Below are 64,502 nucleotides of genomic sequence, written 5' to 3' on the forward strand. Positions count from 1 at the left end.
TCCAACAGTTCATGTTGTAAAAGAGAAGGTTTTTTTAGAAAGCTAATTTTAAAAAGTCTATAATATTTTCTTTGAGGGGCTTGGAAGTATTTCGGTGCTAATATATTCCACTGGTCTCTGGTGAGAACTCACTTGGAGTACTGTGTCCAGATGTAGAATCCTCAGGACCGGAAAGGCATTGACCAATTGGACAGCATACAGAGGAGGGCCACAAAAATGATCCAAGGGATGGAACATCTCTCTTACGAGGACAGGCTGAGAGAGCTGTGGCTGTTCAGCCTGGAAAATAGAAGGCTCCAGAGAGACCTGAGAGTGGTCCTTCAGTATCTAAAGAGAAGTATAGGAAAGAAAAGGATTGACTCTTCAGCAGGGTCTGTTGTGACAGAACAAGAGAAAATAGTTTCAGTCTTAAAGAGGGCAGATTTTGGTTAGATATAAGGAAAAAGTCTTTTACAGTGAGGATGGTGAGGTACAGGAACAGTTGCCCAGAAATATGATGGATGCCCCGTCCCAGGAGACTGTCAAGGCAAGACTGGATCAGGCCCTGGGCAACCTGGTCTGGCTGTGCCTGTTCCTGTTCATTGCAGAGGAGTTGGACTAGACGGCCCTTAAATGTTTCTTCCAACTTTAAGAATTCTATGATTCTATGAATAACAAAGGTGTGCTGGAAGAGGGAACTGGTTATTTTAAAGAAGAGCTTTGTTCTGGGAATTCCTCACAAACTCCTTTTCTGCAAATGTTAAAGCCCTGCAGCCTGGTTTTCTTGGGCATCTGGTAACCGCTTTGCATGGCACCACAGCTCAGTTGTAATTTGGGATATTGTAGATGTTCCTTTCCATCATTATTACATGGAAAATATTTGTTGTGTATTCTTGCACAATTAGGTTGACATGATACTTTGTATTTTTTCTTAATATTTTATTTTCTAATAAGATTTCAGATCTGCCACAGGCTCATTTTTCCACAAACATCTTCTTCCTGTTGCTGTCCTGTTATACTTTATCACTCTTCACTTAAAATGTGTTTAGCATATGGTTTTACATGTGTGCAGCAAACTAATGATTACTTGAACAAATGCCCTAATGGAAGAATTGATACAGAATGCAAGAACTGGTTCATCTCTAATCCAATACTACCATGTTCCTGGGGACTGGCTGTAAATTCACCTGTGTGAGAGATTCAACAGAATTTATTTCAAAGAGCAGATGGGGCCAGATCACCACAGGGCAGAAATGGCTGCAGAGCATGAATCTGTGCATGGTCGTGGTGCTGATGTGTGCTAATTGGGAAACCTGCAGTTCTTTTGCTCTATTGAATTTGCAGCCAAATTCACACCTGTCTGGGCATGGGGCACTGAGCTTCATGGCATGGTCTTAGGCTGCTGAAACCTGCCCTGGGGGCCACGTGGGGAGACCCCAGTCCCCTGGGAGCCAATCTTCTGCCTCATTCCTGGTAGTGGCAGATTTCAGGCCAGGAGATCAGCCTTTGGGTTTGTTTTGCACCTGCCTCTTAGGTTTACAGCCCTGCTCCTGCTTGTCACCTCTGCCCAATTGCTTTTATGCGTTACTGCTCCTGCCAAGATTTCCCTGCTTGTATAGGAGAGAAGATATTACATGTTTTCTTAAAATAACTGCAGGTGAAGGTTTTAATGCACGTTGCAGGCACAGAGGGGACAAGTGGCTGCAAGTACATGTGAGAAGGACCTGTTTTCTTTGCAACTTAGTGTGCTGAAATAAAAATTGTTGACTACTTTCCCATGTCACAGTTCAGGCAGAAGGTTGGAAGTCTGAGATTAGTTTAAGTGAGTTTAACTTCCTGAAATTGGATTTTTCCTGTTAACCAACTTTGGTTGTACCTGTTTGGTGGGTATAAAGCAGGAGGATAGGTTAAAAGGAAAAAGCATATAATAAGAAATGATGTGTTAACAGCTAGAAAATGGAGCTTAGAAGAAATTTTTATAAGTGCTGTGTGGAGTAATGCAAGTATATTACAGCATTTTCAATTGCTGTGAAACTGCACAGCTTTGCTCCAGCTTTCTGGTCGTCTGTGTCAATCCCAGCAGCCAGCTGATCTATCAGCTCTATCCCTCCTTGCCACTTGCCCTCAGTAATTGCACTGGGCTGGACTCTTCATGCAGTGCACTTGGTGGGATGCATTGCCTTGGCCTGTGATTAGCCAGCAGTTGTTATCTCTCACCAAGCCTGTGCTGTGAAATTCTGTTGGCATGATACCAAGCAGCAGAGGAGATGGTGGCATTTCTAAGTGACAGAATTACCATATCTTCTACAACTGCTATTGAGATCCTCCATGAACAGAGAAAGATGCACAGAACCAATAGACATTAAAAATGCAGAGGAATTGTAGTGTATCTTCTCCAACTGGCCTCCTTTTATCCCTTCCCTTTCTCCTTCCCCTTTCCCCCTTCCCTTCCCTTTTCAGTGCAGACCTTCCACTAAGAATTCAGTCTTGGGGTGAGATAATTAGCTGCAACAAAGTTCAAAGGAGCACTTTCTGGGGAGTTACTGAGTTTTCTTTCTCCCTATCTCTGATAAAACAGAGAGAAAATACAGAGAGAAAAGAAGAACATTTCTCAAGGACAGTAGACTGAAACATTAGTATGTGGAAAATACAGACTTACACAGCTACCAGAGAGCAGTAAGAGGGCAAGACAACTGCTAGTAGGGGAATTACCCTGTATTCCTCAGCAGTGCTTGTAATCACCATGTCTGAAGCCACTAACAGCCAGATTTGTGTCCACCAGAACAAACTATCCTGGAACAAAAAACTTTGAAATGGAGTCATAAGTTAGATGAGCATATATCCCTTTTCCTCCATTTCCAGTTTGGAATCTGGTAACATCAGCTGGTATTTCTGCCTGTGAGCAGCCCCAGGCTGTGTGACCTTAATGGGGACCTTGGGGGCTGGCAGCCGGTGTGAGAAGATGTGGATGGATTGGCTCTCTCCACAGATGTGATTCACAGAAGATGGTGAAGGAGGAGCAGACATTACCCAAAGACCCACTGAAGAGCTGAAATCTGAGAAATGCTGGTTGCTTGTCAAATGAACAGAAGTAATGCCACAGTGTTCTTATTGTTTGTTTCTAACGAAAACCTCTGTTGAGATGAAATGGATGCTCACTGCTTTGTGATAGTATTTGTGGCTGCTTTGTATTTTCTGTCAGACACGCAGAATGTCAAAAGTACATTTTCACAACTGAGAATCATTAGGTTTTGACAGAACTAGTTTGCTTAAGGACAGTAAGGGCAGGTAACTGTCATTGTGATGGGCAGCTGATTGTCTTCTCATTGGAAGAAATACAGTTTACTCATCTCGAAGGGAGAAAATTACGGCACTGGATTTTCTTTCTTTCTAAAAGGCCCAAGGGAAACCCTGTGGGTGGTGGGAGCATCGCAGCGCCTGTCACACCCTGTGCTGCCTCTCCCCTCCTCTCTGGCCTCAGCATGACAGAAAACATCTCACCGGAAAGATCACCATGTTTGGACTTTTGTTACAGCGATTCAGCAATCTATTTGTTGCTGTCTTCTAAAATGCCCTTCCTACACCATGATTTAAAATACTGTGCTTTTTGCCTGGTTACCAGAATTGCTATGTTTTTCTGCAAGGCAAAGGTTTTCCAAGCCAGATTAGGCCAACAAAGCACTGCTTTATCTGCATGCTTTGGTAAAAGACTGTATGCTGAACAACTTACTGAGGGAGACAGCTTCTTCCAGAGGCCGGGTGCTGTGCCCTGAGGAGAAGGACACCATTACTGGGTGGAATAGGCTGCTCTCCTGCAGTGTACACTGTCTTTAATGTGGCTTTACTTTGCTGATGAGGGAATCTAATGATTTAATATAACCTTCCACCACACAAAGCTAATCAAAATGAGGTCAGAAGACAAAATTAGTCTTCTCATGTTACTGAGAAGGAACAAAAATATCACTGACTTGCATGACACATGACCAAGCACTACAGAGAAAGACCTGTCAGTGTTTTCCTTTTTGCAGGAAAGAAAAAAAAAAAAGGCAACTTTGAGCACATATAATTATTTTCTAAATCACCTTAGAACACGTCTTTATTTTAAGAAAGGTAATTTTAAGAAGCTCAGTGATGTCGAGGTGAGAGGTATTACTAGAAGTGCTGCAGCCAGGTGGGCGAAACAACAACTTCACTTTCAGCTCCCAGATAAAGCAATCATCTGGGCTCACGCATTTATAGCATACCACGTGTGCAGGAGCCTGGCACTTTGCAGAGAAGGAAGATGTAACTTGGGTGCTTGGATAGGCCTGGTGTCTGCTGTAGGATCAACCCAGCACTGATGGAGATCCATTTTATCTATCTTGTGATAAAGGCAGTCTAAGGATTGCAAAAGCACTGCTTTGTTGGCCTGTCTGAGCTACTGAAGGTGAACTCTCCAAGGCCCAGACTTCTTCACCAGCTGAAGTTTTAATGGTCTTGCTTAATACAGAAGCAACCAATATGAGCATCAGCTGTGGGGCAAATTTGTGGTCTCTAAAATAGCCTGGTTCTACCTCCTGAGAGCACTCGTGTTGTGCTGCCCAAGTAACCTTCAGCTGCTGCACAGGTAATTATTATTATTATTTTTTTTTTGTCTGTTTTACAATTGTTATTTAATGTAAATACAAACATTGAAGCAAGTTGTTGATTATCTCTGCAGTACAATTTTTTTTTTCTTGTCAGTGTGAAAAAACCTTGCAACAGCAGAGTCCTGCTGAGGGAAGGTGTTGCAAAGTAGTAATTAATTAGTCTAATTGAAACAAGGTTGGATTTAATGGCTCATGGAGGGGTTGGTGGTAGGTGGAGCTGTTATCACTAATGGTAAGCTGGTGGGCACGCTTGGGGGTACCTTGTGGTCAGCTAGGTAACCAAAGTGTGGGCTGCTTGTTTTTAGCAACCTACAAGTCCTTAGGTCTATGGGAATCAAGAAGTCTATGGGCTTTTTTAGAACGTTTGACCAAAGCTGTAAGGAAAATTGGGGATTTACTAAACCATGAGTTAGTCTCCATTTTACCCCAGTAGAAGATAAGGCAGTGGCTGGATTTAGTTCTGGAGCATTCCCTTGTTGAAATGTTATGTGACTCTTGATATTTTTTTTCTTTAGGATCTCAGAGCTTGGATTCTGTCCTTGGAGTGTTAAAGCTCGTAAGTGTGTGTGTGCATGCATACAGCTATGTATTTTTAGCCTTGTTTTTTTTACCTGAAACTTACTGTCAGCGTGCACGACATGTCCATAGTTTTTTAATCACTTGAAAATCTTCTGACAGGTCTTATGTTTCAGCGGTACAATGAATATGGAATGTGGTATTTGTCTTCAAAGCATCAAAAAATATCTCGTTATTCTGAGCTGGACATCTCATCAAATGGTAAGGTTATTCACTTATTTATTTTGCTTCCTAAGATTTGATTGTTTCTTGTGGTGGAAACAGTTACTGAGTTTTGTGTTTTGCCTCTTTAGAAATGCTATAAACTAAAACATTATGGAGATTGCTTTTCTGGAGAGTAAGCAGGACACAGAATGGAAGAAAACAAGTGAAAGAAACATTAGAAGTTATCGGCTCACTTGTGAGCACAAAAGTAGATGGAACACTTCAGCCAAAATGACAGCATTTTGGTCTGCCAGGGTGAGAATTGCGCCAGTGCCTGGATCCACACATGTTCTGTGCTGGCTTCAGCTGGTTGCTGCAGGCACATAATTGAAGAGTATGTGCGTAAGCACAACAGAAGAACACGTGTTAAAGCTCTTGTTTCTGTTTGTTTCACCTTACCTAGTTCAGGACCTCATGCAAGTGGCAGCTGTACAAGTCTTGATAAAAACTTTGATGTAGACTCAGCCTTTCAATCATTCGTGCTTTCTACAAGGTGGGACTGGCAACCACCCAACTCTTTTTGGGGTCATGTCAATGTGTTTGTATGCTGCAGAGTAGAACAAATCTCAGCAGGATTGCATAGACATTACTGCAATGCGAATACTGAATTGTAATTACACTAACAAGCATAAAAATGCAATTGATGCTCTTTCACTGGAAATTGGAGCTCAGTGGGGCCTGTCCTCTGCATGCACATCATGCAACTGCGATAGCAGGACCAATCTTTCTGTAAAAAGAGGAGGGAAAATGAATATTCAAAGATTGTTTTAGTTAAGCTGGTGCTGCTGTGGACTCTGTTCTTTCTCTTCTTTTTTGAAATGCAAATTTTTACAAAGCAGAGAAATCAAGAAATGAATCAATGGGTTTCTCTGGGGTAGGGGGAACTTTAACTTGTTTTTTTGGAGCTGTGTTCTCTTTAAGAATTTTTCTGTGGGAAGAGCGGTATTCTTTTGGAAGGAAGGTTGTACAGAAAAGTACATATATCTGGAAGCAAACAAGTTGAACTACCGCGTTCCCAGCTGTAAGCAGCTAAAGAGAAGCCCAAACTTGGGGCAGGGAACACATGGCTGATTCACTGTGAAAGGCAGCATTTTGGAAATGCTTATTCTATTCATCTCAAACAAGATTTGTGCACACCTCTTCTGTGTCTGGCTGTATTACGTTTATGTGGTTCACCTGGCCTGGCTCTTCCTGAGGTTAGTAAACTTGCTGCATGGTAACTGTTGGGTTGTGGCCTGAACCACTGATTGAGCTCCTGAGGAAAGGACCCAGTCAGCCTTGGGAGCACAGGTGAAGGCAATTCAGCTGTGTGACTGGAAGGGGTGGAGCCTGGCTGCACCTCTCTTAGACCTCATTTAAGGGCTGACTGCCGCTAGGGGAGGGTCTCTGGTTGGAGTTTTTCCCTGTGAGCCTAGATCTTCAGGTAAGCACTCTTCCTTTGTAACATCTTTCTGTTCATGCTGGTCCTTTTGTTGTTGCACCTCCTGTATCGCCATTCCACTGCATTGATCTTTCTGATTGTTACATGCTTCTTCTATTTTGATGTATAAGAATATTTACTGTAGCTAAAAGGGAAAGTCAGATGATGTCGGAAGTGAAGAGGGATGTTTGCTGAATTCTTTGACTTGTCTTTTGTAATCCTAAAAAGAAATACATAAGAAAACCCAGTCTTTTTTTTTCTTCCTGTCTAATTATTTACCCTTAACAGTGAATGCTGTTTAAAACATCATGACATCTGCTCTTACCTATAACTTTGTATCAAAAAGGACGAAGTCTATTCTCTTGGCACTCCAGAGATGTCAGGAGACATCCATAGAACTATATAAAATATAACAGTTGTACTAATTTGTACTAAGCTAATAAATGTTTAAACTAATCCATCAACTTTCAGTTATGTGATAGCTAGAGAGACTCCAATTTGGCATAATTTGTCTATTTCATATTCTTAAAAAACAAAAATAATACATACTATGTACAAACAATACATAGTAAACAAGGTAAAAATGGTGGTTAGAAGGATTGATTTTTGTCAACGTCTTGGACTAGCATTGCATAGAGTATGTTGATAGTGGATAGGGATTCATTAATTGCTAATTATGCCTTGAGACTGTTTTGAAAAGAGATTATTTGTTCATGGAGGAATTGGCCATGCTGACTTTGTTTTGGGAGAGGTTGTGTTTCCTGATGCTTAGAACCAGTAGCAAACTCTTCTAAAGTTGTCTTCCTATTCAAGGTCAGCCTGATGTAATGTGATACATTCCCTAGAGTGGTAACAGTAATACTGGAAAGCAAATGTGTAAGCTGTTGAGCGATATGTAGCTGTGGGTATTGTAGCCAGCACTAGAATGATGTTCTTCAAACTGTTGTGGATTTGAGGGAATATAATGAACTGTCTTAGCAGCTCAGGAGAACAGCCTTATTTAAACAACACCCTGAACGTTATTACAGCAAGTACATGCCAAACTGGATTCAAACCTTTTCCCCAAAGGGGGAAGAAAGGTGGGGGAATTAGTAGGTCATTTTTTTAGTGTACGTATAGATCGTGAGTCTTGTTTGTCTATTGCAAGCTGGAAAATGTTATTTTTCTAGAACATAAAGCAAAATCATAAAACTGGGGTGCTGTGAAAGTCTTGTGACCTTGGTAAGGTTATATTCTTCTAAAGCATGGCTCTGTTTTAAAAAAAAAAAAAAAAAAAAAAAAAAAAAAGGCATATAGACATTCAGGTCTCATAAGATAATCCAAAATGTTATTCACAGCATCTAGAAGAAACACTTCAGCTGATATCTGGAGTATCCATCCATCTGCTGGGTGTACAGGCACAGCAAGTGGGGGCGAGGTGCTGAGGTGTCTCTGTTGGTCTTAGCTGCAGTCATCCACCCACTTGGCCACTGGGAAGGACACTTCTGCCTCTGGATTTAGAGGAGTCTTTGTCTCTTCTTTGCAAAGAAGAGGCAGAGGACTGAAGCCTTTCCCCTGGTTGTTCTGTGGTCCTGCTGCTTCTACCAGACAGAAGGATTTTCTGAGACACTGAACAGCATTGCAGTGCCCTCCTTCCTCAGTTTCTGGTTTCTTACTTCACCTTTTCTCCCCTAATGATAAGGTCCATTTATATGAAAGCATGCTCTGTGCATAGCAATGCAGAAACTGGAGGAAGAGCCACCTCTGATATGTGGGTAACTAATTCTGATAAAATCAGTATTCTTTTTCTGTTGTTGAAACTTGTGATTAAGGATTTCATTCCAAATCTCTTTGGGCAATTTGCTTCATTCAGCCTATTGCCCAGGACCTCCAGGCACACACCAGTGGCCAATTTGTAGTCTATGCCAATTAGCACACTGAAGTTTATCCCATTAGAGATGCAGCCTGTCACCAGAGGAAGACAATGTCTCTACAATTCTATTTAATGGTGATACAAAAAGAACACAGGGTACTGCTTTGCCTTCCTCTGGGTTAATCTGCCATCCATCACTTGTCTTTAATTTATCTGGGTGATTGCTATACATCTTAGTGCTGAGACCAACTAAGATCCAAGCTTCTCAAAGATACATTTTGGAAAGAGAGAAGATAGTAACAGGAATTACTTTTGGGAAATAGGTAAACTAAAATAGGGAAAGGCAACTATTGTCATAAAAACAAAGAGAATTAGGACTAAAATTTAAAGTAGGAGCGTGTGGTTTTGGTTGCATAGGTTGTAGGTTCTCATGGCTACAACCATTTTGCTGCTGCTCTCCTGCTTGTGGCTGCCAGACGCATGTGTTAAATCTGAGTTTTGCAGCGGTAAAGGGCATCTCTTCATCTCTGGAGGTGATAATAATAAGCATTAATCTCATACCTAGCTATAGGGAAATTTAGTGATGGCTGAGCTTTTAACAAATATCTGGGTTAATTTAGTGATGGCTGAGCTTTTAACAAATATCTAGGTTACTGAAGATTTGAGGGTAGGTTTTATTTTGCATATTCTTCTTTAGGAAACTTGGTGCCTTCGTGCTATAGACAGTATTTTTGTTGGGTTTTGGTTCATGGGTGCTCCTTTGAGTAAAGTAACTCTTGTTCTTTGCCTTGAACAGCCTAGGAAAAAAAAAAAAACTTTTCCAAAATTTCATTTCTCCCTTCACATGCACAGAGCATGTGGAAACACTGCCCTGGAGAGCTGAAAGCATAATGGAGTTGCATTCTGAAGAGATGTAAATGCTGTTCTAGCACTGTGCACTACCCTGACTGTAATAACATAGCTGGTTTAAACACGAGCAAAAAAGAACTTGTGTTTAACAACCATTGACGTAAGGTATAACTGAATGTTTAATGCCACTGTGAAGGTTCTACAAGACTAACTTAGTTGTGTCCTCAGTTATCTTAAGATAACTAATATATACAACTGTTTTTAAAATATGAGCAAGTATTTTGATTTGTGAGGGTTTTCAATTATTTTAAATCAGTTATAGAGCATCTGCAACTAGTTTAATAGGAGTTACTTCTGTGACTTTCTGCTATTAGGTAGAAGTAAAATTCACTTCTTTTTTTTTTTGCCAGAACTTCACAATGCTTTTAGCTTCCTCTTCAGCCTTCAGTAACAGTTCAAAAGTCTGTGGACTTTCTTGTAGCAGTTGTACAATGCTGGTAATAAAAGTTATGTTAAGTCTTAGTTTGAGTATTCTGGGAGGAGCATCTAGAAAGGTATAATTGGAAAGTCTGCAGTAATGTCCTGAACCAACTCTTTTACATTTGGTGCATCTCATCCATTTGCCATGATTCTTGCCTTGTGTGAGACAGGACCTTCTCCAGTGATGTGCCAACTCAGCTTTGTGGAGAACGATGTCTCTAGGGTTGAATTCTGGTTCAACTTAGAGCTCATCCATACTTTTAAGGCCTGTCTGGTGCTTTGGTCACAACACTAGAACTCAATTGCAAAGAAGTTTTTTGTGTAAACGTGAATTTCCTTGGCTGTTTGAGATGTTTTAATTCAAAACCACCGAGTCATCTTAATAACTTTGTAACAATTTTTTATTTATTTATTTTTTTTTCCTCTTCTTAGGAACCTCTACTTGATTTTTCTCAGTCTGCTGAAACCAGACTTTGAAGTCTAGGGGTTTCCTTAGGGGAAGCAAATTCTTCAGTCAAGTCTCCAGAGGATGATCCTCTTGGCAACTTGGAACTAACTCCCACTTGTTGCAGATGTGGGCATAAAAGCAAAATTGGGAGAGAGGAATTCATCATTTCACAGTTCTTTAATTCTTAAAGGAAACCTTGCCTCTCCAGATATTTCCCAAAGCTTACTGAAATTCAGGTTCTTTTAAGTAGAGTTTTCAGTTGGCTGATAGCATTTCTTCCATGTCCTGGCTGGAGCACAGGACTCAAAGTTGAAGGAATGCAATGTACAGCACCATTTTTAGGTGCAGTACTTGACTCTGCTCCCTTTTTGTTCACTCTAAAGTTTGTAAATGACAGGTCATGAGCCAACAGCACAAATGCATCTGGCTAACACACAGAGGATCTTGAAAGCAGTATGCACTTCTAGCACCCATCAGATCACGCAGTGTGCTATCATGACTTTCCCTTCTTAGTATCTATTAAAGAGAATCCTCTGGGTAATCCTTCAGAGATAATGAGTAGAATGATGGTAGTCATAGAAACTGCTGCTTAAGTATCTGTGTTTTGCACAAACTCTAGGGGATATCTAATTAGACAAGTGATGGAAATCTGTTTCAACCCTGTAAGAAGGCCTGTACTGTGGAACCACTGCCATTTTCTTAGCTGTGAGCAATTTTGCTGTTCAAAAATGGTATAAATATATCTGATCTTTAAGTGGGCTTGCTGATACTGAAATGGGGGAAGTTTTAAATATAGGGCTTATCCTCTGTTGAAAAACAGCTTCTGGATAACTCAGAATTGAGGATGAGAAAGAAATCAAGATAACTGTAGAAGTAGATACCTAACACATACACGCTGTATCATAAATAGGCTCTGTTAAGCAATTGTTGAGTTCAAGATATTTGCTTGAGACTGCTTTTTGAAGTGAAAGTTCAGAGCTGTTTCTCTGCCAACTGTAGGGCTGTTGGCTGTGCCCCCTTACAGCTTTGGGTTTGGAGAACTGCTTCCCATAAAACATGTGAAAGTTAGAAGATTCTGCTTGAGGTACATGGAAGCACTATCTGGCACACCTTATGAGTGCTCTACCTACAATGTCTTTGAAATTTTGGGGGTCTTGTAGCAGCAAAGTTCAAAAAAATGATGTGTTTAAGGCCTGTGTTTGTTTCCATATGACCTTTGTTATAGAGATGTGCATATGTTGAGCAAGAGTCACCTTATGTTATAAGGAAATCTTTTTCTTCTCCAGGCATTTTTCTTTGGCAGTACTAATGGTTAAGGTACATTTGTGCTCCTGGAAACTATATGTAAAATTAGAAATAGTAAGTATATTCAAATGCTAGTATTTTCAGGTATAATCCATATACTGTTTACTTCTAATGATATCACAGAAGTCTTACTGGCAGATAAGAATATTTTTTCCTGTGGTTAAAGCAGTGACTGGCATTACCTTGACTGCAGTTTCTGGATTTTATTTTGAAAGTGATCCTCTAGCTCTCAGTGCAAATTGTACTGAAGTTCTGCGTGTGTGTGATGCTTTTTTCCTTCTTCTTCTTTTTCCTTCTTCTCTATTAAAATTATTTGTGAAATACAATCCTATGAATCTGGGCTAGTAGTTATGATTACTCAAATTTATGAAGACACTTGGTAATTAAGGCTCAAGATTTCTAAGTCTTTATATATATAAATAAATCATATTCCTTGACTTACTAATATTTCTTTTATCAGTTTCTTGCAAATGTTTCTCAAACTTCTGAATTCTCCCTTCACTTATTTAAAAAAAAAAAAAGTGTTTGCCTCTGCCCAATACCCTCTAGCTTATATTTCTTAACCAACCATCTGCTCTGCTGATCATTGAATACGACTAGTTTGCCTTCTCTACCTTGGTAGAGCCTTTGTACCATGAAAAATATGTTCTGAAAGTTTAAAATAAGGAATACGGAGGTAAATTCAGAGTGTTGCAGTCAACAGCTTTGTCCAGGTGGAGGCTGGACACAAGTGGTATGCAATAGTAGTCTGTCTTGGGACTGGTGCTCTTCAATTCTTCAATGTCTTTTTCAATTACATAGTTGATAGGATCAAGAGTACCCTCAGCAAATTTGCTAATAACAGCATTTGCTGATGAATGGTGCAGTTGGCACAATAGAAGGGAAGAATGATGCAGAGGGACGTGGACAAGCTTGAAAAGTGGGCACATGAGAACCTAATGAGGTTTAACAAAGTCAAGTGCAAGGGGTTGCCTTGGGTTGAAGCAATCTGAGATGTGACTACAAAGTGTGAAAAGAACTCATTGAGAGCATTCTTGCTGAGCTGAAGGTTTTGGCGCTTTTGCAGTATTTAGAGATTATTTTTTTTTTTTAATGATTTCTTTTAGTATCTCTGAAAAAATCTATTGCATCTTGCACCCCATTCTTCTGCAAGTACTTTTGTGCTTTCTGAACTCTCTAGTTAGGAGTTTCAGTTCTTTTAAATTTTTAAATGATTGCCACTTAAAGAATTCCAAATTCCTCCCAGGGGCTGCTTTACCAGCAACTGAAAAGCTGTAATGCCTTCTTGCTTTATCCATAAAAGGCACCTTTTCTCCCCATAATCTATACAGAGCATAAGCTTTTGGGCTGAGGCTTTGGGTAATCAGCTTGGATGACGTCTCCAATTACTGCAGGTTTAAAGATTGTACAAGATCACCAAAATTTTTCAGGTCTCATTTCTGCAGTAACTTGTTTATTAGTTAATGCGCTACTTGCAACAAAGGTAGATTTTAAATAGCACTTCATTAGTTGCATTGTAACAATCAACTACCTGTAAACTGCACTATCATTCTTTGAAGAAAATTAAAACAAAAACCTACACAATTCTTTTTCTCTCAGCAATGAGGATGGATCTTTTCAGGAAGAAATCAGAAGTACACAAATCTTGAGTTGGTTCAAGCATCTCAGTATTCCCTTTGCAGCTTGACTTGATTATAAGATTTACACAGGACTGTAGGTCTTTGTGATACTTAATGAGTTTTGGAAAAGCAGCCTGTGTGTAAGAATAGTCTGAAAAGGTTAGGCAGTTGACATTTAGGGAGGCAGCAAATAACACAAGTTGATAATGTCAAGGAGCTAGTGCAAACAGCCTTTGGAGGTCTACAGGTGGGTCCCAGATAAACACTGCAATAACAGGCAACTTCTATTTAAAAATTATGTTTTGGACAGCAGCATTATTTCCTGTTTGCCTGTGAGACTTTCTAGAAATGTCATACAAGAATGGTGATATTTTACATATATTTTTCTTCCTAGCTCTTTTCAGGGGTTGCAGAGTTCTTGAGAACAGTCTGTATTCTCTTCTTTCTTGTTTGTGGGCAGGAATTGTTTGTACAATAGAGCAGAAGTCTTCTGGCTTTTAACCTATCCTCAGATATTTGTGTTGTCCCCACACAGAGAGCTGGTATGTTCTGCAATGAAGAAGGCATCCAAAATTTATTACTGCATTGAATGCTTGTGCTACAGTGTATAGCAGAATAAAACAAACATGATAAAACAAGGAAAACATAGGATGTAAAATGGACTTGAAAACTGAGACCTAATAAGGACCCAATGATTTGAAGGTCTATTGGATACCGCTTTCTTAACATATACCATGAGATTCTGTATTGGTATATAATTTTGGTCCGAAAAGCGATAGCTGATTTCTTGCATCTTTTGATGCAACTAAATGCAAATGTTTGAGGATAACTTCATCATTAAGTAGTGAATTCCCATCTGCCTACTCACTGCATCCAAATGCATTTCCTAGAAGCTGCTTGAGATGAGGAACAGATTATGAGATTTCATAAAATAAAATGATGGATGGAAGGTGTGCATTTGTAAGAGGTGATCAATTATGCCCTCTCAGAAGGCTCTCATGTTTCTGAATACTGACAGCAAGGATGTAGCTGTACCTTCATGGGGACCTATGGATGCTTATGCCTGCCCTGGGCTGTGGTTGGTCACAGAGCTCCATAGATCTGCATCTGGGAGGCTGTGATGTGAGTTTCCATCAGAAAAGAACCTTCATTTTCAGATCTTAGGAATGGTTTTCTCAGAGTTGCAGCTTTCCTAGCCTTTCTGACTAACACTTTTGTCTTGTGGTTGAAGCTTGAGGGCTCTGACTCATTAAGTTGCACTATCACTTTTTGTAATTTGACTTCAAGCACAGCAGAAGAAATCACTTTTTATTACATATATCAGTTCTTGTAACTGCAAACTTGACAGTTACTATATTCAAATCAGTATGGCCAAATAAACCTCCATGACAAAGACAACTTCTGTGCTTGCATTTGTAAACTACCTTGTCATTTAAGCTTGCTGTCTCACATGATTGCTTGCATGTCAGATATCTGGGCACTGCATCTTTTTATTAGTGAAACTATGCATAAATTTATTTATAGCGTACCTATAAGTAACATTCTCTCTGATAGGCAAATACCTATACAGTGTTTACGTGCTAGTTATACATGTTGCTGTGATGTCAAAAGTATTAATGAATTAAAATGTTTCCTGGCACTCTGAAGGAGCACTGTATCAGCAGAGGGGGAAAAAACCAAGTCTTTTAATATGAACCTCTAAAATGCAAAGTTAAACTTCTAGTGTCACAGCATTGCCAGAATGTTAGTTTTGATATTAGATTGCTGCAGTGATTCTGTTTATTGGCTATTACAGACAAATGTGACCTTCTGAAAATCAATTAAAAGTACAACAGAAAAAAAAAAAATCATGAAGCTCTCAAAGAATTGTTTTTAACCAGCTTTTATTACTTGCTTTCTGAAGAGAACAGCAATTGCTTCTGTACTTTGTTTGGCTCCTATGGCAGTGGCTACATCTGGTGCAGAGGAAGAAAATTGATCAACAGTATCCCAGAGGTACAGGACCAGCCACGAGGTATCATACAGCATCATCTCATGACTAGACAGCAGCATACAGGAATAAGTGAGGAAAAATGTAAGCTCTGTCTCTGACAATTTCAGATGCCTTTATTTGTGAAGGAAATTAAGAATTAGGAAGTGCTTTCCTTGCGAAGTATTGTATGAGATGCTAGCAAGATACCTTTGTGTTGAGCAGGAAGATCCAGATCTGAAGGGAGTTCCTTGTCTTGTGCTAGTTGAAATGTAAGTCATTCTAAAAAATGCTAAAAGGACCTTTTTCCAGCCTTGTCCTTATTTCTTTTTGGTATTTGGTCAGTCCATTTCCTCTAGGCATAAATTCATATCCTTCAGTGTTTAGCCTTACATCCTTCATGTAAAGCCTTACAGCACTGCCTCTGAGAGTTGTTAATAATCTTGTGACACAAATCTTCAACTCTTGAATTCTTAATTGGTGTATTAATGTACTCAATACAACTTTGTTTTATCCAGTGTGTACTAGTGTCTGTGTAGGAATCTGTGGAAAAAGAACAGCTAAAGCAAATATGAAGTGGCTTCTGAGGTGTTGTGTGTTGTACAGACTGTGTCAAGCTCTACCAGCTTGCACAGTCTGCCACCTGAAGCAGATATATCCCTTTGGGCAACTTTGGTGTGAGAGCCCCAAGCTAGTGAGCTCTGGGCAACTCTGGGCTTCTTTTTTATTGGTGGTTATTATGTGATCCTCTGTTCTGGAGGATGTGCTCATCCTAGATCCTGTTCTATCCTGGTCAAGGAAATGTTTCTTTCCTAGAGTCTTGGTTCTGTTACCCTTTGCTGAGGGGTGGGGTTAGGCCCTAGGGATTTTTAATTGCAGAAGTGCTTTGTTGGATGACTTAAATCACAGATGCTGGCCTAATTTAAACTTACTGGCGATCCAGAAAACTCCTCTTTATCTCTGTATTACAATTTTTTTGGCTGTTCAGTTTGTTATTTCTGGAGTTCTGAACCTGTGGAAAAACTGTTACCTTTGATGTCTGAATTTTACAAAGCTGTGTTGCATCCCAGCACAAACTTTAATGCTTTACTGGAGGCACAGGACTATACTAAGCAGGATAGAACTGGTCAGCGGTGGCATCTTGTATATTTACGGTCTTTTCTTCATAGCCAGCATCTAAATGCAGAAGAACCTCTGTACTGTTGTCCAGAGAGATCCAGCCTCATTTTGCTGCCCTAAGTGTAACAAGGCACAGAGCTCAGCGTTCAGGAGTTGGGCTTCTGTAGAGCCCTGTGTCTGTTTATGTTTTGCTGTTTTGTCTTAGTTGAGACTGTGGGCTTAGCATTGTACAAAGCCCAGCTGGCTGCCTAATGCCTGTGCCTGACTTGGAAAAAACCTGACACAGCAGTAAGGTTTCTCTTTGGCAGTGAGACAGAAGAGTGTGGGGGAAAGTCCTTGTCAGGAAAGGGTAGCAGAGGCAGCAGATATTAGAGTTGGAGTGTGGTACTTGGCAGCTCCTGTTTTCCCATATGGTATAGTTTCATCACCACAATGATTTGATTGGAATTGGCCATCTTTTAGAAGAAGACAGCTGCACAGGTAGGACATCCTGTGCAACTTACCTTCATGTTCTCTGTAACTATTTTGTATTTTTGTACTATTCGTCACTAAAACTTGATTTCAAAAGTTCATCAGTTCTGGAATTATTTATTCTTCTGATTCCTTCTTGATGATCATGCAGGGCACCTTCAAGGTCCCTTGATACGTACCCTTTCAAGGAGGAACTCTGCCTGGTGGTATTCCTGTGTTGGAAAACTGCAGTGTTTATTGCAGGTGTTGCTGAAGTAATGTTGAAATCTTCCATGGCCTGGCTGCACAAAGAGCATGTCTGGTGCAGGAGCTGACTGCCCTGGGACAGGATGGTTTGGAGATGGAAAGCTGGCTGTCTTGCCCTTTGCAGGGGAATATTTAGCAGGATGAGCATGAGGGCCAGAGAACATCTTGTTTCTTTTGGATCAGAAGTTTCCATAATAAAATTAGTCCCTTGTAGGCAGCTTCAGTGAATACTACTTCTGCTCCATTGAGTACTGTTTTGAGTAATGTTTTGAATCAGGATACAGGAGTATTAGATGTGCTCTATTATCTCCTTGTACTTAACAAATTTTGATGGTTGGATTTTTATTTATTTATTTATTTATTTATTTTGTAGAGAAGTGAAAGAATAGCTTTGTTTTCTCTAACAGTTTCATTTATACAAAGTTCATGATCCTCTTTTTTTTCCAAGCATGACTTATGGGTTATTCTGTGACAAAATATTTCAAGAGGTTTACAAAAAAAAAAAAAAAGTTTCAAAATAAATGAGGAGCTAAAATTTTAAAAGGTCTGTTCCTGTATTTGTTGTGTGGAACTTGTGATGCTTGGTATCTGACTCTTTAGACAGCTCCTGCCGGTTTCCCCAAGAGAAAGATAACTTCAATCCACCCTTACTTGCCTTGCAGAAGAGGCACATAACACAAACATGATGTGAAGTGTCTTGGTTCACTTAATCACTTTATCTATTTCAGCATTAAGTTGAAAGTGCAACTTATTAATTTTACAGTCTTGGGATTTGGTAATCTGCCAAACCCACACAACTCGATTCAAGTTATCTCTCTACGTTGTAATCACTCGGGGGCTCTGGGAGAAGACACAACCTCAACTGAGAAATGATGCTGCTCTTTTCCATACTTAGAGAAGTCGTGACTACTTCCAAAGCCTAGAGTGCTGAAATGCTCCTGGTAGTGGATCAGTGTCAGCAGCTAATGCAAAGCCTGTATCAGGACCTCTTCAGAGAATAGTGCTGAGACACGCTTGCTAGGCACAGATCTTTGGCCACCAACAAATGCCATGTATTCTGACCTTTAGCTCACAAATGTGTCTCTGTTGGCTTAAATTATTTGTGCCTTCTTCAGGGTGATAGTAAAACAACACTAAAAGTCAGTGCTCATTCGTCCTTAGCAAAGCTGATTTTGGCACAGAATTGGATACTCTGTCCATGCAGGCTTCATATGCAGAGTAAATAATGGTGGGCTTGCTAATCAAAGGTGTTTAGAGTGGTCACTGTGGGACAAAGCCAGCTCTCATGCCCCTATCTGACTGTACATCTAGAAAAATAGTGTATTGTTGGAAGATGAACTGAGAGAGTCTGCTTTTCACATGCAGTGCCCTTGCTATGTAGTTCCAGTATATATGGAGGGAGTTGCTCAGTCCTGCTGACCTACTCCATTTGTATTTAATTTAGTTTAGGATCTGTTCAGTAATCTTCCCTAGTAGAGGTGAGGCTGAAAGGTTGGTCATACTTTCTACCATATTAAAAATGAACATGTCATTGTTTTTTTTTTTTGGTTTTTTTGTTTGTTTGTTTGGGTTTTTTTGGGTTTTTTTTTTTTGAGCCTGTTTTTCCCAGAGGTTGCTCACAAGTCATTCTGATCCTGCTGCCTCTGTGTTGAAGCTCAGAATAGAGCTAGGTTTGGCTGTCTGCTACTTTATCTTCAAGCATGTAGGATGTGTCCCCCTTGGGTTCTTCTCCTCCATCTGTCTTCAAGCAATTGTATCACTAGTTTGTCACTGTGAAAGATGATGTGTAACACAAACCAAGGTCCAATTCTCTGAACATGGAAAATCAGACTGTAAACATACAAATATTTTGAGGAGGGGAGCTTGAGCTTTAAGCAAAGAAGCAAGTTGACTCCAATAAAGACTTCAGCTGAACTGCTTCAATTAATAAATGAGCATTGGTTGAAGCATATTTGGATCAGCACTGGAGTACGTGGTTATGTGGCATACTCCCAGAAGTTGCTTCCTCCCACTCAACACTTCTGTTTTAAATAAAGAGCACAATCTGTGTTGTGCCTGTTCTTAATTGTTCTTCAAACACTGAAAATAGTTTTTGTGTGGAAACGTTTCTATTGCTAGTGGCCTTGAAAGAGTTAGCTTGTTTGTGAAAGGCAGAAACAGGACAGAGCTGAGATCAGGGAGCATGCCCCTGGGGGTAGTGCTTAGGAGTCATCAGAAAGGATGGTTTAAGCTAACCTGATCTATGTTTTTTACAACTCCTGAGTAGTTAAGTGGTCCCAAGTGAAATTTTGTGCAGGGGTAAACTGAGAGGGAAATATTCTCTTGAAGAAGGAGAGAAGTGCCTCCCCTTTGGTAGCATTTATATGGGAGGTAGAACATGCACAGAATGAAAATGGCTGGCACATGCCTCTCGTGAGTTTCCCTAACCTCTAATGGATATTGGGAAGAGGATGCACTCCAGGAAAAGACAGACTTTCTGAGCTCTGCCTTTCAGCAAGAGCAGAACATGAGTCTATAAATACTTCAGTTACTAGAGCAATTAAAGTTTGAATATGTGTTTATCGTGAAGGAGTTAAAACAACTAATGATCAAGTCTGGATAGACAATATCATGACTTCCTGTGAAACAGTAATATCTTCCCAGGTGACTTACAGTATGTCTCTGTAGTGGTTGCTGCTTCAGGTTGCTAAGGAACATTAGTTGTCAACATATCTGCCTTCAGTATTTGCTTTTATCTTTGCACTTCATATGGAGCATTTTCCCTCAGTACTGATGCTGACCTTTTTCTTTCCCCTCATTATCAGAGGCAACAACTGTGCTGCGTTTATCAACCCTAAGTCTGTTTCTTCAACACTTGGAAACTAAAATACAGAACTTCTAGCCCTGCTGACACCTAATGATATGGGCATTATGTGCTGTAATACAGTGGAGAATACCTGCTTCAAAGGGAAGGGAGTTCTGATTTTATTTTATGTTGCATGCACATGGATGGGAAAAACCTACAAAACATTGAGTACAGGTAAAATGATATAATCAAAATCACTGAAATCAGTGTCCAAAATGGAGGCTGAGAGGTCTACACTGCTTTGAGATGCTATTACCTTTGCCTATATAATCTGACAAATGTCAGTCCAATTTATATTTTAAGACAAATTCATCTAAATATCTTCCTTTCAATGGCAGATGTGGAGTATAACCTGCTCACCACTGTAACCATTGCTGTGGAATGTTTCCTATCTTCCAGGGTTCTTTGAGATTGTTCTCAGTGCATGGTAATTGTCTTTATGGTGACTGCTGGGTGAATGCCAGCCAACACCTCAGAGAAACAGGAGAGAACAAAGGCCAGCTGGAGACTTGCAATGCTATATGATGCACAGATATCTAGCCTCTATTTTACTTTCCTGTGAAGATTGACACAGAGAGAGCTTGAAGTAATTTAGGCATTTCTGCACACAATTCCTTTCTTTCTCAGTCTTGCAATGTTCTTTAGTTTTCTTGCAATTTTCTTTTGCTCCCTAAATAGCATAAGCTCCTGTTTTGTCATATTTTTTATTTAATGAAGAAAAGATGCCAAAAAGTAATGGATGTTGCACTGTTGAAGTTTTATTTTATGAATTAGTGTTAACAAAGCAGAATAGTTAAAACTGGAAGAAAGAGTTGGCTGAAGAAAAGAACTGGTTCTGAGTTACCCAAAGCAAATTGTTAATTTCCTGGGCAGACAACTGTTCTTTGAAATGGACAGAGATAACAGAAAAGAAAATGCCAGGTTTGTTGAGAATGTGTATCTCTTATCTACCACAAAAGCCCTCAGAAATATAAATGGCTTCAAATCTCCTGAGCTTTCCCAGACAGACGTCCATGCCCCAACTGAGAGGTGAACCTGCAGTTGCTCTTGTGAATTTCTTGATCTCAATTCTGCCACAAGAAAACTAGGAGATCTTGTGTAGCTTTTTGCTAACCTAATACTTCCATGACAGAACCCAAGCACAATAAATCCTTGCTGGCAAAGCTGTCTCAGCTCTGGAGCAGTGGAGTCTGCAGGATCCATGGTCTTTGAGGAGCAATGAAGACCAAACTGCAGGAGCAGAGGTCAGCAACAGTTTTAAAGCTTCTGTTTTGCCATGAAAAATAGATCAAGTCACTTGAGCTGTCAAAATGCATTTTGGAAGCGTGTTATCAGTGCTAACCTGCCTCCTCTTGGAATTAGTTCTTGCTTCAGAGCAGTTTCAAAAAATATGTTCCTGTGGTTTGCAGTTTTTGATGCTGTTTAAAAAGGCTCGTGGGAAACCTCATTCCTCAGACATTGTGAGGAGAACCTGAATGAATATCTCAAAGTAAGACAGAAATATCTATTGCAGGGAATGTGGCTGGAACAGAACTCACACATATAGCATTGTCATCCTTTTACACTGCTACTTGTTTCTTGCTCAGCAGATATTCTAATGCATTGTGTGTCATCTTAAACTGTGCTTTCTAAATCGTGTGATCAACAGACGGATTTTTTTTTTTAAAAGACATTTTAAAGATACAAGACATCAAGACATCTTTCAAGTTGTTTTCATGGTGGATTATAGCATTTTCTTAAATGACGCAATAACGTTTTTCTGAATGGTCGAAAGTAGTTCATACAGACTGCAACTCTATAGAGTAGGTTTTTGGCTTTTGTTCTCTCCACAGTCTCCTTGTATTTTAAGCTATATTCTCCAAGTGTATCTACATTAAATATCCAGTCCTGGTTTCTTGCCTCAGAAAATGGAAGTTTGGATAAACCGATGAGGAAATGAAATCACAGCAGGATGGAAACAGATTTAGTTTCAACTCCGGGAGATGCAGTATCTGATGGAAGCTGAATACTATGTGAATCATCATGATTCAGTAAATAGGATAACAGTCTCCCCCTCTGGGATTTCTGTTCCTGACAGAGCAAATAGAAGCCCTGCTAAGCTACAGTCAAGTGAAACCCAGTCTGTTTGCTCTTGTGTGCAGCAGAAGTGTACCTGCACCTTTACACCTGCAGTGTGTAGTAGGAATAACCTAATCTAATACCGGTCAAGTTTGATCCAAGCATAAAATGCATACTGCACTTCTACCTCATGTCGAGAATTCATTGTGCTGTATGTGGAATGAGTCTGAACAGCCTGTTCCCATAGCAGCAGAAACACCATGTTATATATATGCATGATGATTAAGAAAGCGGAAATCTCTATGTTCCCTATGCACAAACAAGTTTTAGTTACCTGCACCTGGTGAGAGGCGCAGAAAACAGCAGCCTGCTTAGATACAGTTTTGTGCTGTGTTTTTGCTTTTTAGAGCACATAGAATCAGAGATTCAGAAGAGAGGTGACAGAGATAAGTTGGTGAGTTGGAGAGAACAGCTTAAGAGACTCAGAGACAGAGAGCACTCATGCAATGGGAAGAAACTAAAAGGCTATTTCAGACAGCCAAAACTGCAGAAGCAGCTTGCAAGGTGCACAGTGCTACAGACAAATGACTAGGAGGCTGTTCACTGGGAGAAGAGGTGACAAGTCTGCATGAACTGATAGTACTGCTCCAGCTCCCTTGACGTACCTCATCAAGGTGAGGTTACTTCAGAAGTGCGCTGGTTTTAGTGTTGTCTCAAGTGTACTACTATACTCTTTGTTTGTAGGAAGATACATCTCAATTTGTCCAGGGAAAGGATGTGTGGGGAGGTGGAGGGGACAGCAATGGCTGTCCTCTAACAAGTGTCCCCCAGTGAGTTAGATATATGAGTAAAGCTCTAACCTGTCAGAGATGAGGAGCTATCAAGTGGGTTTGAAACCTACCCAAAGTGGAGTTGTTTTCTTTTCTCGACTGCTGTTTGGTAATGTCTTACTTGTTAGTCTCTGCCCTCTGGATGTCACTGTTGTGCTCATTTAGATTTCTCTTCTTCACCGACCTGCTCTGTATGTGATTACAAGAGCTCCTAAGAACTTGGTTTCCCTTCTTCATTGGCCTCACGGGGCCTCTTGGCTGGAAAATGGGAGAAAGTATCTGTCCAGATGATATTGTACAAGCTATTTTAAAGGCAGTTGCTCTTTGAGGATCTTCTGAAACATACTGAAGCCAAGCTCAGTGCCATCTGCTTCAGCCGGAGCATCCTTGGGTTGTCAAGAGCAAGAACTTTGCAAATGCTGCACCAACCCTTCTTGGTCTGGGTCCTGTCTGTGCAATGCTTCACTTCTATCAGGCAAAGAGGTGTCGTGAGATAATGCTGTGGTTATAACGTCTCTCAATGCCTTTACTGCTTTTTCTTTAACTGTCAGAGTTGCTTAGAGGCAGGATCATGTGCAGTCCAGGTTTTCTGCACTGTTTCTGCAGTAGTAGAAATCCCACCTTTGTGTAAGTTACTGAAGTCTGGGCAGGAAAAGACATTGTTATCTTGTTCCTTTGAGTCAGAATAGTTAAGCTATATAGAATAGTTAAGCTCACCACAGCAGAGCCCTTCATGCTTGGTTTCTGTGCTAAAGAAACCAACCCAAAATGACAGGTATGCCACTGCAGATGAGCCCAATTAAAAATCAGACAGAGTGGAAGACAGTGCCGGTTGACAATCCTACTGGGGCAGTGGGGAAAAACAAAGGGAGATTTAGTGCCTAAGAAACTGTGAGCAGTAGGGGAGCAGAAGATACATTTCAAATATATGATTCAAAGGCAAAATCTGTCAGCAAGGGTGCCTAATTTGATTCCTTTTCCCTTCCTCTCTTCATAATGCACTTAAGCAACTGAAAAACTTCCACTGAGATTTTTTTGCACTGAAGAAGGAGGCTGTATTTGGAGTAGCTTTTGACTTGTTTAATTCTTTCTATTTTTGATTTGACCAGCTTGGAGCTGTCACCTTTCGGGGAGACCCCGCTGGTCTCACCTGGTGTGGTCTTTACACTTGGCTCTCAAAATATCTCGTGGGAATTCAAGGCGCTATATAAGTATGGCCAAAAAAAAAAATAAAATGTAGCTGGGAAAGTATGACAGATAATGAACTAGGGTTATGTTAGGACCATTATAATTTAGAATAGATGCCTATAAATAAACTTTGAGTCCGTGTTTTGAACTATGTGTAAGAACAATTGCCACTGTAAATAGTCTTTGTGAGGTGTTTGTTCTTTCCTGATTACATAACATACCTGTGATTATCTCAGAATTACAGTATTTTTTGCTTTTTTTGTATGAAGTAACATTTCCTTTGATCTCTAGTGTTTTGCTGTGTTGCCTAGAGACCCTTTTTGCTTTATAGGACTTCAGACTTCTGTGTTCTTCAAAGCTTTTATCTCCAGTTTCTTCTGCTCTGCCTTGTTTCAGATATATTTAGAAAAAACATTTTAGTTTTCAATTTTTCTAATCCTTGCTGTTGTACTTTAAGAGAATATTAACCAATTAGTTCTTCCCACTGGCTAGCAATGCAATCGATAAACGTATAAGAAATCTCTGAGCCATGTTTTTTCCAGTGAGGTTGTTTTGCATTGATGCCAGCAGGTCTTTTTGTTGTTGTTGGCGTCCTGCTGCTCCCCTGGTTTTGCTCTCTCATTTGACTCAGTGTTAGTGTGACATGTGCTTACTCTTTCCCTCATTCAAGAGGATATGCAAATGGATTATTTCAAGGCTCAAAATAAGACAGGAACATTCTATAAAAGCATCACTCTTGCATTCTATGACCCAAGCCTACTCAGTTTTTTTATGCATTTTGAACTTAATAATATAAAAGTAATCCTTACTTCCTGGAAATGACAGGGGCACTTATTTCGTGTCTGTAGGAGTCTCAAGCTAAATGTTTTGCTGAGATGCATGGCGTGAGAGGGTTTAGCCCTTACGGTATGAACTTGTAGGTCTGTCTATGATCATCCAGCTGGATGCCCTTAGTGCTGTGGGCAGTGCCACAGAAGCCAAAGTAGGTATGGACCAAGGTGGGACTGAAAGGCTTGGTGTTTGTGAGGATGGGATCGAAACCACTGTGCTGTAGGGGTAAATGCAATTAAGAGCAAGGATTGGGATGTTCCAGTTCTTCTGACTGCACTTGCATGGAACAGTCATAATAGTTTATATGTAATGGTTCTTCAATTATTTTATATCGCGTTTCCCGATAAGTTCTCATACAAAGTTTTCTGAGGCCTGAAAATTTTCCTTTGTCCAGCTTCTAACATAGATAATTTTTAAACAAAATAGAAGTCCTTTAAAGGTCAAGGAAGTTCTCTTTTCTGAGTGGCTGTCTGGTGTACTGATTATAATTATTAATTAAACAGTGTAATATTCTGGTCATTAGTTGCAATGATCAATGATCTCCTCAGAGACAGTTGTTCTATTAAAAATACATCAGTAATAAATGACCTTCACTGAAGTTTCTGCTGTAGAATGTACCTAGTAGCTCTGAGAAGTACCATTTTAATCACCTATGTTTCCATCCCTCCCCTCTTGATAGGAATTTACTCTTTTCAGATGCTGTCTACCAGGGAAAAAAAAGGGGCTATGTGACTTGATGTTGCATAGGGTTTTAAATATATTGACAACTTTACTATTCCTCAGTTTTGCTCTGGTAGGAAACGAAATGTACAAAATTTTCCAAACTCTTACCAGCTGCAAAATGTGAAGATACATAAGTTCTGTTAGTGCTAAACTCTGTAAGACTAGCCAACATAGTAATAATCTCTATGGAAGACAGGTCAGAACCTTGTATGCAAAGAGCATTGAGATTTTTTGGGTGGAAAATTTTTCAAATACACATGACTGCTTAAAAAGTCTCTTCAGAAGGAGAAGAAAATATTTGGGATAAATGAACCTCCAGTGCAGCTGTTTTCAAAGTAACTCTGTCCTCTGCTGAGCAGCAGGAGATTATCATCTCGCTCCTGAGACTTCAGGACAATGAAAGAACTATCTTAAATTATTTCTTTCATAAAAGAAAAATCTCAAAACATGAATATATTGATCTGCTGGTACACACAGGGAGAGGAAGACAATGAAGGAGATAATTGTACTTTGAGGTATGTAATGATTTTTTAAATTCAAATTGAGCAGCAGGAGGCAAGCAGGAGATGAGTTTCTCTATGGGTATTCAGCTCTTAAAGCTGAAAATTAATGAATAGCACACAGAAAGTTAGTGGTCAAGAAGAATACTTTGCAAAGTTCAGCATCATACATTTAGCAAAGCAGGGAGACAATTCACAGTCATCTTAGAACCTTTGAGAAGTGGCTATCTGATGAGGTTCATGTCTTAAGAATGCAGGAGAAGTCTTGTACGTAAGTTGATATTGCAGTCATTACATTTCAGTGGTTTCACTGGGCACCCTAAACTCTTCACACCATTTCATCCATACTTATAGAAAACATCTCAGCCCTCTATTTTTTCCTATCAATCTGCAGTGGCACACACTTCAGGATAGTGTTTTTTCTAGAGGCGGAACTGGCAGAAAGATACCATCTTGACCCATTTGTGCCTGTTCCCATGTAATTCAGGTTCTAGTTATTTGGAAAAGTGAAGCATGTTCTATAGGACTTCCTCTCAAATCTTCCAATTAATAGTTGATTGGTCCCAGCTGAGTGAATATGGAAAGAAATGCAGGGGGTTTTTTTGTTTTTGTTTTTTTTTTGGCAGAACACTTTACCTCTTCCATTAAAATGTTCATGAAAGGTGGGGAAAGAGAGAATTGCGCATTAAAACCCCAAGTTTTCTAATTTGCTGGCAAAAGAGGGAAAGAATTTTAAATAAATTTAATGGACAAGAGCTCTAACATAGACTTCCTATTTTTATGGATGCCACTAAAATACAATCAGCAATAAAATAATGAACTCCAGTACTTCCATAGCAAAGCAAAATTTTGTTTGTTTATTCCTTCACATATTGAATGAGCATTTAGTTATGGTTAAATATGAACAAAGCAGATCTTCACATATGAGAGTTTATTTATTTATTGCTAACACTTTCATAATTAATGGAGTTTCATTTATTTGAGCCAGTGACTCAGTCGCCCAGGAGAGTGAGAGCTGTCATTTGTGCTGCGTTCTCTGTCTCCAGAAAGCACAAAGCAGAGAGGGGAAAGCTCATGCTGGCTAATGCTGAGGCCAGTCCAGCACTGCAGATGTGAACACTTAAGCTGAATATCTTTGAGCAGAACAGCCTCTCTGAGGAGGAAAGAAAATCTATTTAAAATCTGAAATGGAAAAACCCAGCAGCAATCAATCAGAATAGGTAATAAGAAACAGACTTTGTAACTAAATCTAAAGGAGGAAAAAGGGAGGGGTAATTCCCTCACCCAATTAAACCTCAGAGCATGCATGTTCAGAAAATAAGTTCCATAGCACTACATTTTGTGAAGTGTCACGCCTTTCTCTTGTAGGAGATAATGATTCATCTATCACAGGGAGAAGCAAAGGTTGTTACATGAAATCCATTGCTCTGCAATTAATGTGAAATAGCTGATATTTTTGTAAAGGCTAATCTGGACATTCATCCTGAATTTTCTAAGCTACGTATATTAATCAGGGAATAATTAAGATTGAAAGGGATGTCTGGAGGTCATCTGGTCCAAGTGGATGCTCAGAGCAGGGCTTTGTTGTGACAGCAAGGTGCTTGGGGTTTTGTCCAGTCAAATTTGGATTTTTCTCCAAGGATGGAGATTCCCATCATCACTAAAATGAATCAATTTAGTGAAGGTAAATCTCGGGAGGTTATGATAGGAAAAAATAAAAAGGAACAAGGAAATGAATGTGCTAAGACAAGGACAGGACTGAATTATGATTGATGTGTTAAAGAGGAAAAGGGAGGATAGAAAGCTCTTTCTCCTTCCCATAGCAGCACAAAAGAGTATTGGACCAGTAAGAGGCACAGGAGGTGCATGGAAATGGTTGCCAAATGCATGTAAAAAACAGCAGGAAAGAAGAAAGGATAAGTCTTTTCTATGTGTTTGCTATGAATGTAATAGATAAACAAGAAAGGATTGCACTGAATGTTAAGGAAAAGCTTTTTTATGATGAAGATAGTAAAACTGGAGTTCAGACTCAGTGTGGGCTCTTCATCACTGGAAATTTCAAAAAAAAAATTGCCAGACTGCCAGGAATGTCTAATGCACAGCTAATCTGACCTTGGAGTAAGGTGATAAACAAAGTGTTTTCCCTTTTCAGCTCCATTTCCCCTGATTTTGTGGTAGAAGAACAAGAACATTGATTCTCTTGAAGCCTGCTTGAAAGATGTTACTGAAAGATTAGGAGAGACCTGATAGAGCAGCAGGCTAGTCCAACATCATGAATGTGAATGCGTAAACTGAACACTTGTAAACTAAGTCCTACAGGCCTGACCTTTTATCGAGTTGACTGTTTCAAGAGTGCAGAAAGCTCATTTTGTGTACTTAGCAATGGTTGACATAAAAGAGAATTTGTTTTGAAATGAAGCTTGCTTTAAGAAGGGTCTAAACAACAAGGAAATGTAATTTTAGAAGATTAGAAATTAGAAAATTACAAATTACTTCAGCCTTGCTTTGAAGATTTTAGTATCTTTGATCTTAATTATAAAGCTAATATTTTTCAGTAAATGACTAAGCATCCTGTCTCTGGATAGTAATGACTGAGTGAAAGGACTGGTAAAGCAATATGGAACATCTTTTAATTCAACTCACTGCCTCAAATGCTGCCTTTCTAATTGGCTACAGACAATTTTTTTTTTGTCTCTGTAAATACAAAGCAATGATATTTTCTGCACTCCTAGTGTTCACATCTCGGAGTAACCCAGGCTGTAATTAATGCCTCTGGCAGTCTTGAGAGAGAATCCAAGGTCTGACTGGGCACATAGATTAAATTACGTGATGCAATTTCCCTATGGACGCATTTGATGCACCTGTAGTCTCTTGTTACCAGAGGATCACCCATAAGTATTCAGCAGGTACAGAATTAAGAGAGCTGAGAACTGTACTGGGAGGTTCATTTGAGAGCAACTAAATGCTCATGTCCTTAGTGACTCTTTTTCTTAAACTAATAGCGTGATTAAAACAAACCTCCTGCAATTGTAATATTATGGAAATGTCAACAGTGACTCCAGAGAAAAGGAGAAGTGCAAACTGTAGTCCTAAATCTTAATCCTGTAATTAGGGTAGCAGATTCTTGAAAATCGTGGCATTCACCACAGGTGCAAAAGTTCACTTGAGTACATTCACTGACTGAATAAGAGTTAAAGAGCATTTTGATATTGTGAAAGTAGATATGAATGAAAACCAGAAGGGACTTCAGGCAAGCACTACTTCAAGCTGTGGTTGCAAAGATAAAAAGAACAACAAGCGTTTACTTTTTAAGTGAAAAGCATCATAAGTTCTGCATTCTGCCTCATTTGAGTTCAAATGTGTTTCAGTAATGCTTTAAAGATTAGAAAGATTTTAATGAATAAATGAAGAAATGGAAATATTAATCTTGAAATAAAATTTTTATGGTTAGAGGCAGGTTGTCCTTGTAATTATTTTTTTAAAATTGGTTGAATTTACATTCAAACCCATTATAGTGATGTACAGAGCAGGAAGAAGAGTTGTGGAAGTATGTCAGGAGTATATGAATTGTTTGCTCCCAAGTTTGTGGGTTTTGGTTTTGTTTGGTTGTTAATTGACATGCCAACAATGCAGAGATACTATATTATCACTGAATGTTAGGATATTTGTTGCACCTTAAGCAGGCAGAATCGCACTTCTGTCTCTAGCACACCTTTCATCCCAGAATCATCATCTCTTGGAAGTGCTATAAATATTCAATATAAGCTGCACTTCTTGTGTTGAAGAACAGGGAATAGCTTGTTTTAAGAATGTTTATTAATTTATAACTACTAGCAAAAGAGGATGTCCTACTCTGGAAGTGAACTTTACAGATGCACCTTTAAAAGAGACCACTTCAAGTAGTTCTGTTGGATTGTTGCCACAAAGGTGAAATCTTTCCCAGGATTAGAGTGTCGTTACTTTGTGGAATGAGATTTCGCTGTCAGAGATGAGTTGACACGTTTCTTTGGGGAGAAATCATGAATGTAAACATTCTTTATAATGAAATTTGTATTTGAAACAAAATCACAGACTCATGCTGTTGCCCTCTCAGCAAATAAGCTCAAAGGAGTTTTTTGCTCCAGTTACGGTTCTGCTGAGACTCTTATCTCAAAGAGAAAGGATGGATGAGCTATCGAGCTCTTCTCTTTTTGCCCCACCTTGGCTCCTGGAAATGCTTTACTGTTCATGTTGTGCTGAGGCATTGTGGAAGTCCAATCAGTTTGCACTCCGCTCTATGAGCACTCCATTTTATAGACAGGAATATAGAAAAGGGGATTCTTTTTCCAAAGAGTAGAAAAACAAAAAGACAACAGATGGGTACAGTCATATGGAAGGCTACAAAAAAAACAGCGAGACAATATTGACTACTATAACAGTTAGCAATTCCCAGCAGAACCTGCATCTTAATTGCAGTTAAATTTCTTAGCTGTTGTCACAAATCTATAAATAATAGCAAAGGAAAGGTATCAAGTTGGCAATTAATTGGCTTTTATGTTTGATAATTTTTTTCTTTCAAAGTGTAGGAGGGATATGTGTAGAAAGGTGAATCCTTTAAAAAGCTTCAAGGGTATGAAAATGTTACAGGATGCCTTCTGGTGCAAATCTGCATTTTTGTTTCTTGCTTATTAATAAGCCTATAAGTAACTGGCGTAGAAGTGGAGCAATGTAGCAGTTTTCTCTTACAGTCCCCCTGTTACTCTCTTCCAGTACCTCTGCCCTTGCACTGGGAAAATAGCCTTGGATCCAGCAGCATATTTTGTTAGCTTTAGGCATCATGTTAGTCCAGGTGGTTTGTAGAAGTAAATTGCTGTATTATGTACGTTATTCTGAGAGTTAAAGCTTGTTTTGACTAACCTCAAGGCTTTACTTCATGTGTTTATGTACATCCACAAATTCTTTTCAGGTGGCATTTCTTTAAAATGTTGGCTACAAGTCAACCAAGAGGTTCTTCAGCCATTTCTGTATCTTAATTTCTAACTTGACCAATTAGAGTTTCCTAAGAGGATTTGACTGGTTTGTTTATTTGGAATGAATCCTATTTTTCTAGCATCCCTCATGCCTCCAGCAACCTTCAAAGTTTCTTATTTACCTTTGCAGTTTCCTCTCTGTGGGTGACAGTAATCTTGTAATAAATCTACTCCATCCTGGAGAGAATTCTAAGGAAATCTCTTCAGTGTGGCTTAGCACACTTGTTAGAAAGGCAGGGTGACTCACATGCTGAAGTTTCTAAGAAGTGTCTGAGGAAGGAGAGAACTGAGAATGGAGAATTGGCAAGGTTATAGTGAAAACTGCGTCAGTTCTGAATCTGTGGAGAAAGTAACTGCTGAGGGCTGCTGACTGTTTTGCTGGGCACTGTGAGATCCAATTCCTGCATTTGCTGAATGCCTTTCATCCAAGAATTTCAAAATGTTCTGTGGGTATTCAGCCATAGGGAACAGAAGGAAATGCAGAGAAGTAAGAGCAAAAACTTACAGAGAAGACCTCAATATTTTGTTAAAATCAAAGACCGTGGTACAGTAGTGTTGAAAACCAATTTTTCATGTTTGCAACAAATTTGTTTGCATTTCTTGATCCTGTACTGCTGACCAATTAGGCTTAATGTGTTCAGTACACTTTAACTGAGACACTAAATGCACAGAAGAATATGTTTTAACACTTAAAAGCAGTGCAAATAATCCTGCTAAGGAGCTTTGGACCAAGTCCTTAGGTGGTATGCATAATTCTGATAGGAAGTCCAGTAGATTGCTTTATGTTTCCTACATGTACAGACCTGCCAAAATTTTTTTGTAAACCTGATGCGTAACAAAATCAGCAAGACATTACTTAGTAGAAGATCCTTCTTGCCTACATTGCAGTGTTACTATCTTTTCATAATTGAAATCTCATCTATTAAACTGTATTAATAAATTGAATCATGCTTAGCAAAATTCCTAAAGGGAGAAACATTTAGATAATATTCACCAGACACTTATTTATTTAGCTAAGTGTCTCCTTTTTATTGGCTTAAATCCACAAGTCTCCTAATGTTTGGAGTATGAGTCATTTATTTTGCTGTTTAAATTTGATTAGTTCATACTATTTAAAATTTTTATAATCAAATAAACTATCTGTATTTAAAAACACTTAGGCTACAGAAAATGCTTATTACTTTTGCAAGGTTCTTCTAATAGTAATAAATGCCAAGTGAGGAGCTATTTGTCATGACCAATTAAAGACTTTTAACATAGTAACTACATTTCCTGAGAGAAAAATGAAATCAGACCTATCTCCTCCTCAACATAAATCCATGTTTGCCACAGAGACCTTCTATGCAGAAGGTTCTTTTGAACCAAAGAAATTACACTTTTCCCTTCCCAACCCAGTGAGGACAGCGCTGTTTACTAAGCAGAAAGGAGATATTCAACAGAGGTGCCAACCAAGCAGATTCTTACCAAGCTAATTAAAATTGATCCATGAAATGCTGGAGAAAAATAAGCCGACTTATCTTCAGTGAAACACCTAATTTAGCATTCTTATCTCATTTCCTGTTCATGTTACTGTTCAGCGGTGCTGATTTTATCCCAACACCTTCCTGGTCATCTCTTCCTGCTCTCAATCACACTCCTTGAACTGGCACATAAGTAAGGTGTGGATACCAAGAGATGATTTTGACTGTAAGCTACTGTAAGCTACTTCATTTGGTCTGAAGGGGAAAATTAACTTAGATTAACCTGAAAGTAAGTGCTATCCTAGTATTTCATGATACTAGTAGTGGTTAATTCTTGCTCAGAGAATTTTACAAATTATGAAAAAGTGTAGGCATTTTTTCCTTTAGCATGCCATTTCCCCTGCTTAACTCTGTGTGGCATGGTTTAAAAACCCTCTTAATCCTATTGCCTAGTGGAAAACTGTTGATAACTTCAGGAGTGATTGAGACATGTTCTTGCTTCAAGTTGCCATCAAATATTGTTAAATCAGAGAGTTTTTCAAGCCAAATCCTCTGTTCTGACACTGTCTGTTTTCATCCTGGTGTCGCTGAATTACCAACTCTGTGGAATTACTAGAAACTTCTGGCTCAATTATAATTTTCCTTTTGTTTGCACTTGCTTCAGTCTGCCAAAGGTCATTTCTAGTTTCGGTCAAGATGATTTCCTCCTGCTGGTATTTGAAATTCAGTAACCATCATTGTTTTTATTGTTGTTTGGTTGGTGGTTTCTTTATGTTTAATCTCATTATAAAGTCACTGATTAAATTCCTTTGTCAGAGTCAAGCAGCAAATCTCACAGAAGCAGTCGATCTTTCCTGTTTTCCCAATTGGACGGAGGAATCTTGATAGTCCTTACCACTTATTCTGTTCATGTTATTATAAAACTTCTAAAAGCAAAGTGCCCCACCGTTTCACTACACAGTGTGACAGCTGTGCTTTTGAAAATGTTTTTAGTCTTCTTTGCAACTTCAGATAAATTGTTTCCCTTAGCTTTTCCTTAGTACCTCTTTAAGAGCTTAGAAATATTTTTTTCCTATTGTTTGTTGGAGATTTCCTTTGGTTCTGGCTTGTTTGTTTAAGAAAACATTTCTTGTTCCTTACCTTATTTTTAGATTAGTTTAGCTAATCCTATTATTTTTAATTGTTGTTTTGAAAATGGAGATCAGCCTCCTTATCTTCACTATTACCTTCAGACTGAAGTTCTTTGGATTATTTTAAAAATAAATACTTGTTCTTTTGACAGTTTAGGTTTTATTTCCATACCTGTCATCATTTGTCAGTTTTATTACTTTCTTTAAGATTGTAGGAAGGTTTCCCTTCAGCACCTAAATCTGGTTTAAAACTATCTTTTGCCTTCAGAGTGATGTAGTCCTTGAAGGTAAAGGCACTGTGCTAGAATGTCTGAGGTGTAATTTAACACAACCATGTTTCTTCTCTTCTCCATTAATGTTTTAAATGTCGTTTTAATTTAACTATCTGCTGAGAGTCTGCTGTAGGAAGAAAAGGAAGATAAGAACTTTCTACACTCACCTGTTCCTTTAAATATTGTAAATTTAACATGTCTGAGCTTTAAATAGCAAAAGTGGAATCGCTGTGAATCAGAGTTTGTGACTGATCATCAAAGTTCTTTAATTAAAAAAGGGTAATTTTTTTATTTCCTGATGTGGTATCTCCAGCCCAGTCTGCATCATAATATTCCAATTAACATGCATAGTGTGTTTTCTCACTTGTTGTATTAGGTGTAATATTCCAGCCATACGAATATACCAGATGCTTAGTGTGAACTTCTTTGCCATATTGTTTAGATCAAGTACTGTAATTTTTTTTTGAATGAGTCTCTTGTGGGAGATTGTAATTGCAGCAATTTAATAGCCTCTTAAGCCTATAGTTTATAACAAAGTTAGGTGTAGAATTATGTGTCATTTTACATTTACTGGTAATTGTTCTAAACCCAGTCTAATGTTCTTTGAAAAAACGAGCACGATTAATACATTTTGTCTAGCTCCATGAAATATGTAAATTATATTTAAATTACAGTGGGTTTCATTACTTCTATATTTAAAAAAAAAAAAGGAAACAGAGGTTGTTGAGATCCTGGTTACAGGAGGCTCTACTATACAGAACATGACATATCTACTTCTGGCTTATTCCCATTTGAAAAATGGGGGAAATATTATAAAGTGCTATAAATGATAGAGAAGATTGGAATATAATACACAGAGTTATCTGGGAGAAAGTCTGATTGTATCTCTGAAAATTACTGGCAATCATCTTCTATTAAATGTCATTTCTCAAACTGTACAGTACATTTGCTGACTTTTTTCTAAAAGTTCAAGTGCACGTAAATAACATTTTCTATGATTTCTTCTTCCATAGTTGTGCTATTTAATCATTTACCCAACAACCAAGCATTATCAATCATTTCAGAGCCCTACCAACCTTTCTGCGATAACTTTCAAAGAATGAAGAAGTAACAATTACAGCCTCCTCCAAGTGCACTTTAGATAACGTGACAGGTACCTGTGAATCTACCCTTACAAATGTAAATATAATGTTTCTATGCCAGCAAAAAGACTGCTGTTTTAGACTGTGAAAGCACTACTATGCTTCATGCCTTGCCTCCATCTGCCAGAAGTTGGTGTGTTTATCTAAAGTTGTAATGAAAAGGGATTGGAGAGTTGGCATATGTTCACAGAAAGAAAGTCAATTATAACACAAAAGCACTGATGAAAGTTACTATTCAAGATGCAGCCACAATCAACCACCCCCTCCCCCCAGTTGTTTTTTTTTTTTTTTTGCCTTTGGAAAGTCCTCTTCTTTTTCTTTGCTTCCTTCTTTCTTTTCGTGTCTCCTTCCTTTTTAAGGTTTTAATATGTTTTCTACTTAGCAATAAAGCTGGCATTAGATGGAGTAAATGTTCTTTGAAAGTGTTTGGACAAAAAACAATATGTTGTGGTGCCTCTGAACTTCTAGTGCCTTGAGCTGCATCAACTTTCTCTCTGGAGGGAAATCCCAGCTCACAGTGCCTCTGTCCCCTTCATCCTTGGGGTTTTGATAGCTAGGAAAGACATCTGACAGTAGTGGGAAGTAGTGATAATTATGCTATGCTGGGCTCCCCCATCAGTGGGACATCCTGCTCCGCATGAGCCCATCTCATTTCAGCACCAAGCAAAGAGCCAGGGCATCTCCTTCATGTCACAGGCAAGGATTTGGCAGAGCAGCTGTGTTCATGACTCCTGCTACTCTCCAGAAAAAGACTTCTTCCTGAGTGGGACAGTAATTCCAGGCTTCTGGTTCTTGATCTGAAGCTCAGCTCCTCTTGAGTTCAGAATCATGATCACAGTTTGTTCCTGTAAGAACAAACATAAGAAAATGACCTACTAAGGAAAATAAAACCTTTTTGCTTTGTTTGAGATTTGATCTCTTTGAGTTCAAATAATTTCTTATTTCTTAGGCGATCTGCTTAACTGCACTGAAAAGGCTTAATATTGGATGACTCATTACAGGACTTAGAGCTATATCCAGAGCTCATTCAGCCTTCACTCTCAAATGTCCTTCAGTGCAAGGTACATCTATCATTTTAATCCCAGAGCTGTCTGTACTCTTCAGAATTCTTTTTCTCTTCATCTCTGCTTTTCAAAATTCTTTAGATTAGATGAAAACAGTGTGGTCAGCAAGAGTCACCTAGAGTAGTTGAGGAATTCTCTGTTATGCTAGAAACTTTTTCCCCTGCAAGATTATTTTTTTTTTTATTTGTTGATCTGCTCATCTGTTGATGATCCTGATGTCTGACATGTGGCTAGAGCAAGAACTCATTTCTATGTCATGTTCCCTGAATCATTTCAGAACTTATCTGTATACTGTGCACCATACCATGTAGCCTGGGTTCTCTGAAAAGGAAGATTTTTAAAAGATTCATACTGTTTGAAAATAATCAGGGATTTAGATTTTTAAATGAAAAGATGAGTTGTTTGTAGAGATTTGAATGAAATCTCAGGAGAAATGCCCTCCTTCGGTGAAGAAATTCAAAGGGTCCACTGCCATGTTGTCCCATAAGTGCATCAGCTTAGAAAAGATGATTTCTGATTTCTAAAGGGCCTGAACTCCCAACTGTATGTATATGTATTCTAAAAACAGAATTTCAGACAAGCAGATATAAAAATGTTTCAAGACACGAGAAACGAGGTTATGGAAGTAGAGAAAGATATGGATGCTTTGAGTTAAGAAATGCAAATAATGTGCTGATTTCCTCATGGGAGTTGAACACAATGCTGGGCTCTCTTAAGCCAAAGAGGGGATAGGAGAGACCAGCCTCCTGTCTTTGTCAACTGCATCTTTGATCCATACCCACTCTCAACAGGAGAGGAATAAGGATGAGGTGGCACAGGGCTGGGGAGAGAAGTAGGCTTCTAACAGGAGTGGCAGCACTGCTTGGTCTGTCATTTAAGGAGCCTCGTGGGTGTCACCATCATCATGATTTAGGCTTCTACACTGACCACAAAACTTCGTGTGCGCTGAGAAGTCTGAACAAAGACTTCAGCAGTCCTATTCACCAGGACAGGACACAAGACACAGTGTGTCTTCTATCCCATTTTGGAGAGAAGAAAAAGAAAATTCCATAAGCAAGGCAGATGTTAGCATCAGTATGAATCAGAGTTTGCTCTATTGTCCTTACTTGCCCTGATTTTCATTCCCTGGCAGGTAGAAGGGGAAAAACGTGTCATCAAAATGCTAATCAGCATTTTTCCATTAAACACAGTTTCATTAGAAATATATTGGTAATAGAAATATATTGGATCATTGAGCTACCTGGCCTTCATTCAAAACTTCTGATGCTCATGATGACTCATGACTAGGAATGTGTGTACTTCAAAAGCATGAGGGAGAAGCATATCCAGTGTTCAGAGCAACCCTCAACCCACGCTGTGGCGCTAGGGCATCAATTTGTTACAGTTCTTCGTAAACGCGAGTGGGCAAATCCCAGATACTAGGGCTTTTTTCTATATGTGCTAATGGGTAGAAAGAAACAGGGGAAACAGGTAGATGAAGGGAAAAGAGAAAGGACAAGTGGTCAAGTGAAACTCTCATTTCTTCTTCCTCCCCATTAATTTTCTCATCACTCTTGCCTTGTGTAGTGGAGGTTACCTGTGTTTGCACCCTGATGTGGGACCAGCTGGACACATGCTTCTGTGGCTTAAAATGTATCTCACACACACAAAATAGTCATCCAGGCACAAACGGGAGTTTAAAATGACAGTGTGCTACTGCCTGCTTGTAATGTAAGGGACACTTACAACGGAAAGGGTCTAATGGAAGTTGTACCTGCCCGTGGCAGAGGATTGGAACTAGATGGTCTTTACGGTCCCTTCCATCTCAAACCACTCTGTCATTCTACAATTCAAGGAGGCTTGCTCTCTAGCTGCTCTCTCTTTGCAGATGACTCATACAGGAATACTCTCAATTTCATTTCTCAGCTGCTTCCCAGCCAGGGCACGTGCAGGTTTATATGGTAGAGAAGTGTAAAGGTCACCAGCTGTCTTTAATTAATGAACACATTAATTCAGTAAATCCCCATCAAAGCTACACAGATGTCTCTTGACTTTATGTTATTTGATTGTATTTAATATTCTGTTAATTTGCCAGATGCTTTCTTCAGAGTTTTATAAGTGCCTCTGCTAGAGTAAAAATCAATGGTACTCCTGGATTGGATTGCCTGTTCCAGTGCTGTCCTGTGGAAAAACACCTCACATCATTTAATAGTTAAATTTGCTGAAGATTTTCAAACAATTTCATCTAAGAAGCACTTGCTGATACTGAATATATACTAAAAAAATTTCAAATGAAAACTCCTGGGAGAAAGCCCTGGCAACTGATGTATTAAGGCCTAGGAGTTAATCAGCAGTGAGGGATAAAACTCAGGTTTGTGGAGTTGGAATGATGGGTGAGATCTTAGTAGAGAAGAAGGTCAGGGAAAGAGAGAAGGAGATCCTGCTGGGAAATTGGAGCCTTCTCTCACCTGATCTTGAACCAATATCATTTAAGTCTCAGCTGCCACAAGATTTCTTTCTTACTTGCTCAGTAAACCCCAGCAAGAGTTGGTTTGGCCAGTATCTGATTCACAGTGCCTTCCAGATACCCTGTAGCCTTTTAATCTTATCTACCATTAGCTTTTTATATCTGTTGAGACACCAGCTTCTCTTGTACAATTGCAACTGCTCTGAAGCAAGAGCTCTCCGGACTGCTGTAGAAATCCACAAAATCCATCTAAAGTCTCACTCAAATATAAAAAGAATCAATTTATGTTCAATGAGATTTGACACTGGACTTCAATAATATTGTAATTGAGTCTGCGTCTCTAACTTCTGTCTTTAATTTCTCTCCTATTTCTCTCCTATTCCTTCATTTTCGTTGTCCTTCGTCCTTCCCCCAAGTACATTTTCTTTTTGATTGATTTATCAATCTCTTCTTCATTTATGTTCCTCCCTTTTCCCTGTGCCACAAGCTTCCCTTTGCCCTTTCTCTTACGCTTTACACTGTCTTTTCATTTTCCTTTTTTTTTTTTTTTTTTACCCCTACCATTCCTTCTACCTTCTACCGTTGTTTTTTTTGCTGACACCTCTCTCCTTCTTTCCCACTCTCCCCCCTCTTGGGGCTCAGCTGTGGCCATCAGTAACTCTAATGCAGATCCACCAATGGAATTTCAGCCTTTTTAGTTCCTGAGTTCCCACAGGTTAGCCCAGGATCCTAAAACCTTCACATTCCCATCTCGCTCCTTTGATTCTCCTTGTGGAATACTAAGCAGAGGCTGGAAGAGGTGCCCACCCATGTCCCCTCCAGCTGAAAAAGCTCCTTGCTTTATCCTTTGACATCCTGAATATAGAGAACAGGAGCAGCTCAATAAATGAAAACTGCACATGGACAACCACAGCTTGTGCTCATACTTCTAATGAATTGGCTGGAGTGGATCATGGTGCTCTGGGACATGGCATCTTTTCACAGGCACTACTGTGTCTTTGGGGAAAGGATCTGTACTGGAGGACTGATTTAAAACTTTTCTTCTCCTGCAGTCAAGATCAAATAATTTGTAACCAGGAGCATTTATTGCCTGAGGGATTTGACTGTGTCCTGCTAATAATAATATTCCCTGAATAGATTTTAACATATTCTTTTTTCTTGTTCATTTAAAATTGTTGCCTGAAAGTCTCCTTTAAACGAGTTTAGACATTTCCCTAGATGATCAATTATCTCAATTCATGTAACGTTCTCATGTGTAAGCATTTCCTGTGATGGCAATAAATGAAATTTGGTAATAAACTCTCATAAATTTATTAAGGTCCCACAGCCACAGATCACCATTGTCAGTAAATATAATGCTTCCCTGGTTACTTAAAAGCTATATTATCTGCCATTACATTTATAACCGCACTTAATATTAGCCCACTTAATAACCTCTCAAACATTTGGAACTGAATTTATAGCTTCCTGTCAACACCTCTCTAAAGCTTATTGCAAAATTTCCTCTCTAAACATTTTTGTGGTCTGAGAAAGGATTATTTTTGTCAAAGTGACATAAACTTCACTCAGCAACTTTTTTTTTTTCCCTTCATTATGTCTTTATTTTTTTCTCTCCATTCAGACCTTCTTCATTTATTTGTACACCATTCTAAGCTAACCCCTGGCTATACAGATGACAACCTAAAGTCTTGGTTTCAAATCTTGACTGCAAATAGCCCTAGATCCTACACACTGCTTGTAGCAGCAGGAAGCAATAACTTCTGGGAATGTCATTGCCTTTGCGGTTATCTCATGGAGTAAGCTTTGCACTGCTGCTTTTCATGGACTATTCCTAAAAATATAGAGTAGTCTGAATCTCTGCAGTCAAGTCAGACCTCTTTAAGACCATTCCCCCTGTTTCTCCCCGTCAGCTCTCTCTGACTGACCAGCCCACGCTCAGGTAGGTCAGGCATGTTAGCAGACCAGGCTGTGAATTTCCAGAGTGAAATGCATGACTACTTCTCATCTGGTGTTGCTGCCTAAGTGACATTCAGGACAGACTTTGCTATTAGGAAAGTCCCTGGAGCGTACAAACCACAGTGAACTGGAACTACTGGTTTATGCTGTCACCCTCAGATGTAGATCAGAGTGCTTCTGAATTTGCCAGTTGAGGCGCGACATGGGTTTTATTTTTGTCATGCTTTCTGCAGTCAACTTATGGGAGAAATATCTGATAAAGTTCCCCATGTCTGAACAGTTTCCTGTGGGCTGATCAAGAACAAAGCTTCTCACATTTATGATTTTTCCTCTGTGCTGGAGTCCATCAGTATTATACTGTAACTAAAGTAGTGGTAGCAATCCATTAACAGCATAACATCATGCTTTTGGAAAGACTTTCATAAACTGTACTCATGGACAGTGCATTTGCCAAGATGCTGCATGCAGACTGAGGATCTGTTTGATGAGACAAGTGGATGGAGGGAGCTGCACATCGGCTGATGCTATGTGTGTTTTGCTTGTCCTGCATATCATTTTGTATGTGATGTATGGGTTGGCAAACAAGACCTGCCCTGCAGGCTGGTGAGGAATGCAAGCAGTGTGATGTGATCAATACATGTCTGAGTTTTTACAGTTTTGCAGCTGTACTCAGTAAGGTAAAGCCAAAAACCTCAAAAATCAACCAGTATCAAGCCTTCCCTGTTAAGACTACTAAAATCTAAACATGGCTTCCCATTCATTAGGCTGTGTGGAGTTTTAATTAGAATGCTGTAGTGAGGAGGAATTTTTACCCTTCGTTTGATGCCATAGGCTCCAAGACACTTTTTATATTTTTCTTGTCAAAGTGTAATGACATCTGGGCAAGACGAAATAGAAAGCACATCTTTTGCAGTGAGGGAAAAGCAACGTGATGCTTAACCTCTGCCACTGTTGCAGTTGCTCAGGTGCAGATGCAGACAGGCCTTCTGGTCATGGTACAGGGGTGCTCAGCTGATGCCTGCCGCTCTTCAAGCTGGCTGTTCCCCTCTGCCCCAAGATGTGTGCAGCTGCCCTTCTGCTGAAGGTTCCTGACTGCTGCAGGGGGGTAGGCAAATGGGAATTACATGCACGTGCATCTCAGTTGCTTCCATGCAAAAAATCCATCTGTTTGGCCAAAAATCATAATGAATGTATACTTGTGTAGGACTTTAAACTTTGTGCTGAATGGAGAGGAGGTCTGTGAAGTATGCTCTACCAGCTTTTCTCCATGGGCATTACTCTCTGGAGACAGGATCATGCCAAACCTGGTATGGAGAGTGATCCTGAAGCTCCTCCTGCAGTGTTTGCTCCTGTGAATGTGTTCCCATTCTCATCTGCCTCAGGCAGCAAGCTGTGTTGGAGTTTCTCCTGGGAAGCAGATGGCAGAAGGTGGGCAGAATCAGAACAGCCTGACTCTCTGATCAGTTAGGTTTTTGTTGGTCTGGGTTGCCACACAGAAAGTTGTATCACCCACAAGCTATCTATTGGTAGAATTACTCTACTAATCAAAAGGTAAAGCTTTTCTGTATAGAAAAGATGCAGTGATAGCAATTCTACAACTTGCTGAGCATGCTTTCCTCACATAGATTTAAATTATGATTATAAAACTGTGTTCTCTTTGTTTTGTCTTTGTGGATGCTGCAGAAGGATTTAGTTTATTTTTTGCACTTTTGTCTTTTTGCCTTGGCATTATTATGCTGAGGTTTTGAACAGCTGAGTTGCCTGGAAATTCATATTTCCCCAGAAGAACCATTTGGCCTGTGCACTGATGGCAGAGAATGCATGTTGGCACAGTCACAAAAGAGAAAGCTTATTTTACCAGCAGCAACTGTGTCTCTCATTCAACCTGGAACAGCAGATAGAAAACCAGGGGACTGTTCAAGAAGCAATTCCAGACAAATTATGATCTGAAATCAATGTTGACAGAACTGTGATGGAAAGCAAATACATTATTTCTATGAGATTTTCTGTTGCCACATTTTTCCTACTTTTGAAAGAGAATACTAGGATGAAATCAATCTTCATTCAAGAGGAAAACTTATCAATTCAGTTTCATATCTTTTAGCTTTTTCTCCTGTATAATTTTTGAGCATCTAAGAGGACAACTTCTTTCACGTGTTCCATATTCAAAGTTTCTGCCATTTCAGGTCCTTGGTGATTTCTGTGTCTTAGAAGATTTCTTTTTCCTTAAAATGTTACTTTGTAAGACTAAGATAGTCTTTTGTTCAGATGGATTCTTTCATTTCTTTAATGGTCAAAATTTTACTTTAATATGAGATCATCTTGATTCTCTCACAACTTTGTAGTGAATGGATGATTGTGCCTTGTGGGTACTCTGTTCATGAGGGATCAAGACACGGGCAACAGAAGGTACACAGCAGCAATGCAGCTTAAACAGTCCATATTTCCTCTCACTTGGTGATATTTGACAAAGCAAATGTGTTTCATGTGCAGAAACCTGTGCCTTTGAGCATGTCTTTTCCAGTTTGATATCTGGCAAAATTTGGAGGCTCAGAAAGGAGTGTAAGAGTTGAAAACGTAAGGACTAGACAGTAACTGCAGTGCACCAAATGTCTAGGTGGTATGGGTTCTGTGTGAAGCCATGAGTTAGACTCAGTGATCCTTGATATATTCTATGAGGCTATGATTTTATGATTTTCTACCAAGATATCATTTCTATAGTTGTCTTTACAGTCTTCAATTACAGTAAACACAAACTGTGTGGGGATGTGCTTCTCTATGTGTTGCTGGTGGCAGGATAGGGTGACCCTCCTGTCATGGTGGCCACTTGAATGCCCATCCCAGAGCAGGGAGTTGGATCATCTTTGCTGTGCAGATGTAGGCCAGGTTCCAGGTGGACTGTCCCACAGCCATGGACTGAGTATGCTGGTGTCCAGCTCAAGTTGGCTAGACCTCTCTGGTTGCTCCTCAGCATCTTGTGGAGTTCATCATCTCTCACAGCTTTTCAGTTATTGTGCTGTTCATGATACCAATGCTTGAAAACATGCTATGGCAGTATAGTGAAAACCATAATAAAAATATAAAAGCAACTACAGTAAGTCAGCTTGAAGGCACATCCAGCATTCTGCTTCCAGCTGTAGCCAGCTTCAGTCCTTAGAGAATGAGCACAAAAAGTTGAGCAAATGAGAACTGGTTCTGAAATTTTAGGAGCTTCCTACACCAGGTGTAGGCTGTCTAAATCCGGACAATCACGTTCCCTTATCACTGGTGAACATTGATGATTCCTTTAAATTTATCTAATCTCTTTTTAAATTCGTTTGTAAGTTTGGCCTCTGCAACTTCCGTGGGCAGTTAGTTTCACAGTTTAATTAGATGTTATGAGAAAAGGCATTTCTTTTTCTGCATTTTAACCTGCTGCCTGATAATTGGGGTGCCTCCTAATTCTCATAGTGGGTGAAAGATTGAAATTGTTCTCTGTTTACTTCAGTTACCATTATAAACCTCTGTTATCTCCCCTCCCAGCTGTTGCTTCTTTTCAGCTTAAGAGTCCAAGTCTAATTAGCCTGTCCTCAATTCACTAAGTCTGAAATCTAACTCAAAATAATTGCCAAGTGAGATGCTAGTACACTTGTCCAAATCTCACCTACAAACCTTTGGAGGTTATTGTACTACCTTTAAAACTGATCTTTGTAAGATCCATTGTAAATGCAAAGGGCATACACAGACTACTCAGAGTAGAAGGATAAAATGGAAAAATATGTAACATTTTTTTCCATAATATCACTTTTTATTATCTATGATGTGAACCTATATGCTCTGGTAAGAACTGGGTGAATCTGTGCACACAGAAATCTTGCATCTATCACAGAAACACCTGAAAAGATGCCAAATAAAATGTACTTCAATTCTGACTTCTTCAGAAAAGAAAAAAAATAATAAAAAATGAAAGACCTTTAATTGGTGAAATTCCACAATGGGAGTTCTGTGATAGTCTGCTATTTCCTCAGATGGTTAAACCAAACTACCTAGGAATGGATTGGGTCATCAAATATCAAGAGTTAAGATGTTCTGAACGGCATTTATAAGTAACTGAATATAATTTAAAACTGTCAAGATTATGTAAAATTGTATTAGTAAATGAGACATGGATAGCAGAATGAATGGTTTAGACATGCCTCATTTGAACTGGATGAGTATCTAGTTCAGACTTGCTTTCAGTTAAATACAAAAAAAATCATGTTATGTTCTTTCATTATATTATTTTCCATGTTACAGTATGAGTTCTTTGTTAGCTAATCTTTTAATGTTCGCGTCCATTACAATATGAAAAGAAAAAGTCAGGTATAACAATATATTTATATATGTACACTTTAAAATCAATTTATGATTTCATTAGCCAAATCAGGAACTGAATGCTGCTGAACACAAAAGAACTCTTCAGGCATTATTTTTCAAATAAAATGGACTGGTTTTTAGATTTCACATGTAACCAGAACTTCACAAGGTTGTATATATTCAAAATAATCTCAGCAGCCTCAACACCTCTTTCATAAACATTATATACAAAATTCTATGCAAAAACTGATCAGTGTATGAATGAGAATCCAAAAAGCCCTTTTCCACCTGAGAGCAGATATCTCCCACCTCCTATACAATACACAATCTGAGTCAAGAGCTTGGATTGCTCTGGGGACACACAGAGCAGACGTTCTGTGGCCTTCCAGGTTCCTGGCCTGCCCCAGGGTAAGCTGTTCTACTCCAGGCTGTAAAAGCTTTAGAAATACCAGGGTACAGCTTAGAACTACAGGAAAAACAGATTATGAAGCATTTACATCTTCTGTGAAATTAAACCATTTTTCCTTATTCAGCTCTAATTAAGAGGCAGATTTCAACTGAGCATTTTATGATGTGCAGAAATGTGATAGCCTTTGTAAACCAGGGATTTACTATGATGACTCCCAAAGTTTCAGAAGACTTAGAACAGGAGTGTTGCCAGGACTACTTATCCAGGGCTAGGGAAAGATCATGCATGGCCATTTGGCATCTTAAAAAGAAAGGAAATGCAAACAGAACACTCAGCTATGTAAAGAAAAAGAACAGCAAGACAGCTAAAATAAACAAAAGTTGAAGGTGTGCGAATTATAATCCCTAAGGACTAGTGAGCCCTTCCAATCTCACAGCTTCATAGATACAATGGAAAAATAGGACATGAGAACACAGATAGAGCATCATTCTTCAGGAGCCTGCTGGCTTTGTCCTTGCTTCTTGTTGGCCTTCCAACACAGAGAGAAAGCAGCAGTGTGGAGCGGCCTGTGTGAGTGGCCTGATTTTGTTTCCAGAGGGGCTGAGTTCTGACCATCTGGAGCAGGCAGCATCTCTTAAGCTGTTTTACCACTCTGAAAGTGACACTTGGTTTCAACTTTGGCTTTTTTCAAAACAAGCCAAAATAAACCAGGTCATACTTTGCCTTGTTATCCCTTCATTGTCTTGAATAAATCAAATGCAGCTTCATCCAACCAAGTGTGAATTATCTCCTAGTCAGTCAGCAGTACTTGGGAAGAAATTGCTACAGCCAGCATATTTTAAACTGCTCAGTGTTCTTCATGATATGAAAGTTATTCATTCGGTGACTGTCCCCTGTTTTGTCCTTATCCTTCTAAACTAATGAAACTAACTAATAAACCCATAACTATTAATATGTTCAAGGAACATTGAATAGTCTTCTGTATTTCTTCAACAGATGTTCTGATACTTGATCATGAACAATTAATTCCCAGACTCCTGGTACTAAGATAAAAGTGCAGCAGAAACAATCATCCAAATGTTCATCCAGTAAGAAACTGAAAAATATTGCAGAGTTTGGGATAAAGTCACTATTTTCTTCTTATTCTTTCTAAGAAAAAGCATGTATTTTAGAAAATCCAAGTTCTGATATGTCATTGGTGGTGGGTTTGTTAATCATCTTTAGGATTCAGAAGGCTACTGTATAGCCATCAGATCTAAGGCTGATCCCTTGAGTAATTTACAGCTGAACACAAAAGTTACCTCTTGCCAGTAGAAGAAAAATCCAGAGGTTTCCAAAGTATGGGACTTCCAGTGAATGATATGTAAATGCAGATTTAAACTCATTGTTCTTGAGTTCTCATCTTATCGTTCCTTATGAGTGCAAAGTGGATTTTCAGTGCAGCTAAGGACAAACCAGTTTTGCAATCACTGGGCACAGGTGTAAGTGATTATCAAGGCTGGATGGTAACTTGGCAACAATTTCTTAACTCTTCCCTTCCCTTCTGCTCTCTTGAGTGTCAAGGAACAAACAACAGCGACCCACCTCAGGCTCCATGGAACCCCTTTCCATCTTGGTAATGTGATGCAGCTGGTGCCCTGCTTGCTCTGTCTTTGTCTCACTGTGTATTTTGCATTTGGAGCATTACAGATGTGTTGCACAGAACAGCAGATGATCAAAGCAATAAGGGAGTAAAGAGTCAAAGCCAGTATATTCAAGTTGGATCTGCATCTCTCAGGGTATACAGTATACTTTAATCTGCAGTGGTTTGTGCTTGTACTAAGATTAGTCAACACAAGTGTATGTTCCTACATTCATCTGTGTGAATTCTGTCTGTTTTATGTATTTGTACAGAGACATTGCGTCCCCTGCAGTGTGCCCTGTGTAGGCCTGGTCCTCTGGCAAGGAGCACACTTCAAAAAAAACCACAGCAGGGCTTTGTTAATATAACAGCAGACATCCCAGGCTGACAGGATTGTTATCAGCAACTGCTCATAATGCAGCAGCACAGCACTGAGAAGCACCCACTGAGGGCCAGGTCCTGAGAAAGCTATTTCTAATATAGCCTGAAGCAAGCAAGATTTATTTTGGTCAGTCTGTGGTTCATATTAAACACATATTTTAGCTGTGTCTGTTCACCAAGTATAGACAAAAGTGTAAAGCTAGTGACATAGAACACTAAGTCCTGGAAGGTATAGCTTTTTTGTAGGAACCATTTTGTTTTTTAATGTGTGTTAACCTCAGTGCACTGAGAGGCAGATTTGCCTTGCTATGCTCACTGCAGGGTTAGCATAAGGAGAAAAATAACATCTATTGATTCACTGATACAGTAATTTATAGATTTTTAGGGAGATATCCTGAAAGAGAGAAAGAGAAATGTAATTTATCACAAACTGGAAATGGAATATGCAGAGAGTATATACAGCAGACCTTAGCCCATGTCTCTGTTTCTCATTTCTAACAGCTCCATATGTCACAGTAATTTGAAATTCAAGCTGCAATGAATTGCATTTACAGTTTCTCACCTCTAACTCAATTATCCACTAATTAGACTTTCATTTAAAATATGCTCAAAATCTCAGGAACTTGTATGAATTACAAGTAAAAACCAAATCACTTTTCACTTTCTATTTACATTATTTAAAGGAAGTGTCACAGGATAATTCAGTCTCTGGATGGTCTATCTCAATATGAAATGCCAAAATCCCATTATAATCCAGCAGGTATGCCAGGAAAAACTGGGAATCCAGCCTCATGGTTTTTGAAGGCTCTGTATAGCCTTCCCAATATCACTGTCCCTATGCCCTGCTGCTCCTCCACACAGCTGGTGACCCTGCTATCACAGCAAGGGCTTTTCTGGCTTGTGCAGATCACACCAGCAAATGGGTCTGTTGTCTGTTTGTCCATTGACATCCCATCACTCCCAAGGAGGTGTTCAAGGCCAGGCTGGATGGGGTGCTGGACAGCCTGGTCTAGTATTAAATGGGGAGGTTGTTGGCTCTGCATGTGGCAGGGGGGTTGGAGATTCACGATCCTTGAGGTCCCTTCCAACCTGGGCCATTCTGCGAGGTCAAACTAATGCTTCTCTTCCTCAGTATGCTGAGAGTTTAAAGATCCCCTGTGCCTTGGTGAGACTTCTCTGTAGAGCTCACCTATATACAGCCCTAAGGCAGGCAGGGCAGAAGTTCTAAGGAGCAACAGCCACTCGATGCCAGGTTGAAGGAGGCACAGTAAACTGCTTGGCCTCTCTTCCCCTGTCTTACCACCCCAGCTCTCCCTTCAGCAAAGAACCAGCTTTGGAGGAGGCCACTGAGGCTGGTTCACCAGCTTTTCCAGGAACTTCCCTGTGAAAATCACTTTGCTCACATAAACCTGCTGCATACACTCAGAATGTATAAGCTGAAGAACAGCATTTATCTGCACCAAGCTCTGGCTATGAATTTACTTTCTTCCTTTGCAGATCCCTCTGGATCTACTCTATTTCCTCTTGCTTATTGTGCAATTAAGAACTGAAATGGGAATCAAATAGTTCAGCCCAATAGCGAGGCCTCTGTGGATGGGCACTTCATTTCTCTCATATCTGTTGTAATGGCAAATCCCCACATCTATTCCCATGGTGTACTGACGTATTGCGCGGCTGAGAAAGTCATTACCCTTCTCAGGGAATAGTTATCTGGTGGGCAGCTGCTGAAAGACTGAAAAGAAAAGCTGTAACTTTTGAAATAGGAAAAAAAAAAGAGAGGAAGCAATTTTTGGAAGCTACAGCCATTTTCTCAAGGACAGCTGTAAATGGCAGTTATTGCACACAAATAGAAGCCAGTAATAATGACAAGAAAGCAACAAATAAACAAGGCAACAATGCCAACAAAATAGTATTCTGCTGCCAAGAAAATGCTTTATTTCTCATTAGCATAATTATTGCTTAGAGTTTCAATTCCAAATGCTACAGAAAAAAAGTTATATCATGATTAAATATTTTGCCATTTTTGGCAAGGAGACAGGCTTAGGGAGAGCAGAGCACAAATGCCATCACTCCCATGTTCTATAAAGTTATTTCCTTATTTGAGGAACTGCCTTCTTGCATTGGCAGGCTGACAGAGCTCCAAAACCAATGGAAACCAAAACAATCTCCCTGAACAAAAGAGCTGCATCAAGGAGGCCTACAGAAAAGCTGGGGAGGGACATTTTGTAAGGGCATATAGTGACAGGATGAGGGGAAATGGATTTAAACTGGAAGAGAGTAGATTTAGGCTAGATATTAGGAAGAAATTCTTTACTAGGAGAGCAGTGAGACACTGGAACAGGTTGCCCAGAGAGGCAATGGTCGCCCCCTCCCCAGAAGCATTTAAGGCCAGGCTGGATGGGGCTTTGAGCAACCTGGTCTGGTGGGAGGTGTCCCTGCCTATAGCAGGGGGATGGAAATGGATCATTTTAAAGGTCCCTTCCACCCCAAACTATTCTATGATTCTATGAAATTACAGCAACAGAAGCTGTTCGATTTTAGACTGTCCAGTGCTGTAAATGAGAATTTCATACTAACTTTTCTCCTTCCAGCAGGTGGTCTGGGAGAAACACAGGCCTAAAATCTGGTTAAGGAAAAGTCCTGCAACTTTGCTTTTATTAATATTTTTTCATCTGCTTCCTTCCCCAGAATGTTAGGGACCAAGGTAGACTGAGAGAAGAAAGCATTATAAAGGTTTCAGCCCAGGCTGGATGGGGCTTTGAGCAACCTGGTCTAGAGGGAGGTATCCCTGCCTTTAGCAAGGAGGCTGGAACTAGATGATCTTAAAGGTCCCTTCCAACCCAGACCATTCTACGAAGAGGTTTGGTGTGACCTTAGAGGGAAGGAAAAGAGAGAGCAGCTGGGATACCCCCAGTCCAGAGAAAAGAAAGAGTACAGCATTTTCTGATCCTCCTCTAGGAGCTGCTTTCAAGTGTGCATGGAATTACTGCCTAACCTGCTTGATACAACCTCAGATTTAAGCTGTGAAAAATCTGTGTGAGGACAGTAAATTTTACCTAGCCTGATCCATTCATTTTCAATAGAAGCACAAGTACTAGCATTTTGAGAATCAAACTTTTACTGAACAGCATATTTTTGTCTAAACATTTTTTTGCTCTAAAGATTGGCTCACATCTTTTCTGAAAAGAATTTAAGGTAGCTTTGCTGGTAGCTTCCCTGGGAGCAAGGTAACATGAATTTCCCATCAGTAGAAAACTGGATACACCACAGGAAAGCCCTCTGGCAGCAGCTCACTGCCTGATGACGTCATGTCCACCCATGCTTTATTGAAGGGGGCTGATGGGGCATTACCTTTGAAAATCAATTCTTATGCATGGCAAATACTTTCATTTTAAAGATCTGTGTCCTATGGTAGGCATCGAATTGCTGCAATGTCACTGTGGCTTTTTTTTGAGTCTGATAGCTGCTAGCTATAATTAGCAGTGCCCTTTATGCAACTGTCATGTCTCTGAGAGAAATCAGTGCTGTAGTTTTGTTTTACTTTCCTTTCCTTACCTAGACTTCTGTAAATTGAAATGCAAATGCAGCCAAGAACTTCAGGCTTTGAACCATATCTTATAGAGCTTCACTAATGTATGACAGTGTTTCAGCTGTAATACAAGATAGTGGGGAATAATGATACATGCTCATACAATTGTCTGGGGATCCTTTTAAGGATTAAGGGCTGGAAATCTTGAATGGGTTAGACAGATGTTTATTAGGTGTTACATGGTGTCATTTATCCAGCTGCTTGGACTAAAACCCTCTTTAGGTCCCCTTTTGACATATTTTCTAATGATTGTGTCTTTGTGGGATGATGATGTTACCTATAAAATGTTAAGTAGACCTGAGAACCAGCAAAGTTTAACTGAGGAGTTCCTCTGTGTATTTCCTCACGTCAAATAAATTCTTTCATTAAAAACACATCATTTTCTTTTGTCATAAATCTTACAGGACCATAATACCTCTGAGATGTCAGAAGACTTGATGAAAATTGGCTGATCTGTGCACTAGTTATTAGACAAGGGCTGATGTGCATGCGTACAAGCAGGCAGTGAGATTGTGAGCCTTGTTACACTATGAAATCAGGCTGAATTACACAGCTGATGCAACAACCTTACCTGACAATTTAACAAATGACCACTCAGCGAGTAAAAGAGGAAAATCTATATAAGGTTTTAACTATACTGAACATGGAGTGTATTTTTTAGTGCATTGAAGCTACATTCTTTGATATTCAGGCAATGTAAAGCCATTAGAATCCCTTCAAAGCATTTTTCCATTTACTGTGTGTTGCTGGATTATGACACAGGAACCTGAGCATACCACTGTATCTGATTCCTTTAGAGTAAGCATCACTGATAAAACAATTACTTTTCTCTCTACACTAAGGACTGTAATATCCACTAAGTGCTTATTGAGCAGGATTAAAATAAGGGATGACTTAATAGCATGAATTTTATGTGGGATTTTATTTCCCTGTGCTCCAATACTATCTACAGCTGAAGACAGGATGAACATAGCAGGTAATAAATTTGTGCTTGAGTTCAGTGCTGAGTATTTCTATTTAACACAGGAGAAGTTTTTGGGTTGTATTTAACCTTCTATATATAATGATATTGGAGTGCACCCACTCTAAAATCTCCTGTCAGAAAATCACATGAGATTCTATCAAGGAATGCTAATTATCTATGATTTTTCAGAGGTCTATCAATAATGACAAGCAAACAGGGCAAGTTGAGTGAGGAAGTTCCACGACTTTTCATATTGTCACAGGGACTGCAGTATTACAGGATGTGCAATATGTGAATGGTCAAGCAAAAGCTGGAGCCAAAAAGGCAGGTATAATCAGGAATAGAGAATACAATTCACTGCAGGAAAGAGAGCATTTATGGAAATGTGATAAGATTCTGTTCCTAGCAGGTGTGTGTGTGTGTGTGTGTGTGTGTGTGAGTGTGTGTGTGTAGGTCAACATATTCAGACACACATTCTACTACTGGGAGAGCATACTGTGATAACTAGCTGTCATTCTTGAATTTAGTTCCTCATTCTCCATGGTCATATTAGCATTGTGAAATGAGAATGGAAGGGAAAGATCTCTGTGATGTGGACTAAGCAAAAAATTCTGCTGATTTTGACAGTGTACACAATAGTACTAGGCTTGTGGCTTGGAAAGTGAGTAATTCAGAAGCATGTGCAAGGCTGGTAGAGATGCTCTTTTTCTTTTTCCCTGTGTAATTCATTCTAGTTAATTGGTGTTTGCCCCTTGTTTGATGCAATGCATGCTTCCTGGGAAACTATGAAGTATTGTGAAAAAAGGGTTTCACTTTTTAATGTGGTTTTAAAGAGCAGTGCTTCAGAAGGATGTTTTCTAATGGAGAACTCTGGAGGTACCAACTCTGATGTCTTTATTTGCAACAGGATGTCACAGCCACACTTTCTAAGGTCAAAAGCGTAATTCAGTGATATGTTCATTGTAATACTCCTTTTGCTCTGAATTTCTTCTTCATCAGGTGTTTAAATACGAGTTGATGTGCAAAAAGGACACAGTACTACTGTAGGTAAACATTTTAATCATAGAATAGAGTATCTCGAGCCAAAAGAGACCCACAAGGATCATGGAGCCCAAACTCTGACTCCACACAGCACCACTCAAAATCCAAACCCTGTCTGAGAGTGTTGTCCAAATGCTCTTTGAATTCCACCAGCTTGATCACTGCAGCCTCTTCCAGGGCATTTGGACACCAGGGCAGATTTCTGATCTCAGGTTTCCTTGGTTATCTTTTCTGCAAACAGCCATTTTTTCTTACCAGAAATACTATTCCCCTGCTTCCGATCATTCTTTTGTCGCTGAGCCAGCTCAGAAGCTTAAGATCATCATATTTGTCACGATAACAGAAATCATTTAAATTTGACTTTTATATCCCTTTGCTTCTAAACTGTCATCTCTAGCAAAATGTGTCTGTACTGTCATGGAGAACTAGCAGTGTTTGGTGTCATTTGTAAGGGATATTTCTGTAATGGCGCATAACTTGAACTTCCATGCTGTCCATTCCTTTACAGACTTCATGCTTTAAATTGCAAGGTTTTTAGATTTGCATTCCTTGGTTAAGGCAAGTTTTTGCTGGTTCTCCTTAGCAGAAACATCTCCTTAGGCAGATTCCTGAAAAAGTCGAGAAATATCCCCACTATTTTGGGATTCCAGGAGTCTAAAATTACTCATGAGCAGGGTGTGGGTATTTCCTTTGACATGAATATTTCCGGAGAATATATGTCAGTGGTACCTGTTGTCACTGCATTTTATTTTAGGCTCTTATTTCTTATAGTTCTTCATCTCTAAATTATCTGTGGAGACTTTTCAGTTCACATGAATGCATTGCTATGCTTATCGTCCTCACTATGTTCATTGAAGAATCTTGACAAAAGGCTTTTGTCTGCTAAAAGTATTGGCTGCTGCTTACTATAGGGTCACCAAGCATCATCACAAATTTATCCCAGCTTCATTTTCTTCCTCTCTTTCACAACTGCTGAATGTTTAAAACCTAGTGGGATTGAGAAAGCATGTTTAGGGTGGAGAGAACTAAAAAAAATTAAATGTTTCCTCCAGAAACGTTGATTCATGGAAACAGATTATTAAGAGGCCTCTAAAGAGCTCACATAGACCTCTGCAGGGGAGCAGGCAGGGGAGCTCACACTGTGATGTGTGTGCACTCCAGTGGTAGGGTTTATTGGCCATGTGAAATGTGGAAGGAGGCCACTTGTTCTTCCCTGGCAGGAAAAACTGTACACGTTCTTCTCCTGACATGCTAAAGAACAAGGGCACTCATCCTTCTTCTGAGTGATGGCATCAGGAGTAGTGTAGTAACAATGACACAACTATTGCTTATTTATCTGGAAAGTGATGTTTTTCTCATTCCCAGTCTGTGCTGGCTAGTGGGAAGAATGTGAAGGCAGGAACTCACCTTCTTGCCAGCTGCTGGGACAGCACTAAAATATTCAGATTGTTACATTTAGACTGTTGCAGATGATCATTAAAGTGTAGATATGATCCCTGAAAAACTGGAAGAGGTCTCACATCAGAATCAGCACCCTCACTAGGGCAGTGATTGATGGAAGAAGAAATTATGCTTCTTTCCCCACATCTTCTCAAGAAGGAAATCATAATGAGACCAGGCCAAAAAAGCCAGGACACCATGTTGATCTAACTAAAAAATCATGAGGTTGTAGACTCGAAGTGGCTGTTTGAATTTGTTTCTCTGCTTTGGCCCTGAGCTTTGTAAAGTGGTACAACTCTTGATTCACTGGTGTGCACAAATGAAGTTTGAAGCAGGTTAGTCCCCAGGACTAACAACAAGAACAGTATGGATGCCCAAAGGATGTTCATAGCAGAATTAAATAGAAATATTTTCATCAACTACTTTTCATGCCAAAATGCTGCCTGTAAAATAACAAGTAGAATGTACATGGAATTTCAAGACTTCAAACAGACTAAGGAAAGAATCTTCCGCTGATGGCTGCTGGAGATGTTTTTGAGAGAGGCTAAGCTGTTAAAGTTGCTTGTTAAGTTTGTCCTGTCTTCATTTGTGCTCATGCACATTAAAACAAGAGGGGAAGCCACCAGGATCTGATGTTCCCAACCTGATTCCAGATGACTTAATGGATAGGCTGAAAAGCAGAGCAAGCTCTGTGAGTAAAAGAGATAATAAATATAATTAGTCCTTTCAGTAGCCTGGGCTCTCCTGTTGTACCCCATTACCCACTGATGACTTCTGTCAGTCTCTGAAATGAGAGGTTGTGATGCTGAATGCTTGTTTCAACATTGAATTGAGAATGTCCTACCCTTACTCCTGTTTTAAATGGTGAGGGAAGCACCTGCCTGCATACTGCACACTACCTACCCCTATAATCTTCTCTGGGGTGGATCTGGAAGGTTGCATGTAGCATGCAGCTACTGGGAACAACAGCATGCAGAATGCTCTATCCCAACTGAGCTGGTTAGTGGGAGAAGAGTGGTGAAAGATGAAAAGAATGAGAAAATGCTTGTGGTTTTGTTTTGTTTTTTAAATGTTTGTTTTTTAATTTAAAAAGTTTGTTTTTTAATTAAAAGTCTACAGGAAAAACTTTATGCAAAATATTTTTTTTCCTTTTTTTCTTAAACTCCCTGGTGCCATCCACTGATGTGGTGGGATAATTGATGTGGTGTACTAATGCTGCATACTAGTCCACAATATCCAGGTTAGGTAGCATTTTAATATTTCAAACATGGTTGGCTTGTCAGAGCTGTTTTTCATCTTTTCACACCAATACAACAGGGAATTTTTTATGTGACTTCTGAAACTACTGGTCTCCCTATGGACTATCTTATGTACAGTAACTCAGAACTGTTTTTAAAACCCAGGCAGTGAATGCAAATGATCAGGATGCATAAATCTTCAGTGTTGAGGGAAGAAGACAAAGCTGGTATGCAATGGAAGGATGAACCACTGGTCTCCAGATATCTTAATGTCATCTCCTCCCACTTGCTCTTTTAAGTGACTGATCCACTTTCACAATCTTTTTGAGGTATGTCAACTCCACAGAGAAAAAAAAAAAAAAGATTCTTGCTAGATATCTTTTATGATTAAAGTGTTAAGGCACATCATTTGAAATCGAGGGGGAATCACTTTTGATTTCCTATTCTTTAGAGGCATGGAGTATGTATTCCTAGCTCTGGGATAGGGATAACCATAGCTGTGTTGATATGTTATGTTTCTTTACTCCAAAGACTGAAGAAAAGAAGCTTCACTCCCTTTGAAGTTTATCCTTCTGAGCTTAGTGCTGGTACAAGCAAAGCTTCAGTGTTCCCCTTTGGATATGTCTCATTTCTGCCTCAAAGTTTCTTTCATTTTTTTCCCTTCAAACTTGATGAAGTTAAGAGAACACAGAGCAAGCATGAAGTCAATATGAGGAAGGTTGTATCACCTTGGTTATAACCTGAGTGGAGAGGTAACGTCAGCAGCAACAGATTTCATCCACTTCTGATAGAAAAACACATTCTTCCCCCAGCCTCTTCATGGAGTGTTGCAGCGTGAAACGAAAGGGCACTCACACCACCTGTAACCAAGGCACCAGGTCAGATGCTCAGCTGAATGGCTCACTCCCTTAAGACACTCCTTCTATCTTCACTTGTGCTGTCATCTTCTGAAAGTGCCTCCTTCACCATGACTGCTGAGAATGGAGACCTATAACTTTGGCACTTCCATGAGATACAGAAAGTCAGATTTTGCAGACACCCTACAGAGCCCCATCAAAACCTTTCACAAACTTCACCATTCCACTGTCTCCTTTGAGATACACATTTCTGGAGCTGTTATATATTTGATATTTTCCGAATAAGTTTTAAGTGTTCATAATCAGCAGTTCATTTTACAGCACCATTCTGATTGTTCAAACTTTCTTCATTTAGTACACTATAAAGAGATATATAAAAAAGTGAGCTTCTCCCAGTCATTTTGAGTCATAGTTACTTTCTTCCATTTCTCATTTTTAATTGCCCTGTTATCTCTCTAGCTCCATTCCCATTCCAATGTATTAGGAAGAAAAAAAATATCCAACCTTCTGTTTTCTCCTAGCCCCCTTGACTAACAGTAACTCATTCTGGGATTTTAATTGCAATTTTAATTAAGGCTGCCTCAACCCTATTGGCTTAGAGCCTTTCATCACGCATAGCAGTTTTTAGTATGCAGTGCAGTGCAAGCCAGTCAGCAGGGACAGCCTGTGCGTAGAGGCTGTAGGCATAGAGTGGAGCATATAACATATTTTGCTTTACAAACCTGGGTAGGGAATAAGGAGATGAGAGGTAATTTCTTAGCTGTCTCGCTCATATATGAGTTTATTTTGTCACCACAACACTGTGTCAGTTCTCTGTCTTATCAGCTAGTTTTTTGAGGTAACAATACTCAGCGTCCGTACACCTCAGTCTAATCACCACTCTTAAACTTTGCAGCATTTCCTCATATAGGCACTAAACAGCACTCCCCTGCTCCAGCACTAGCAGTTCTTCTGTTTGCAGAATTCCAGAATGGCTTCCTTCCCTCTTGTGGATGCCACAAACCCAATATCAATTGCCTGTCCTGACCTAAAGCCTCTCCACCCCCTTTCTTCTACACCCATTGAACATCTTCCAGGTGGCCCAGGACAAAGGTATGTGATCTCACCTGGGAGCAGAGAAAACCTGAGATGGCAGTTCTGCCATCTTAAGCAGAGCAGTCATCTATCATTAATGCTTAGCTTTTAAAGCCTAAAGGACACTTATTACAGATGTGTTTCATGATTTGCTATTACTTCACTGTATATGACTCATCTTACTGACCCTGTGCTAACATCAAGTCCAGATTTGTGTTAATAGAGTTATGTTTAAAAGGTTGTGAGTGGGTGCTTCTGACACTGCAGTTGCTAAAAACAGCATTAATTCATTTCCAAGAATACAGAAATTTTAGCTTTGATAACATAGCCAAAACCTGCATTTCATCATCTTCACTGGCAAACAGCTTCACTTCCTACCTTAAACCTTGTTGGGATGCCTAGACAGTGTACGCAGTGATGTACACAGTGGAGCTTTTACTGCATTTATATATTCCAAAAAGATTATAAGAAAAAACAGTGACAATATTCAAATATACAAATGGTTGTCATTCCTCCAACTTTTCTGAGAATTACTGGTGTTTATAAAATGCACTGAATTTCTCTGATGAATTGTGAGCTGTAAGAACAGTCACTGTGACTAATCACAAATAAATCCCATGCCTCATAATTATTTTGGCTCCAGATTCTACAGATTTCATAATGCATTAGGAAAACATAACCAGCTATGTGATTGCATGGTAATTAGTTTAGGAAAAGCAACATGGATTTTGTTTAAAACAAGCTAATGTTCTTCATTCATTTCAGCTTCTTCAGGAAAATCAATTTGGGAAGAAATTCATTCCACATTCAGCAGCCAGGAGCTTGTGACAGTCACTGAGACAGTGACTCAAACACAGTGTTCAGAACCCTGGTATCAGATCAGCCTTTCCTGTAGTGAAGCTATTGATCAGGTTCTGAGGACCAAATTGTCACAAGGATGGAATCCACGGGTTCCCAATACCCTTCCCTCATAGTGACAGTCTCAACAATGAGAAACAGAGCAGCTACATAAATCAAGAATAAATTAGGAATACTTAATAAACAGCTTTCAACAGATTTTTAGCATATCAAAGTTAGTTTACAATGGAAACTTATCTGTTCTGATACAGCACTCGGCAAGGTTTGTTCCTCAGAAGACATTTATCCAACAGAAGTGTCAGAAATTAGACAATCCCAAATGTCGCTTTTTCATGGCTGTTGTTACCCACCAAAGCCATTCACTTTTACAGGCAGTCCCATGAGTAAAGGGAAATTTTGTTCCAAACAAGAAATAACCACAGGCTTATGCTTTATAAATAATTGCAATACCCATTCTTTCTCTTTCCCTCAAAGGCATGTAGGACTGATAGACGTTCGTCCACATAGCAGAACATCAGAAGTAATTACAAAACATAAATGAGGCTTATCCATTCATCTCAGCTACTCTGTCAGATTGTGTAGACAGCAGGCATTTTATCACACCTTACACGATTAAGTTTTGTAATAGCTTATTTTCTTCATGCACTACAACACCTTCATGCACTTAAGCTATAATGAAGCTCCGTGGATTCCTCTTTGAGAATCACTTCTAAAGTACAACTCTTCAGCTTTTCTTACCAAACAAAAACAAAAAAAAAGAGGATGCCATGAGAAAGGAAGAGGATTGTATAATTATAGGCAAGCTGCCCTCTTAACAGGAACTAAGCATGACTACACTGAATAGGGCTCAGTGACCATAAAGCAACAGGTGTTCATAGTGTTTTGGCTCCTCAGACTTGGTGCTCTAGAGCAGAAATTAATGAATTGATTTCAGAGGGGGGTCATAACATCTAATAGTGCAACTGTGGGTCTCACCAGCTCGAGCACACACAAAGCCCTCTAAAAATCACTACACTGCTTCTACAACCAAGTTGAACACCTACATATATGCTTTTCAGCAAGAAACGCAAATCAATTTTTGTTACTTTGTCCAAGACAGCAAATCTAGTTGGCATACAAAGAGCTTTAGTTCTGGTTGTAAGGAATATTTCTGTTTTCATTGATTCTGGGACAGATAAAAGACAGGAGCAAAAGAAATCTGCCTCCAGAGTTTCAGAAGATTCTTGAGATTGCCAAGTTTAATGATATTTCTCAAAACTTCACCAGGCTACTTTGAAACCCTTTCACTCAGAATTATCTGTAGGTTACTGTTGGTTATACATTAGTTTCATTAGTTACTTTACAAATCCTTAACTTTCACAATCTTTATACTTACTGACATATCCATAGCAAAATCTTTTAGCTATCTTCTACCTTTTCCTAGTAGTGAAAATTTTCCTTTCTATTTTTTTTTCTTTGTATGACTTTTTTTTTCTTTGAAAGAGCACTTTTAAAGAACAGCTCAATATAACATATTTATTAGAAACTGAAAACTCTTGTAGGCTTTTGAAGCACACTGAGTGCCCTGTGGAGTTTAGAGAGTTGCATCTTCTGTAGAATGCTGCAGGAAGTCTCAAGAGCACTACAAAAGGGGATTCATAACTCTTCAGAGGTTTCAATAGTAATTTTCAGCAGAATCTTTTCAATGTGTCCATAATTCTCTTATAACTTTAATAAGACCTCTTGGGACAATCCTAATGCATTCTTGTTTTGAATGCTCCATTTGCTTGGAAGTTTATGGTCTAAAGACTGAATTGTTACATATCCAAGGCTCTTATTTTTATACTATTTGGGCAATATCAGTGTGCCTTAGCATGAATATGTAGGCTAAAAAATGGAAATTAGGTACTATTAGGTACTATTTGTGTGAGCTCTTTTCGTCTGTTGGATTGGATTGAAGATAAGACTTCATTGTATGAAACCACTTCTTGGGTTCTTGTGGATGTGGACTTGAACTAATTCAAGAAGGAGAAGTTCTTTTTCAATTTTTACACCTTTGAATAATTTCTGTAAACCTATATTTGAATAATTTCTGTAAACCTATATTGGCTGCTTCTTGTCCTTCGCATTTTCTTTGTTCGTCCATTTTTAAATAACCAGACATGCACACTATTACAGTTCAATTTGTTCTTCAATATTGATTTTTTAGTCTGACATAAGATTTATGGTTGTTTGCAGTGACAGATCTTTGAAGCCTGGAGTTCTTGATAAAAGAAAATGTGCTGTTTCCTTCAGCTACATTGTCTGGAAGCCAGGAGGGCAAGGCACGCCAGGCCACCTGAGCTGCTCACCCTGGAGATGAAGGCTGTGCTTACAAGACCATTTAATGAATAGAACTCAAGTCCATTGTGTATGTCCTAATCAGATTTGGAATATCCGAATTTACCATTGTAAGGTAAAAAATATCCTAAAATGGGAGATGCTGCCTTACCTACCTAACATCACAAATGACAACATTCTTTCTTTCAAAGCAGGAGTCTGAAGTTCAAAGTTGGTTCAAGTTATATTCTAAAGTACAGTCAGGGTTTGCTTATACTGAGATGTGATTTTTACAGTTTACTTCTGGCTAACAAGGGGAACTATTTCTTCTAAAAGTCAAAGGTCCTGAAGGAGAAACATTTCCATTGCTTTCTCTACCAGTTGGTTCAAACACAAATCCAACAATGCGTGAACGCTCGGGAACAACAAAAAAGGCACCAGCAGCCTATAAGAGGAGTGCAGCTCTGCTCTTCTCAGGGCTGTTGCCCACAGTTACTGAGCAGGAGGCACCTATATCTAAAATGCAAATAACTCTTGGTGCACGTAGCATTGATCTCAGAGCAGCTTGAACAGAAAATGAACTCTGTCTACCCAAAGTCTAAAAGATAGCCAGGTGGAATAAGCCATCTGCATTTGCTCTTCTTTGTCCTGATCAGTGCTGGAAGGGAAAAGGATCATAGAGGCTCCATAGCTCCATGGCTGCTACCATCTGTTAGAGCAGGAAATGTCTAGCAGCAGGACGTAAGGCGGATGGCCAAGGTGGCCAGAGAATGCAGCAGTTCCCTCATGTCCCTCTTTTTCCTTACATAATCCCCCTGTCCACACACTGTGTGCTGTAGGAATATCCAGAAGGCATTAAAGCACAGCAACATCTTGGGAATTAGACAAAATATAGTATGATGCCAACAGTTATTGCAGGAGCCACCTCCTACTGTTCAAATTCTTTTTCAGATTCTTTTTTTAGACAAACAAACCTCACCTTACAGACAGCAATCACAAGTGGATCAACAAAAAAAACCTAGCCCATAAGAGATGACACTGTTGTGGTATTAAAGGTAATGAAAATAATAATAATAATAAAAAAAAAACCAAAATACGAAAAGTGACATCTAGTCAGTTAGCATCTTTTCTGTTAGAGCACATATATAATTTTTTTTTCCATATCAGTAACCTTTATTCTTTATTTATATACTAAGACTACAGAACAAAAGTAAATAGGACAGTTGTTGAAATTCCATTACTGTTTAAATTGAGTAAGTAACATTTCATATATAGAAGTATCACTTGTACAGTATATAATACGGATACTAAAATTCTCTGCTATCTTTAGCTACAGAAGAATCATTTTCCTCTCAAGTTTATATCACACAAGAATATGTAGAGAAAAGAAAATGATAAAAAAAATTGTGCTACTGGAATGAGAAGAAACAAGTCCTCAAACACACCAACTGTTAGATTGTCTTTTTTTGCTAAATACAAACAAACTCTTTTGAAAGCATACCATGGGATTGTAGTTTTAATAGGAGGAAGGCTTACTCTGAAACTATACATTTCATGAGCACTACAGTCTGGAGAGATGCTAAAATATATAAAAAAAAAGATTCTAATTTTAACCTAATTATAAACAGATTTTCATATTCATCAATTTCCTCTGTAGTTTAGTGATGCTATACTTAATATTTTTCTTGAGTATTCTACTTTCATAATCAAAACTATTTCAATATAAAATATGAGGTGAAAATTCAGTTTTCTCTTTAAGAATGAGCCAAAGAAAAATGTTCCAGGGACTTCATTTGTAGGACTGGAGGGGAGATCTTTTCCTGCTGCAAAGCATTGAGCCGTTTGTCAACAACTTAAGATAAAAAAGAAGTATCTTGGGAATGAAGTCACAAAAGTATACTGCACAATTGTATGTAAAATACTGTGATATATATTTTTCATTAATGTTTAATGCCTTAGGATAGTTATATCCAGCTTTTCTTTCAATGTGAACTTCCCAGAAGACAGGCAGGATTTATATGTACTCTGGTAACAGCACATTTTGTTCTCCTGAAATAATGTCTATCTATCACAAGATATGAATGGGAATGTCTAAACTGACTGAAGCCTGTGGCTAAAAATTTCAGAGTGCCTACCTGCCAGCCTCTGAATTAATGTTTAGGAAACGAACCACAAACCACTTGGCTTCCCTAAGGTGCTGTGCTCTTACAAGACCTTTTTAGTAGCGTTCCTTTGGGTCCCTTTGCTGGTAGAAATACTCATACAGATGCAGTGCCATGGGCCATTCATTGCTGTACAGCAACATCTCCAGCATTTGTTGCACATTTCCACCACAGTTCAGATGCCATAAGTAACTAAGGCCAGCTCTTCCAGAGCCATTGTCCCGGATGGTACTGAGAAAAGCAAAAAGGTTTTGGCCCATGGAAAAAAGCCACATAGTGGGGGATAATGGTGGGAGACATGGAGGCTCAGGTACCAAACTGTGTCATCAGCAGAGAAGGGTGTCCAGTAGGAAGGACAAATGGTGCCTGGCAACAGAGCGTCCGGGACACTGATGAACATATGGGGAATGCCTGAATGCACACCAACACACATAAAAAGCTGCAGGAAATAATAAAGGGTAAAGAGGGTGTCTGAGAATGGCAGAAAGGTAAGAAAGACCCTACCAAGGGTTTCTGGCAGAGGCCAGCTTGGAAATTGAGCATCTCTTCTATATGCTGTTGAAAATTTACTTTGCATGTGCATTATTTCTTGACTTATTTGGTGGCAGTAAACAACTGATTCTGTCACTGTTTTCTCCTCCAAGCATGAGATGACACTAAACAGCAGTTAGTGGCTTCAGCCATTGAGGATTTGAGGTGGAGGATGCTGGCAAGTCCTTTGTGAGACTGCAAAAACTGCTATGAACTGTACATATCAACTTCCTAATGATTATGTAGGCCTTTGCTGGTACTCTTTACTATGTTATTAAATGGCTATCCACACCTCTTGATGGTTGAGGTTCAAAGTAATCTTCTGTTTCTGTAACTCAATATTCCTGATCTAAAATGAGGGAAATAGAACTTTCTGACTCAAAGGCTGTTGGGAGATTGAAAGCACTGATGCTTTCTCTCTTTTCAGTGCTGAAAATCAGTAAGCAGCTCAGTAATTGTGGCATGATAATATCAAATAATAACTTATATAATTTTTGTGGGTAAAGAGATATGACAATGGACTAAGGATATAATTATTCAGTAACATACCGAGGAGAAAGAACTTTGCAACTGTGAATTTGATTATTACAGTTTTGTTTAGTAGGTATAAGCAACATCATTTCATTATCATCATTACTTTATGATTGGAACACGTCTCCTATGAAGAAGAGCTGAGACTATTCAGGCTGGAGAAGGCTCAAGGGGATCACATCAATGTGCACAACTACTTGAAGAGAGGATGCAAAGTTTCATTTACTTCTCATACCCCATATTAATTGCACAGATTTTCCCATTGCCTCATGTAGAACCAGGTCTTGGTTACAGCTGGGCATTCATTTGCAAGCAGATCACACTGCTATACAACATATATACAGACCTGAACTACAGTAGTCTCAGCTGGTGAACACTCATCTCTGCAACTGAGCTCTGTGGAAAATGAAATATAAATTCAAAATCGTAGAGGAACTTGAAGAAGGCAGAGACTGGTCAGGAAAGAGAAAAGCAACTGGATTATCATATTAGCAGTCTTTGGAGCATTGATTTTGGCTGATTAATTTTCAGATAATTAAAAATGTAGTCAGATG

General features: G+C 39.3%; 1 long non-coding RNA gene across 2 annotated transcripts; it reads left to right on the forward strand.

Annotated features, from left to right (window-relative positions):
* Positions 1 to 1,468: 1,468 nt before the first annotated feature.
* On the forward strand, positions 1,469 to 59,911 carry LOC128084189 (uncharacterized). Of its 2 annotated transcripts, XR_008208374.1 has the most exons (5): positions 1,469 to 4,585; positions 5,123 to 5,163; positions 5,286 to 5,384; positions 55,803 to 55,966; positions 58,334 to 59,911. It is a non-coding gene; the product is annotated as an uncharacterized LOC128084189 (long non-coding RNA). The 2 variants fall into 2 exon arrangements; XR_008208375.1 differs by lacking the exons at positions 55,803 to 55,966; positions 58,334 to 59,911 and adding an exon at positions 28,293 to 29,545 and having other exon boundaries at positions 1,470 to 4,585.
* Positions 59,912 to 64,502: the final 4,591 nt, after the last annotated feature.

The sequence above is a fragment of the Tympanuchus pallidicinctus genome, unplaced genomic scaffold (assembly GCF_026119805.1).
Source record: "Tympanuchus pallidicinctus isolate F22 unplaced genomic scaffold, pur_lepc_1.0 scaffold1, whole genome shotgun sequence".
NCBI lineage: Eukaryota > Metazoa > Chordata > Aves > Galliformes > Phasianidae > Tympanuchus > Tympanuchus pallidicinctus.